Source organism: Suillus subaureus (genome assembly GCF_016647635.1).
Source record: "Suillus subaureus strain MN1 chromosome Unknown BJ212scaffold_100, whole genome shotgun sequence".
NCBI classification, from domain to species: domain Eukaryota; kingdom Fungi; phylum Basidiomycota; class Agaricomycetes; order Boletales; family Suillaceae; genus Suillus; species Suillus subaureus.
Genome location: NW_024538656.1, coordinates 1 through 59,114, shown reverse-complemented (window position 1 = coordinate 59,114; position 59,114 = coordinate 1). Strand labels below are relative to the sequence as shown.

At 46.5% G+C, this 59,114-nt stretch overlaps 10 protein-coding genes across 10 annotated transcripts; 6 read left to right on the top strand and 4 right to left on the bottom strand.

The window, feature by feature from the left end:
• Nucleotides 1-27,678: 27,678 nt before the first annotated feature.
• Nucleotides 27,679-28,211, bottom strand: BJ212DRAFT_1213683 (uncharacterized protein; the record flags this gene model as incomplete). The annotated part of the gene is made up of 2 exons (XM_041329273.1): nt 27,679-27,937; nt 28,006-28,211. Coding segments are annotated over 2 exons (465 nt in total), but the record flags the coding sequence as incomplete, so codon positions are not given.
• A 1,767-nt stretch (nt 28,212-29,978) lies between these two features.
• BJ212DRAFT_1305142 (uncharacterized protein) lies at nt 29,979-31,789 on the top strand (the record flags this gene model as incomplete). The annotated part of the gene is made up of 7 exons (XM_041333722.1): nt 29,979-30,132; nt 30,184-30,695; nt 30,743-30,959; nt 31,017-31,245; nt 31,297-31,432; nt 31,480-31,655; nt 31,741-31,789. 7 exons carry the CDS (start codon nt 29,979-29,981, stop codon nt 31,787-31,789), a joined length of 1,473 nt encoding a protein of 490 aa, XP_041186012.1.
• A 2,013-nt stretch (nt 31,790-33,802) lies between these two features.
• On the top strand, nt 33,803-34,977 carry BJ212DRAFT_1305141 (uncharacterized protein; the record flags this gene model as incomplete). The annotated part of the gene is made up of 4 exons (XM_041333721.1): nt 33,803-34,034; nt 34,090-34,269; nt 34,319-34,577; nt 34,617-34,977. 4 exons carry the CDS (start codon nt 33,803-33,805, stop codon nt 34,975-34,977), a joined length of 1,032 nt encoding a protein of 343 aa, XP_041186011.1.
• An 851-nt stretch (nt 34,978-35,828) lies between these two features.
• Nucleotides 35,829-36,190, top strand: BJ212DRAFT_1487768 (uncharacterized protein; the record flags this gene model as incomplete). The annotated part of the gene is made up of 4 exons (XM_041341319.1): nt 35,829-35,861; nt 35,911-35,955; nt 36,005-36,076; nt 36,128-36,190. 4 exons carry the CDS (start codon nt 35,829-35,831, stop codon nt 36,188-36,190), a joined length of 213 nt encoding a protein of 70 aa, XP_041186010.1.
• A 4,061-nt stretch (nt 36,191-40,251) lies between these two features.
• BJ212DRAFT_1231656 (uncharacterized protein) lies at nt 40,252-40,524 on the bottom strand (the record flags this gene model as incomplete). Its single annotated transcript, XM_041329501.1, has 1 exon — nt 40,252-40,524. A coding segment is annotated over one exon (273 nt), but the record flags the coding sequence as incomplete, so codon positions are not given.
• Nucleotides 40,525-41,164: 640 nt separating this feature from the next.
• Nucleotides 41,165-41,533, bottom strand: BJ212DRAFT_1286792 (uncharacterized protein; the record flags this gene model as incomplete). The annotated part of the gene is made up of 1 exon (XM_041331961.1): nt 41,165-41,533. A coding segment is annotated over one exon (369 nt), but the record flags the coding sequence as incomplete, so codon positions are not given.
• Nucleotides 41,534-45,140: 3,607 nt separating this feature from the next.
• BJ212DRAFT_86282 (uncharacterized protein) lies at nt 45,141-45,647 on the top strand. Its single transcript, XM_041344227.1, has one exon. The coding sequence runs from the start codon at nt 45,352-45,354 to the stop codon at nt 45,610-45,612; it is 261 nt and encodes an 86-aa protein (XP_041186007.1). The 5' UTR covers nt 45,141-45,351; the 3' UTR covers nt 45,613-45,647.
• A 109-nt stretch (nt 45,648-45,756) lies between these two features.
• On the bottom strand, nt 45,757-47,270 carry BJ212DRAFT_1305140 (uncharacterized protein; the record flags this gene model as incomplete). The annotated part of the gene is made up of 5 exons (XM_041333720.1): nt 45,757-46,405; nt 46,523-46,665; nt 46,736-46,917; nt 46,970-47,063; nt 47,196-47,270. 5 exons carry the CDS (start codon nt 47,268-47,270, stop codon nt 45,757-45,759), a joined length of 1,143 nt encoding a protein of 380 aa, XP_041186006.1.
• Nucleotides 47,271-48,706: 1,436 nt separating this feature from the next.
• On the top strand, nt 48,707-49,003 carry BJ212DRAFT_1286776 (uncharacterized protein; the record flags this gene model as incomplete). The annotated part of the gene is made up of 1 exon (XM_041331960.1): nt 48,707-49,003. A coding segment is annotated over one exon (297 nt), but the record flags the coding sequence as incomplete, so codon positions are not given.
• Nucleotides 49,004-49,141: 138 nt separating this feature from the next.
• On the top strand, nt 49,142-51,155 carry BJ212DRAFT_1496273 (uncharacterized protein; the record flags this gene model as incomplete). The annotated part of the gene is made up of 7 exons (XM_041341535.1): nt 49,142-49,516; nt 49,880-50,084; nt 50,138-50,278; nt 50,335-50,352; nt 50,478-50,576; nt 50,631-50,674; nt 50,788-51,155. 7 exons carry the CDS (start codon nt 49,142-49,144, stop codon nt 50,962-50,964), a joined length of 1,059 nt encoding a protein of 352 aa, XP_041186004.1. The 3' UTR covers nt 50,965-51,155.
• Between the last annotated feature and the right edge of the window lie 7,959 nt (nt 51,156-59,114).

Below are 59,114 nucleotides of genomic sequence, written 5' to 3'. Positions count from 1 at the left end.
TACCTCTCGACATCACCAGGCTGTATATAATGATCCATGTGGGGAAGGTTACTGTGGTCAAGGACCAGTGGAAGGACTCGGCATCAATTGAAAGTGCGAGTCTCCCATTGTTTGCGGTGTACGTCCAGGGCTCCAGGATAGACTCAAAGATCATGATTGCAAAGGGACAACAAAAGAACAACATTTTTCGCTGACTACACTGTTAATCGTCATCATTCATGGACTGTTGAATGGTAGATTTGGGATCGAATTGACATTTATCAAAGATAGTACCCGTGTCGATGCTCAGGTAGTACGACAGATTCAATGGGATGTAAATGTTCGATGATGAGAGGTGAGGATGCGGTGGTACACTGGTAACGCCAATGATGGGTCCGGTCGACTGTTAGATGTGAACCGGAATTGATATCGATGGAACAGGCTCGAGCTTCGGAAAGACGGCGCCGTATTCATTGATACAGGCAGCTGAATCGTCTCCATCGTCATCGTCATCTTCTTCTGAAAGAGAAGTATTCTGCAAAACTAGATAGTGGGGAAGTGAGTGGTTGGCAACCATCGAAATGCTCACCATCCGGTTTAGCTATATGATGTGCCACACCTGCTCTTCTTACCACCACTCCGTTGCTTCATCAGACCGTTCCAGTTGATACGAAGACATTAATTCACCATTAGCAGTTTCAATGGACATCAGGCCAGGTGGAAATGAATGTTTGTCGATATCAACAATCGCAAATATTGCTGACGTACGACAGAAATGGGTTGACCACGGATCAGATCGATCAGTGATAACTTTGTATTAGAGTTTTTATCCTGTTCAAATCCTGTTCAACCAATGTTCAATATCAATTGATGGCTTGAACGTCTGTGGCACTGGTACCAACCCTGCATCTACTCAAGCAATCCCTCCGGATGAACTTAAGACCGGCATCATGCACATGACGCACTCCTGCTAATATGAAGTGTTTCACCATCAGCACCATCATTCATCACAGGAAAAATACTAATCCCATTGTCCTCGGGCTGCGGGATATATAACCTGGTCTACTGTGTTGCTGATGAAATTTGCCTAGTCAATAATAGCAATGGCTTCCTCTACGCAAGACCTCATCCCACATCTTCAACTCGCGAACACGTTTGGGGCACTGTTTATTGGGGTTGTCCTTGCAGCGGTGTAAGTAAACTGTTTATTTACTAGTCAGTAATATGTTGAACTTTTCTTCTCACGGAACAGTCTCTTTGGTGTCACCATCGTTCAAGTTTTTATCTACTTTCAGACACATAGTGGTACAGGAATCACATTCTACAAGTTGGTTGTACGTCTATGCTGCCTCTTTGTCAGTTCTGTTATTGAACCTATTCAGGTGATATTGCTTTGGTAGGCATTTCTTCGAGTTGCGATTGTCGAGCATGTCGAAATGACACCATATCCTGGACTTTTAGGATACTTGACGCTCTGCATCTGGCCCTGATCGTCCATTGCGTCTATTTTTATTTAGTGATCAACTACGCCAATGTTAGTGCGCTCAAAGAAGTTGTATGGAGTTCCAAAGTGAGTCGCTACTTCCTCCATGAGCCTCTACTATGTATCATACTGATGTGCTTGTGCAGCTTCAGCAAGTAGTGGCCGTAAGTTCCATTTCCTAAGCCTATGGTTCGCCTCAGACATGCACTTCACAGGTTCTCAGCATCGTTGTGGGCCATCTGTAAGTTCAGTGTACCATGTTATATGCAATATTCGCTCAACACTTTCTTGATCTGCAGCTTATATGTTCATCGCATATGGACAGGTATTTCTCCCCATCAACAGATTTGTCATGACTCATGCGGTGAACCTAGTTAGCAAGGGCCGATCAAAAGTTCTACCGATTACAATGGTGGGTTTGTTATCAATGTTCATCTTCAAGCCGTATTTTTCATTCTGTTGATCCGCTACTAGGGCATCTTCGTCGTCCTAATTTCAGGTGAGTCCCGTCACGTGGTAGTGTTCTTCGCACGATCTCTAAGGATCCTTTCAGGTCTTGGTATCGGTGAGAGTTCATTAGTATCGTTATTGATTTATCATTTTAACATGATAAAGCCGTTATTTGGTGCATGTAAGTGAGACACCCGACTCCCCAACTAAGTGCTGATAGCTTGTAGATATCAGGAAATCCGTGCAGCCACCGATATGGTCAAAACCGAGTGGATAACATACGTGTATTTGGGCACTGTTGCCTTTGTCGATATCCTTATTGCATCATCGCTGTGTTATCTCCTCGCCACGTCCCGTACTGGGTTCTCGAGGTAAGTTGCAGTCAGTGTCAGGTTTAAAATACTGACATAGCACTTAGATTGGATTTATTCGTAACGAAGCTCATGATTTATATCATCAATACAGGCTGTTTGACGAGGTATTCCCCATTCCAGCCTGCCTCATACCTTGACTCATTTCGTGCAGTATGTGTTCAATGGCAGTTATCATTTTAGTGAGTTCGCACCTCCTGTTCTGGCCATCTGCCCTCTGACTGTCTACAGTGCGCAGTGATGCCGAACAACTACATATTCGAAGCTGTCGATTTTTTATTGATTAAATGTATGGCCAAAGAATTCCTCAACGAGGATCATGCTGACAACTGGTATCATCGTAGTATATGTCAACTCGTACATCGCACTCCTGAACGCGCGATACTACTCGCAGCCCCAGGCAGACAGAATGTATTCTTCCGAATATCATATACGCCAGGATGTCTACCGCCCGAAATTGCACGTTAGAGCGTTGCAGGATGAGGAACTCCAGGCATCCCAGAAGAGCATGTTTACACATCCCGATGATGGAGTGTTACATATCACTCGACCTGTTCAGGCTGTCATGGTCAGTGGTCACGCCACTGTCGACGGAATAGAGCTGATGACTTGCTTTAGCCGCAGCGGCCGATTGAGGTGGCGATGGAAAGGAATTCTCTCTCTTCAGCGTGATGAACAAATTGCGTGGATCATTGTCTCCGTATTCGCGAGATTAGTGGGACCGGCCAATGAATTTGACTTTTTGGTAATTTATCGCAGCGTACTACTCGACATACAGGTGTGGAGGGCATCAGTTCACTCCCATCCAACCTTTCCGCTTTTCACAGCTGGAGTGAAGTACGTACAACTATTCATTGATACGCCCATAGTCAGCCGGTGAGATCAAATTTACTAAGCCTGAGTAGGCTAGTGGCTCTATCAAATTTGCGGGCGCTGCAACCTTGTTAAGTAAATGATCGTGTGGAAGGTGATTGATTGAGGAGATGGGACCTCGAACAGCACTGGAACCCATGATCTGAAGTTTGTCTGAAGTTAGTAAGTTTTGGTACCGGTATACTAACGAACGAACGCATTAGGGACGCGGATATTTTATAAAAGCGATGATCACAGATATACTCAGGAAGCCCAACGTCGACCATATCCCATGAACACATCTATCTCAAGTATATACAGGATGCGTCGACATCTTATCTTATATACACACCGCCCTTGTATATATAGCCTTGCTGATCCATTCTGGGATAGATGCTAAATACAAAAAGGTTTAATTACCAGCAAGATAGTTTTAAATTTCGAAGCGGTGTCCGATGACCGGACGTTACGTATCTTTGAAATCTTTCTCTCATATCATCAACCAACCATGCATTATGGTCAGCCTAGTCGTCTTGATCAACGCATCTCACCAGGGCGTGTTATTGTATTTGGACCAGTGCGCACAGGCGATCGTCAGTGTCAGATGCGATTGGAGGAAAATATCTGGGCGCTAATTTTTAATTTTATTGAAGCAGTACAACTGGTATACAATGTATCCATGAGACTCTTGGCAATAGCGGCATCGCGTGGGGTACGTAGGGAATACTGTGAGTAAACAGCCGGTATAAATACGAGCGGACACAAAAAAAAATATACGAGGGTAGGAGATAACATGTCAACGTCATAGACAAGGGGTCACAAGTCCCAAATAGATATCGTTATCACACCGCATGTATTGACAGCAAGCGCACCTGCGTCTTGAGATTCCGAAAACTACTTCCTTGTGGGAAATCCATCATCATACTCGACTTGGTGATCAACCGTAATTTGCACACCCAACCCATTACGCGCACGAGGAATACCATTGTCAGCGTCTTCCACAATAATTGGAAGTACGGCCTTGGTTTCCTCGCGAGGGGTAACACTGCCTTTGTCAGCATCCCACTCTCCTCCCTCTTTACGACCGGCTACGGCCACGGTAGCATCACGCATATCACCGAGGGTGAATGTGTGGTTACCGCCTCTTGGTCTAGTCCCTGAGCCAGAGAGCGAGTTGGTATTAGCTCCTGATGAAGAAGCAGCGTGGGAAGATATGGAGAACGTGCCACCGTTGGCAAGGTCCCCTCTAACAGAGAGGATGATGCGCATAGACATTGTTGTTGTAAGAACAGCTGCCATGCTGGTGACAATTGTTTTGATGGGGTCGGTTGGACCCGTGGGTGTCATAATGAAGTAGAAGAGGACATTGACGAGGTTTACAAGGAGAATGGCACCGTACAGGTTCAAGCCATCACGCAGCATGAGACGCCAGTAAGATACACGCCTGGTTTCGAGCGTTTTAATACTGCGTAGAGCAGCGAGGACGAAGCTGGTACCGTAGAGCAAGGTTGGAGCTAGCCAGTAAATTCCAACCCAGCTTGCGTTATTCAAGGGACCAGCAATGCATCCTTGGCCATCTTCTAGATGGACAGAGCGGTAGAAGCCACAGCAAATGGCGGTGACGACAATCTGGACAGCGTACAATCCCCACATGGTTGCGCGAACATTTTGAACGTGGTCGTAGATAGCCGATATGCGCATGACATGTACAGCAGATGCAACAGCAAGGAGAACTGCCGTACAAATTGGCTCGTAAGGCCAGAAAGCGACGCAGTCTGTGTCTTGTATGACTGTCGTACTAAAGAACATTACGCCTGCAATCGCGTTTCAGGTTAACGCCCGAGGTTTCGCGATAAGACGGGCTTAGAGAGGGAAATGCACCTGTTACAACAAAATCTGCTAGGACCCAAAATTGCATGAAGTAATACATAAACTTCAGAGCTGGCCATTTTGGCAGACGTCCCAGTCTGTAGGACCTGGGAGTGAGAACGAGGGCATCCCAGGCTAAGACGGTGAGTGTGCAGACGAAGAAATACTTTTGTGCAGACAGATGAGGAGGAAGATTCAATGAAGGAGGGAGAGTCGAGTTTGTCGTGTTCGACATGGCGGATGGAGGGAATGAGGAAAAGTAATGAGCGCTAGATCTACATGGCTCAATAGCTATTTTATTCGCAAGGGAGGCAGTTCCATCAGCTACTCATTATGTCAGCAAAATCTGATCCCAAGATTCTAGTGCACAGGGTCCTCCCACGGCAATTTGTAAAGCGGCCGTAACGGTAACGAAGCTTGCCGACGCCGACGAAGTTCCATCCGACGAGCTCGACTAATACCAATGTCTTCTTCACCATCACTGTCGTCGACGCCCACCCTTACTAGCCCAAGTGATCAGCCTACGGCCAGTCAAACTTCTAGCGCAGGGGGTAACCAACCGCCATCTACATCAACCACGCTATATCTGTATGTGTTGCCAGATCCCACATAACCATCATAGGCTGACACAGGCTTCATCATCCCATGCACTGCTTCTTGAACGTTTCATCTCGCAATCCAAAAACGTTTTTCTTGCTTTCATCCGTGATCCTTTGTTTCAATATTCCTATTTTCATATATTTCCCTGATACGGCTCCTTGTAACGATGAATTCTACAACCAGCTTCACGTTCCTCGCCACCCTTTTCGTTCTCCTGCTCATATCTGCCTCTATCATATTCCGTTCCTTCCTCGTTCGCCGTCGGTTTCGTCAGCGTGTCGAAGAGGCTTTGGCGCAAGGAGTCGTTCTTGACCTACAACCATCAGTATTCGGTCTTACTTCACGGTACATCGGAGAGAAACCCAGCGTCTATGAAGCCTGGGTTGAACAGGGTGCACCACGTGAGAAATCCCAGTGGCAAGCCATCATGGTCTGTTCCGAGCTATTAAAGTCATTTGAAGGGCTTGACTGATACTTTCTCTCAACAGCCTGTCAATGCTCTTCTAACACACAGGGTCGAACCTACTGCGGAATCCCGATTACCTCATGAGTCTCCACAACAACAGCGACCCTCATTCCTTGCACGCTTCAAGCGACATTCTCTATCTCCTGATTCACATCCAGCTACGGTTATTCGAGAATATACCCCCCCGGATGACTCCGTCTCCGTCTGTGTCCTGATCTCCATGCCTCACCCAGATTCCCCAATGCGCTTTAAGCGTTCACCAGAAGATTCGGTCAAGTCGCAAATAATTGACGGCAAAGATCCGAACCTGGGCGTAACCACAGGGAGGGCTAGTGATGAGGAAGGCGTCCCAAACGTTGTTTTTGGCGTCGCCGAACTTCCTGTGCTTGGTGGCTGGACAGAGGCAACAATGGCGTAATATTTTCAGTTATACACTTCCCTGGTATGACAGACACGAATAAGCGTGGTAATATGATACTATGAACCTTTTGACGTTTAACTTATCTTGGTTCTGCATTATACTGTACTCTTGTTTTGTAACACTTACTACCACTTACTCACACCTTGATACTCGCCATTCTAGTATGCATGTATAGTCAAGTAGGAATAACGGGAATGTCCAACTATTCTGTGTGGTTCTGCTGAGACACTTGGACATGGGATTGACGACATGAAGGTATCCGTACCTGTTGCAACCTTGTCTGTCGCATAACCCTGATAACCTGATACTTGAGTACTGTGCCTTTGTAAGCAAACGTACCTTGAGGGTACCGACTCGGATGTCATCACACGGCCTCACGGCATTAAATAATTCACCATATCATGATCTACTGAATGATTGTCTCCAAAACGCAGCTCTAGTCGTCACCCATCCATGCCGAGGAACTGAATACCATCAAGTCGCATCGCCATCATACCAGCCAACTCTCACACCGCTTGAACCCTCCGATTATCTAAAATGAATAATCACAGGTTGTTAGTAACGTGACCCCAGCTGGAATTAATATCTATCGATCCTTAAATTTAAGGCGGTGAATCATTCTCGCGCTGATCCTGAGTTCTCACTCGCCGATGGAGTTTGAATGGCTAATCTAATGGCCCCAATCGTCGGGAGTGAGCCAAAGCAGCTGTGTGGAGTCTAACACTGCTTCAACGATTCGGGGTACTATTAAACCAGTGTGATCAAGTAAAAACAGAGCTTGAAAGAGACTGTTTGCGTTCTCGGAGCATGTCCGACGATGAGAAAAACAGGACGAATGCAACTCACCCCGGATTTAGTAGTAGACCTTCGGCGCGCAGCCTGGAAGGAGATAGCCATAGTGAGACCTGTCGCACAAAGATTAACTGGCTGGCTGGCCGGAAAGTTCGGAGGGTCTCCCTAGGGGATGGCCCCGGATGGGTGCTTGAGTGATACACAATGTGAGTAGCTAGGCATATTTTCAGGTAATTGCAATTTTAACGTATCCCCTTGAGGCATATATTGGCCCGGCGGACGGTGACCTTATAAAGGCTAGTGGTACTACTGCAGAAGTTGATCCTTCCTCCATGAATTGGATTCTTGGACGTATCCAGATAATCCAAGGATGCTGGCTACGCAGAAGATAGAAAATGCTGAGACCTTGTAGATAAGCTGTGGACTAGACCGCCAGTTGAATAGAATTTAAATATGGGCGCTTGAGCCTAGGTCTTGTGTTGTCGCGACTCGGACTTAAGTTGCACGTGCACCGGGCCGTTGCACGGCATGAGCAGTCTTGGATCCTTTCTCGCTTTTTTGCACTTCTATCGCAACGTCGTTCTAAACTGCAATTTCCAGGCTCGTTGCCTCCCTGCTCTCTCCTCGTCCACCGTGTCCGCGAGTTCGTCCGTTTTTTATCGTGCTGAATCTCGGTGTTAGACCCTCTGACAGGTCTCCGATTTGGTGTGGTAATCTAGGGTTACTGCTCCATAATGCATCGGTGGATGCAGCACCAGAGATTTCTGAAGGTCTCTCCAGTACAGAGGACAGGATGCACGTGGCATTGTAACATGTGGATCCAAGGGCCGATTCTGTCAATGCAAAGCCAACGGCATGGTCCGGGATGTCTTAGATGAAAAAGCCATCGCAAGACTAATTGGAGGTATGGGTATTGGCCATGGTAAGCCTTTCCAGTAATGTGATCCTGCCAACGGTTTTCATACCACACTGTAGTTCGTTATCCAACTGCTGGCAGCTCGGACCACGCCGAAGCACAGCCGTTCTACGTTAATTCACCGTATGCCAGTATTGTATTCGCCCACGTAAGTCCGTCTTTAAGACTTTTCCTTTGGGGTCGACTGAAGGGGATGCTTAGGATAGGAAGCTCATGAACAGTTCTTCGCTCTTGCAACATATAGACGCCATCGCACATAGACATATAAACACTTCATCTGATTCCGAACTTTTCACTCAACCTTTTCGCCGACAATCTCCGGAAGACGGGCAAATTCCGTATCAACGAAGACGACATTTTCACTGCTATGAGAGGTCTTATGGGGCAGTGCACAGGAGCATATGCATGTGTTGCAATGCTTGCTGGCTTCGGGATCATTGCACTCAGAGATTCAAATGTTATAAGACCAGTTGGGATGGCTTCCAGAAGGATCAACATTGAAGAGACTGCTTCTTTGCAAGTGAGAGCATTGTCGCTGATGCTTTAGGCTTTAGTGAATGGGAGGATGTGGAGCTTGGTCAGTCATTGTTCCCACCGTCGGCTGCAGCTATTGATGGGTAATTGGTGGTACTAGGCGAAGCAGTGATCATCACTCGCTCAGGGGTTTCCAAGAAACGAGTTGCAGCTCATGCGACCCTTGCACCAGATATTTTGAATTTGTCTACTTTGTTCGCCCTGATTTTGTGCTTGACGGCATCAGCGTCTACCGTAGTCGAATGGCTACGGGCGATGTGCTTGTTGTCGAAGTTGAGAGAGTTTTGAAGGAACGTGGCATTACAATGTCATCCCAGTTAGTGGTTTCCGCTATTTTACGATTGTTTGGTCCAAGATGTTTTGCAGGTTCCTGATATGTCTCGCGTTGCAGCTTTGAACCTTGCTCAGAAGCTCAACTTGCCTTACGTATACGAGAGGCCGTAATCAAGAATCGCTATGTTGGCAGGACATTCATTATGCCAGGTCAAGAAATGAGGTAACATGCATGGGTTACCATACACGCGAATGGGTGATGCCAAGGCTTCTCACAAACGGAAGAATGCCAGGGGAAATCGAACGCCATGGCCTTGGAGTTTTCTGGGAAGAATGTTCTCCTTGTTCAAGGTAAGATTTAGAGCAACTGGACCCTAACATCTCGTAACACATGCTCAAGATTCCATCGTTCGCGGCACCACCTCAGAAGAGATTATCGATATGTGGGCGCCAAAAAGGTCATCGTCGTGAGCTGCGCCCCACCCATCCGTAACTCCTACTAATAAACTTTTCCAGATGGCCGACGAAACTTTCGGCACTCGAATGTCTATGGTATCGATAAGCCATCAAGGACAGAGCTCGTTGCATACGGACGCAACACCGAAGAGATAGCCGAGGCCATTGAGGCAGATCTTGTCGTGTTTCAGACTCTTCCCGACCTCATCGCATCCGTGCGACAGTTCAACCCGTCTATTTTGACGTTTGATTGTTCCGTATTCACAGGAGTACGTCACCGGTGGTGTCAATGAAGAGTCACTCCGTGCGGACAACGTCAAGAACAAGGTGGCAGTGAACTCGCGGGAAGGCCAAAGTGAGGGCACTAGGGTCAATGGATTCCACACTCGGGTGAACCTGATGGCATCTGGCGGTCCGGTCAACAGCGCGGACGATACAGTTGGATTGCACAACACCTGGAATATTGGTTGACAGTTACCTTGTTTCTTTTCTTCCGTAAACACCAAGTAGAACTACAATACATTCCCTGTCTCAGATAGATAGATAAATAGATTTTGTTGCCTAGTGTGAACTCGAGGAGAGCATTTCTACGTAGGGAGCAAGATTGAAGGGATGTGCATCTAGCAGATGGTGATGTCAACAGTATTATCGTTAACGGGAATAGAGTGGATAGTAATTGCACTAGACATACACTACTGAGACAATCGTACAATCAAGTATAATAAGTAGGTGATCTAACAAACACAATGTAAGTGCTAAATAGAATCACTGAGTACAACATATGCAGAGGAGTGAATAGCTCAATCAGAGGTTATCGGGTCGGCATGACACGTGCATTACTGGGCTGGCCTGGACGTTGGGAAGAGGTGCGATGCTTCGGCATGAACAGAGAAGCCATGGGGTCCTTCTTATTTATTGGGGGCTTAAATGGTCGTTGTTCCCCTGTGGATGGTGGCTTTACTGTCGGTAAAGGTTTCAATGAGCGAGCAGGAGGAGAAGCAGCCGATTTCGGAGGAGGCGCGGGGGCTGAGACCGATGGCATAGGAGGTCGGCCAGATGACTGAGGTGGTGCGGATAAGGTAGACGGTCGCTTGTAGGTGACTGTCTTGACGGTGACCATGCTCTTGGTTGGCTCGGAAGGTCGGGGTACTGCAGGCGTTAGACTAGGTGAACTATGCAGTGTGCGCTGTCGTTTAGGAGGAATGAGACGAGCAGTGTACATGGAGCTACGGAGTCTGGTGGCCTCATTCTTAGTCTTCTGAAAGAGTGTCTTGGGTTGGCTCGATGCTCCCCCTTAATACAAAGCAATTAACCACTGAATGGAATTCAAAAAACACAAACATACACCCTCGAGCACGTTTCGGGGGAGGTAGGCGATCGGTGATCTTAACCTCACGTTCCTTCTTCCGTTCTTCCGCTTCCAGGCGTTGACTGCGGAGCCGAGAGCCTGCCAGTTCAAGCCGTTCGGCCTCTGCCTCTCGTAATAACTGTCCCGACCTTTTGTCAATAAGGATTCAAAAATGGAAGAACAAGCTTACGAAAAATTGCTCGCGCCACGATTCGGGAGCCTCAGAGCCTTCTTGCAAATATTGTTCAGCTAAGAGGGGGAACGTTTTCCAACATAATCGTTGCCATATTTCTTTGGTAATGTCAGAGAGCAGTGCAGAGATTGTTGAATCAATTGAACTTACCAGAGGTATCATTCTCAAGATACTGGAGGAAGTGGATCAGGAATCAAAGCATAATGGAAGGAGGTGGGACGAACGGGTGATGATTGTTCCAGACGAAGAAGGGTATCTGCAGAGCAACATTCTAACACCGGCTTAATCACGTCATACCGTATAGCATCGTCTCCCAAACCGCTTATAGCTGGACGAATAACTTGCGTCAGTCTTGGACGATAATGTTTGACATCTTCAGCACGCACAATCTGTGTATGTAGAGAGGACTGCACGAGACGATCATTTCAGCATACAGCCACACGCAGTTGATAGACAACTCACCACGCTGACAATAGGTAACCAACGTGGGCAAACGGCGAGACTGGCACTCAGAGTCGGACATCAGAGAAGAAATATAGCTCGAAAGGTAGCCTTCTGGACAGATAACTAAGGGAATATAGGCAGTATGTACTTAAGCGAGTGAATTGGTTAAGTTCAGCCTTGAACATCGCTTCATATTAAGTACTGCCTCGAGCCCACGCCCACAGTGGGTTATGCCTTTTGGAGATTACCCGGTTTGGAAAGCTGCTTGCTCAATTGTGGTACAGGGGACAGTGGACATGTCCAAGCGCTATTATCATAGTATTAATTTGGTGGAAGTTCTCGTGAACAAAGGGAAATCGAATATCCACATCAGGCTAGTTCTGGACGCGTGTTGCTGTGGTGCATGAAGCTTAAGCCGGTGGCAGTATGTAAAATTGAGTCAGAGATACCGAGTAGAAGCGAGCACAATTGGAAAACTAGGATACGATCGTCAAGTAATAGAATGAGCTCAGAAGAGGGGGACCCTGCTTCATCAGACTCGCGGGTAGCTTTGAGGTTGGCCCCCTCGCTCCAACTCTGAGTTTGTTGTTTCTAATCTGCGTTGTTATAGTTGACGTGGCCAAACTATGGTGATGCATTGGGCCGTGGTAACTATATAGCACGGGACCACGGAAACAGAAACACACAAGTTAGCCGCTCGGCGCTCAAGCGCTCGCAGCCTGAGACTACTCGACGTTCGAACGTTCGAATTTTGACATCAATGTTTGAAACAATCCAGGCTGGTGATCATGTCTTGCGCCAAATTGATGCCCATTGCAATGGTAGCATTATTCCAACCCGCTCCAGATTTTATGGTCTGCGCTCGCCCTGATCATATTCTCGCGGGAGTCCTGGAGGCCTGAACCGTTCCTCGACCAAAAAAACTCCTGACCGCATGCTATCCCTGACACCCATCTTGCAATCCTTATGAACATATCTTCAGAGTAACGATGAATGCTTACCTCAACAAGAAGGGCATCGAGAAGAATGACCATGATAAGTGGAATATGAACATCCCCCTCCTGCATGTATGCATCACGGTGTACGACGATTCCGAAGTACCCGGCTCGAACCGACGTCGTCTTGCCCAGAGGGGCGAGGAACTGCGGATTTGAAACGTTAGGTGCTTGCATCCGATGGCTATCGTAGAGTGACTAGAAGATGAAAAACATTTTCACGCAATGTGTGTACCATAATGAATCGATTTACGTGGCCCAGAAGTTTGGATAGCGATCATAATGTCGATAGCCCGCATCAAAGCTAGGCCTCTGTTCAGAACATTTCGTTGTTCAGATCGGGTTTTCCTCGGTAGTGCAAGTTCAATCTCACCCGGACCGGTGGAGCAAGGTTCGCAGTCGCTGTCTTCGGACAGCTTGATGGTGCGTGCGATCCAGTGAAATTCTTTGTTCAAAGTAAGTAGTTGGAATGATGTACACAGGAACCGCCCTCCATCTCAAGTGCAACCGCATACACCATCAGGACTCGATGGGCTGATGATCTGCGCTCCCAGGAAACCAAAAAATCTTTTGGGGTTCTGTTTCGTGTCCAGATGGACTGATAATTCTTCTATACATCTATGAAAGACTCCTTCTCCACCGTTACTAAAATCGACCTGCGTGACTGGAGCGTATCATTAGTTCCTCATCTGCCACTAGTAACATAACTACTAACCACGACAACCCCTAAGGGTCGAGTGGGAGGTATGACTTCAACTTCGGGACGAGTAAGCATGTTCCTCTGAAATGATGGGTATTTCTCGTGCGACAGATCATTCAGCATAGTACCGGTGTCGAAGGAGCTCCTCTCGGGTTCACGAAGTTCGAAAGAATTAAAGACGTCTGTGTTAGATTGTGTGTAGTACTCCGCGTTGAGAAGTGCGATGTACGAGTTGACATAGACTTGAAACGGATCCACTGGTCAGCACGATCCTCGGAGAATGGAATATTTCATACGTTTAGCCACTATAAATTGAATGCTGAGGAAGATGTAGTCGTGTGGCATTATTGCGCACTGCAGGTGGCCCTCAGAGCCTAAATAGACATTACAATGACGGGAATCTCACCATAATGATAGATGTCAATGCACATACACTGGATGAAAGATAAGTCAAGGTATGGGATGAACCGGAGGGATCTTACCTCGTCAGGCAACCACTATCGATGGTGTAACAGATGAGCCTTGTGATCAAGCAATCCGTCCTAAAATAATCTGGTAGCATATCAAATCCAGAGAGTGAACGGACTACCACTTACTGAGAGAACCCAGTGCGGGAGCTAGCGAGGAGATACCATAATGAAATTGTAATGAGTACATCGACGAAAACAGCTGCGCTCAAAGCCAAGTATATGATCCACTGGTTCATAAATAATCCCATGCTTGGATTGTGGTAATATCTATTCACTATCAGCACCCCGTCGTGTCAAGGAGAACTCTGTTTACTCACATTACCCAGAACAGGGCTGATTGAGTTAAGATGATGAGCCAACGGCAAGAGTAAGTACCGTTGAACACTCACCGATGGCAACACCTGAAGGATTTTTCAAAAGTCGAGCGGAGAATGTTCCCGTTGACAGACTGAACTTACCCGAACCCAGGATGATGACTATGCCCTGATCGACAAAATGAAATGAAATGGCTAGAATACGACTTTCTATGGCAAACGCACCGGTATTATACGGAAAATTATTGACCGGTCCCTGCCAACTAGATTTGCCGCATCAGTCGTGTCAAGACCCAAATACATTGGTAGGGAAGAAATACCTATCCATATGCGGTGGGAATACAGCCTACAAACCAAGAATGGTTTAGTAGAGTGTTGCATACACCAGTGCACCTCAAACTCACAGATGGATCACATAGATGATGAGAACCTGCGGGTACATGTCTGAGACGGATCGTAGAGCTTAGAAAACGACTTACGTTGACAACTATCTGAAGCTGCACGAATCCAATCAACACGTTAGTATTGTACGGAAGCCCTAAGTCGTAAGAACTCACTCTAAAACTCCATATAACTTCTGAGAGCACAGCGAAGTTCGCAAAATTGGTCACCAAATAATAATAGACGCAATGGATGGTCAACCCCAGGTGCACGGCATCAAGTGCCCTAAACTATCTTGAGGTGCCTGCTAATGTAACCCAAAGGGATACCTACCAAAGCAACAAGACCTGATATAACGTCAACAACAAAACTGAAGAGAAGAGAAGACAAGCGCAGACGTACGATGAACCTATAATATGCTGTCCATCTGCCAACGTGCGTCCGAAAATAGACAAAAGCTTGAATGTTGGTTAGACCAAAGAGCCTGTTCCGTGAGGTATCGTACGACGACCGGAAGTGCTCAGCTTTATCTGTGTAGTGAGCAAATGATTTTGACTAACACTGCTGCAAGAATAGACCCAATAAAAAATGCTCCGTAAGTGCTCCTGGGGTCAACATCTAATGGCTGTGGTGGGACTTGCGTTGACGAGGTCATTCATGAATATCGTCAGCTGAATCAAATCCGAAAGCGACTTTACAACAACTGTATATATTCCAAATGCATGGGGCGAGTAACTCTTTGCCATCTGTCATGTGATGGTTATCAGAGGATCCGGTGCTGGCAGCTCACGGTGTGACACAGAGCCTGGGTATTCGTTGGAGCACGTAAGAAGCATGCAGAATGAAATAGATTGAGGGCTATTATTTTATCCGATAAAATTGCCAGCGTACACGCCAAGAAAGATCACAGAGACAGAACTTTTTGTCATTAACTGTCCTCCTTCAAATAATGGGTTAACAAATACCTGGTGACTGGCCCATCCAGGTAACTCCCATGCATCAGCGTTATGCGGTGTGGGGGTAATCTTGGCAGCGAAGCCGTACCTCGACCCACTGCGTCATACACCTCTTAGCGGACATTTATATTGGGTCTTGTGTCGGGCCTCGCTGAAGTCATGCAGCGCTTTCGGCACTTGCGAAGTGTTAACTCCGGCTCGGAGTTGCATCAGCAGAAACCTTGCTTGACATACTTGATAGGAACCACGCCCGCGAAAAGGGCTGTGTCCGGCAACATAGGGTCCACGACTCCAAAGGACAATAAATATGATTTTTTAATTAAAAAACCACGTCTTTCACCTGTCTCTATCCCAAAGGACTGGGAGCGGAAGTGAAAAGATTGCCACCTGTATACTAAAACCCTTTGTCAAGAGAACAAGCGTTAGCATGCCTAAGTTGTACGATCAAATAAAAGCAGCAATCACATACAAATGAACTGCGCCCCCGCGGCCAAAGGTCATGGATGGAATCCGCAATGCGACTTGTTTGCTTAATTGCAATATTCCAACAAGTACCTAACGCTGTCGCGTCAGGCATGCGAACAGACTTTTTAAATCGTGGGAAGACATACGCAGTCTTAAGTCTTGACCAATTCAGAAGACGAGAAATGGCAACTCTCATCCAGACGGGCCTTGACGGCGACCTTCCTGCTGGGAAGCATCGTGCAAGACTATAAAAATGACGAAACTGAGTGAAAGGTTGCCTTGTCAGACATGACAAACTTTGCGGAACTCCGATCTGATGAGATACCCACATAGTGAGACGAAGCGATAATTTTCGAGCCTCGTCGCAGGATAAGTCAATATGTGCAGATATTGCAATGGAAGTTCCCTGGAGTTGATGTTTCAGTCGACAGTGCAACCAATCATACTTTTATGCTTTTCCTACGATCAATCCTAGAATGACAGAGTCCAGCAGGAATGCCCGCAATAGGACCTGGATAACAAATCGACTTGCAGATGTAAGAATCAAGCGTCCTCTCAATATGCCTTCGTATAGAAATCAGTGCTTTAGGTGAGACGCAGCTAGTGTAACTGCAAGTGCAACGAGCAAGTAGTTCAATAGGTGACCCGAAAGTTGGGCCGTGAAGAGTTGATGGCACGATACTATTTGAAGTTTTGAACCCAACTAAGTTCGTTGACTCAAGGCTCAGGCGAGCGCAGTACCAAACGTGATCATTAGCAGGAACCGTTGTCCATGGTCTGGTTAGGAATGAATCTTGATTGGTTCCTGTTGGTCCATGTGGAAAATGATGGATATGACGATTCCATGCGGCGGGAGAAAATATTGGATCAATGATTTACATTATTACATAATGATCCACGGGGTCAGCCGTTTCGGCACGGGCCGCAGTCCGCACGGCTTGTGATAAAATCGAACACTTATTGCCGTCCACGCTGCACCTTCACGTACATACTATGATCCTGTCCTGATAGTCTCAGTGGTATTGGCGATAGATCGACTAGAGAAGTTATTGACCTGGTATTGCGCGGCTATTTGTTGGTCTGTGATCAATATCAATATTGATCAAGACCAACAAATAGCCGCGCATATTGTCCAACTTCCAGAAGTGACTCCAGATGGGTATTTTGATCAGTACAGTTGATTGATGTCGATTAACCCTTTCTAGAACAGTCAACGTTCGCGTCGACACGATCAACAACGTTCTCGGCTTGCTCTTTCGCATACATTTAGCCTCAAGGCTGTCAGGAGAACCTGGTAAGAATATCATGTTCTCACGTATGGCCGTTTCTCGAGAAGCTTTGCGTGTCGTTATGGTGGCATCCCAGACGGTGCTAAGACTTTACGTGATCCACCGTCCAGTGAATTCGATCCAAGCTGAAGCAACAATTGATCGAAGTCACTGACGGGCCTGATCAGTCAGGCTAATGTCCAATTTCCGATTATCATTGTCACGTGTGTGGCATTTAAGTCCACCGATGACAGTCACTGCCCACTTCTGCCCTCTACTTTCTCGCTCACGTCTATGATCCATGCAACAGCAGGAAAGGCCGCCAACGTCAAAGCTCTCCTTCAAGGGCTTCCTAACATTTCCGGTGTGTTGAACGCCTACTTGCGTAGAAGCGTATCTCACAACTTATACATGTAGCACCGGATTTGCAACCCACCCCCGTCTGTTGGCAAAGTACGGTCATGTGGGGTAACACCATTTCTGGAAGTTCATCTTGACGATGTACTCGAACGCAAGCACCTTCCACCTCTCGGCCTCAAGGATTTCGAAGAATATCTTCTCTATGTCGAGCAATCACCAGAAAATCTCTATTTTTTGCTTTGGCTGAAGGAGTATACTACGCGTTACCACATCTGGGCCCAGCGTACCAAAGCCATAAGTGCCCCAACTGCTCCTGATACTACAACACGACAAGCCTTTCGCACTCCACCGTCGTCAGACCCGTCGCTTGCTCTTTTTTATGCAAAAGCAAAACAGACCTTCTTCACGCCTGGCGCCGAGTACGAACTTGATGTCCCTTCAGATATTCTAGCTCCATTTCATTGTTCACCTCAGCACTCTGCATTTCTCACCAGAGTCCACGGGACAGCCATTTCGAACCCACCAAACGCCCACCCAGATCCTGCAGTATTCGTAGAGGTGGCATTAGAGACACGCGCTATGCTTAAAGAGTCCCTCTCACACTTTGTTCGGGCAGCTTCTACAAATGTTGGCTCGCGCAGAGCAGCCTGCGGCATTGCCGCTGGGATACTATGTTTGTGCATTGCTGGAATTTTACCTCTTGCACTGACGTCTGGTGACTGGCTTGGTGCCCCTCACGGACGGTGGTGGAGGCTATCAGCGTTCCCCGGTATGTGGGTTGGTCTGATGTTATTGTTCTCTAGTTTTAACGGAGTGAGTGGATTCCCTCCCTCCAAGCAATCGCGCGTGAAGTAACTCCCCGTTTGATAGATTTGTCTCATGGTGTATGTTTTTGGCGATCTGAGGCAACTTCGAAAATTCGAGCTCGCTAGGCCAGCTATTTCAAGGCCGCTGCCTGCCCCTGCCCCTGCGGTCACGTCGATATCTGCGCCGCTGCCTCACCGGCCGGCGCCTAGCATCCGAATATCCAAGCATCACGACAGGCAGTATGATCCAGAGTTCTGCTCGTCTAGGTCTTTCCAATCCGTACCATACTCCCTTTCTGCAGAACGACGCTCATTCTCGCGAGCCTCGGACGCGTATTCTTCCACCGAACAGTCCGGATCTTCAGAAGACGAAGACTCGCCTTCTTCATTCGAGTCGCCGGAGATCGAAATTTCTCCCGCCTTCTTCGATGATGTGCCTGCACCGGAGGGTCCAGCCACAGCTACAGGCTTGCATCGATCTCATTATCGTTCCGTGCAATCATCATCTATCACTTTCCCTTCCATAGCACATACTCGACAAAGTACAAACCTTGTTGCGTTTCCCTCACCCCTTGAATGTCGCGCTTCCGGCGGGGATGTCAGAAGCAGTTCGGCTGTCAAGCCGCATACCCTAGAGGATCCTAGTTCCTTCGGTCCCAGCGCAGCGTTCATTCGTCACGAGATAGATTTCGATGCGGAAGATGATCTAAAAGAGCGCGCCCACACAGGACGAGACGAGATAGAGGGTTTTGATTTTGATCTTCTTCCAAGGTCTATCAGGGGAAACGTAATCCTTGCAGATAACATTCGCCTGCCAAGCAACGCTTCCCGACCCCCTATCACTGTCACTATCGCAGACCATATTCCAACGCTATCTATCCAAACTGAAAACCCCGCTCCTTCAAACAACCTCCTCAGTTCTGCCATCGCACGCCAGCAGTATAAATGCAAGCGCACATACGCACCCCCGTTATCACTCGTTTCACAAACTTCTTCAATTCAATCACCCAATTCGTCCACGCCATCTCCGACACCGAGCTCTAATCGCTCCCCCCTTGTCTCCTTCATGATCCCCTCTTTCACCGCGGGTGTTCCCGCTTTTCAAGCACCAATGACGCGTGTGCGGTCGCCTGTGGTAATCCGAGCCCAATGGGAAGTTGTCATTCGCTCCGCCGTCCTCGGATTAATTTGCGCCGTAACGCTTGTCGCTATTTTTGTCGGTGTTGTTCCGTGACATTTTGTGCGCTGTGCAGTTATAGCCGCATCAGAACGTAACTCGGTCAATGCCTTGTACTTTATTTTGCAGTTTTTTTGTCTTCTGCACATGATTATTTTTTCCGAACGAGCCGCACTTCATTCGTTATCTCCAATAGTACTTGCCGCATTTTCAAACGCTCTTCTTATTTGCATGTTTCCTGTCTTAGATTTCATGGCTTATGGTTAATCCTCACTCAAAATAACTGTACGCACTTTAGATATCATTGTTGTATCCCGATACTCGTTCTTGATCTACAAACCGCCTGCGATGAAGGGCCCGAAATTAAATAGCGGCCCAGGGGATCTGCGGTGTTGTGATAGACGTATTTACCCATAAGCAGATCTGGGCGAATAAAGCTATTCCTTCTTTTCTATGCAATAGTTATAGATGTGATCCTGATCTGCTCAACCTTCAGGATATTTTTGTGACGATTCATGATGAACGTGATAACTCAATTGTGCGTTCAGGGGTCTCCGTAGTGCCATCTGCAGACATGTTTAATTCTTCATTATCTCAGAACACGAGCACCACACGGTCAGGAAGCCGAATAACAGAAACTCTACATGGCTCGGATGCCTACGAGTACATCGAGTGCGCATAGTGGTGTCTGTAGTGGGTCGACCTCGAGGACGTGTCCATCGGAGGTTGCAATCGCGACGACTGCGCAGGCAGAGGACAAGGAAGGAAGGAGCAAGAGCGAGCTGGAATGCAAGAGAGAACTTGGTGAGGCGGCTTTGGGCGTCGGTGGCCACAAAATTATGGTAACACGCCCCATAAACCCACTCATTCTGTCAAAACCCTATTGACAGCCAGACTGTTGTCGTCTACCATCAGGGACTCTACGATCGTACAGGTTTACCATGCAAAATGGGTAATTGTGTAATTGTGAGATTGAGGAAAAGTTGCTTGAAGTGGTGAGACGTGAATTGTGCCTTGTGCCTTGCACGGATGCGGTCGGTATCCTATAGCTACAAGCTTCTCCTCTCAAGCTATGAGTCAGTCGGGGAGCTTGTCAACGATGTCTTCAGTTTCGTCCGGTCACTACAGTAGATTGAGCAGTCTGACTAGCCTGGATGTCATCGAAGATTCGGACAAGGGAAACTCTCGAGGATCGTCTCGAAAGCCGTGTACCAGATATATCATGCTTTGCTGTTTAGATATGCAGAACCTGAACACAGAATAGGCTGGTGATCTGGTACGTTTATGGAGTAACATGACAAATATTTGGAGAGGACGCGACGTGCATGACTTGCCAACTTGGAGACTCTTCAAAGCTTCAAGTCGAAGTACTTTGCGGGGTTTGAAATATGGTTCGCCTGCTTCATAGGGAATATTTTCCAGACGTTATATATGTGCATGAATATTTGTTCCCCTTCTCAGATCTCAGACAAGGCCAGCACGCGGTTCTCTGTTCTACAGCCACATCAGTGGCGGCATCACTGCATCTGAATCTCAAAAGCTGAGGTGCTGACATGTGGCAAGCGTAAAAGTCTCACATAGCCCGAGTTCTTCGTTGCCCACGTCCTCAGTCATGGTCACTTTAACGGCAGCCCAACTTCCAAAATCAATAACCACTCGATTGCGGGCTGTTTGTTCACGCCCTTACGATTCTACCATCATTGCCATGGCCTGCCGGCGGTGGGCAGTCTCCATTGCTGATGAGTCCTTTATGGTTACTTCAGCTTAACTTGCATAATTCAATATTGGTACAACATTTGATCATTGTGGTCGCGCCGCAAGCATCATCAAGGCTGTCCTTTCTAAAATTCTGTGCTGACACACCTAGTGCACACTTGGTTGGTAGCCACCGCCAAGATCTCAACAACCCAAGCTCATCTCATGACAACCAGGTCCCAATACTAACTATCCTCCTTTAATTAATCTAACAAGCATTAATTGGCGATGCGTCGGATGACGACTTCCTGTCTTGAGTTCATTTCAAGGCAAGCCAATTCTATTTGGAGTCATCATATAGGTCTTCAATCCTTGGGGAAGAGTCTTCGCTCTGAATACCGCTACCACAATGCCTTTTTTACTTCAAATGACATAGCTCAGTACAGTCTCGGATGTTACTAATCGGAGCAATCCGTCTTGCGTGATGTTGCGATGGAAGACACAACATTGACTTGTTGTCCTACTCTCTATGCCGGTCCTGTGCCACAACGCCGAAATCATCATCCCGACCACTGTTTTTCTCAGGTCTGTGTTGTAAAATGTACCTGTTTTTTTGGTTGCGAGCTAATTTGACCCATACTTTTTATTTTGTCAATGTCAGTTCGTGCCGCGGCAACTCTGCGATGGCCACACGAGAAATGGCTGTTGTCAGCGTCTCAGGTCTGCAGCAAGCTGATGTGTGCATCTATGTCATACTCAGCGGCAACTTAGTGGTTCTAAATCATTGAAGTACACTGATCCGTAGCACGGTAAGCTCCTGATTGTTGATGCATTGTTGTTGAGCAGGAATGAAGCCACAAAGTAGGCACAGCATAAGTACTTTGTTCTGGAATTCTCCTTGATCATTGCACACTCTGACAAGGTACTATACTCGCACTCTTCTTTCCGCATTACACAGTGGCAGTGTATGATCATTCCTTTCAGACCAATTCTAGTCCGATTCTCTCGCACGGAATGCTTGACGAGGAATGACTTTTCCGAGTTTATCTCAAATTACCGTGACAACTTAGTACTTGCACGGCCATGGAACGCCTGGCTCAGTGGACTATTCTGGCCACCTAAGTGATTTTATGTTGTGTCCGAGTCATGGTGTTGTGGTACGCCGTCATTCTTCAATGCGTCGGCTGATTGTTGCTAAATCCCGGAGCTGTACAATATCGAGATTCAGATGTCCGGGGCTTGAGCAACTGTTTGCGACGTCAGTAATCATCAATCGAGGTAACAACTGATTTGAATCAGGAAACACTCGAGGCTATATACCGCTGCAAGATAAAAGCTGCGAAGAGAGATGTGTCCTCTCATCATAATCTTATCCTACATCCCAGTATTCTCCCGGCGAGAGCACTCCTACCTATCGTGAATAATCACGATGCTTATTCCTGTTCTAATCGCTTCTATTATCTCATCAATTAATGCTGCAGCTATAGTATCTCGCTCACAGTCCTACCCATTATCTCAACCCACTGTGCTCGGCCCCAAAACCAGACTGACCATAGGTAATAAGGTCATCGCTCCCGATGGCTTCGAACGCTCGTGAGTTTATTGCCACGGCACTCAAAGCTCACTCCTGATTTTTAATAGAGCAACTCTTGTCGACGGGGTATTCCCTGGACCCTTGATTGCAGCCCAGAAGGTTGTTTCCTGTCGACCTTCTTGTCGTGCACTAGTGCTGACCTCACAATAGGGAGATGACTTTGCCATTGAAGTGGTCAACGAACTCCGGGACGAGTCGATGTTTTTGAGTACCAGTGTCGTAAGCAACGTCAAATTATCGACATTATCAACAGTTGACCTTGTTTACCGCAGCACTGGCATGGTCTTTACCAGAACGGAACGAACTATGCCGACGGGGCGTCCTCCGTCACACAATGCCCCATTGCGCAGAATCACTCCTTTTTACACACTTTCTCCGCCCCGAATCAGGCGGGCACTTACTGGTATCACAGTCATTATTCCGTCCAATATGTAAGTATCACTTGAACCTTGCGCATGCAGGGGAGGACTGACCTGTGGAACAGTGTGATGGCTTGAGGGGGCCCCTGGTCATCTATGATCCTCATGACCCTTTAGCACACATGTACGACATCGACGATGGTGAGCAAGCAATTCATGCATATTAACCCCCTCTGACCATCATGTATTGCCAGCAAGTACCGTAATCACACTTTCCGACTGGTGAGTTTTACGAATGTCAATAATTTATCCATCTAAAGTAATATCACTAGGTATCATACTGTAGCCACCGTCTTGCGCTACGTCATAGGTAATACCGCCAGCTCTTCGCTCATCAATGGACTCGGTCGATATGCTGGCGGACCAATGTCTGCTCTTGCTGTGATCACCGTTGAGCAGGGAAAACGTTATCGCATGCGCCTGATCTCAATGTCGTGCGATCCCAACTTCCAGTTCTCCGTCGATGGCCATAACCTAACCGTCATCGAAGCGGATGGCGAGCTGATCGAACCTCTGGTGGTAGATCAGCTCCAGATTTTTGCGGGTCAGCGCTACTCTGTGGTTCTGATGGCCGACAAACCGGTGGACAATTACTGGATACGCAATCTTCCTAATACAGCGAATGCTTCCTATGAGGGAGGAACGAACTCTGCTATCCTGCGCTACAATGGCGCGCGCGAGGTCGAGCCGGCTACCATCAATACTGCATCCAAAAACCCATTGGCGGAGACCAACTTGCATGCTCTGATCAATCCTGGTGCCCCTGGCATTCCAGAGTATGGGAAGGCAGATATCAACCTCAACCTCGAGGTTTCCGTCAACAACGGAATCTTCTACGTTAATAATGCGACATTCAAACTCCCCACCGTTCCTGTTCTACTCCAAATTCTCAGTGGAGCTCAAGAACCGTCTCAGCTGCTTCCAAATGGGAGTGTCATCGTTCTCGAGGCTAACAAAGTGGTAGAGTTGACATTGTCAACAACCGGTTTTGGTGGACCCGTACGTTTTTTCGATTCCTTCTACGCTTACGTGCCTGATATATATCGTACCAGCATCCCATGCACCTTCACGGGGTAAGTTCGCCATGACTTTGATGGCATGTCTGGCTGGTACTGATATGATCACTAGCATTCCTTTGATGTCATACAGAGCGCGGGCAACAGCACCCTCAATTACGTGAACCCAGTTCGCCGCGATGTGGTAAGCACTGGCAGCCCTGGGCAGCAAGTGGTGATACGATGGGTGACTGACAATTCTGGCCCTTGGTTCTTGCATTGGTATGTGATCATGTTTATTGAACTATCAAGAAGAGCACTAAATCTGAACCAAAAAGTCATATTGACTGGCATCTCGAAGCGTATGTGGATGAACGTCCTCGCGAAAGAAATTGCTAATCTTTCACATCTAGCGGTCTTGCGGTGGTAATGGCGGAAAGTCCCTCAGGTACCCGCGCACATCTGAACCACATGCCACGTAGGTCATACATAAAGAACACGAAGTTCTATGGCTGAACTGTTTTACAGATGCATGGGATCAATTGTGTCCGACCTTTGACTCTCTAACGCCCTCGCAGTTAGGAGGTGGAGATCTCAAGTCTTATGAAGAAGCAGCTAATATTTCCACTCTTCTTTACCCACCACCGCCCCTCCCTTCAATGAAGTAATAGACGTCCCAGTGATTTTCGTTTATTAGGGGGGTATAATGTTCGCAGGACGACCTGCATGCGGACGAATTTCTTGCAGATCCTAATGGGACATTTTCTGCCATAATCCGTTGTAACTTTCTTGCCCCATCATAATACCATACTAGCTAATAATAATATCCAGAATGTAGCTGACCCAATATAGGATATGATGGTTAACCTTATAGTCGTGTCTTGACTACTTTATGTATCCAATGCACGAAATATCATGATTATGCTACGGTGTTCTGGCTGGGACTTCAGTGTCGCTGCAAAATGTCAAGAATTCGCACCTCCACCGACAGAAGTCTACATACACTGAAGGCCTCAAGCCACCTCCGTCGGATGTCCATACCAGACTAAATCGCAGCATGGTATGACAGGACATGTGGTGTACGACGTTGTCACACGTTGTGTTGGATCAGCTGGACGAGTGATCGAACTTGGAACGAGCAATAAAACATAATGTACGAAGATCAACACGAAGATGAAGATTGCAACCATTATGCGACGACATTCGACGCCCGCTGCGATTCCATTGTCAACTCAGACCCAGGCGACATGTAAAGGTGAGGCTGCTCACTGCATACTACAAGGTTATATGGTTAAATTTAGAAAAGGGCGCGCAAGTAGAGTCTGATCCTGAGGGATGGTTTTACGGAGCTCAGATCTCAGATATTCGTCGGCCACCGAATCTCGGCTGCGACGTGTTATTTAATTCGGAAGCGCGGGGGAGTGATGCCTTTTGCTTGTCAGATCAGAATTTGAGAATGACCATTTCCCATGTGAGTGCAACAACTGATAAAACAGCGTATCTGTAGAATCTCGACACCAACCTCCCAGTCGGACCACCCCTCCATCATGAACATGAGGTGACTTGCGCAGCCTTTTCTATGACGTGCCTTGACCAACTTAGATCACTATCCTGGATCATCGAATGTGACATGGGTCACCACCGGCGAATATCTAATGCGATGAACTGTCAGCTGCTGATGCTAGTGCCATCTACAGATGCCAGTCCTATGATTCTTCCTGAAATAACTGACTGTCTGAGAATGTGTATACTACGCCAACGAAGCCACTGCACTGGTATGCTGCACAGCCCGCAAACATGATGAAGGTCTGGCAATGTCAGTTCGAAATGGGACACATGGGGTATAGGGCTACGCTCGTCAAGGGAACGCGGCTTCCTGTCGAACTTTCTCGTGTCATTGAAGTTGTCCATCAGATACAGGAAGATGCGCCTGGCGCTAGTCGCAGAACCTGTGCATTTCATCTATACGGCGTGTAAGCTGTGAAGCGAACACGAAGATAAGACATAGGATGCACCTTAAAGAACGACATGAAGGAATGGGTGCCCAACTTTTCTAACTCCAATTCAAACGCCCACTGATTAATGCTGGTGGTTTGAATACCGGTTTGTCTAAACGGTGCTCCTCGTAGGTGATTGTCTAAGCTCTCTGCAACGTACCTACCTACTTACCAGTGACTTTGGCTACCCACTAAGATCTCTGCGTATTCTCGAAATACAGCAACTCCTGCATCTACAGTCCCAGTTGGTTTCTTGGCGGACTCAATTCCTACAAGCAGGCTGTGTGGTGAGCAATGGCTTGTGGGCTTTTATTAGCAAGAGCTCAAATAAAAGAAGATAAGGACGTCGACTCACCAGCAATTGCCATTGCCAGACAACTTTTCCTAATTCAAAGATCCCAGCGGGCTTCTCTCGCATAAATAGTCCAAGATCTGCAATAGTTTTTTTTATTTTATTTTTATGTCCAGTTTTTGTCCTATTCAGAGTTATACCCTATGAAGGACATTACAATCTATACTAGAGACACCTGTGTCTCGGATGCATCTCAGGTATGCGAATGCCCTGGCGTGGAACGTACTCCCGCCAGTCCGCCGTTCCTACCGGCTGTTTTAGACGCACTACTTGGAGGTGAGATGTCTATGTGCAGGCTATCGAGTTTGATGTTACTGGTGTGTACATATTCTTACACGTACTCCATCAGGAAAACCTAGGTGGACTTAATTTGACTTAAATCATCCTTAAAGTGCCTTATTTGACTTATTTGCAACTTAAACTTGAAATTTCGGTAACTCAAAATAAGGAGAATCAGTAGGTTATTTTCCTTAAAATGAGGCTATTTTCCTTAAAATAAGGTGAGTGGCACATTTAAGACATGTAAGGACACAAAAAGGATGCCATTAAGGAGCATGCGGATCAGACCAGGAGCTTTAAATAAGGCAAAATAAGGAGGTTCAAAAGTTTAAGGAAGGTGGTTATAGTGTCCAAACAATAGAGCGTGCTCAGGTATAGTATGCATGTGGTGGAGCAGCTGGTTGAAAGAGCAGGAAACGAGGGGGAATGATGATATCGTGGTAGTATCTGTCAATAGGTTAGTACACCAATTGGGGTGATTCTGAGAGGTACTTACTTGAAAAAAATGATGCGTCCTCAAGGCTCCTGTTTAAATGAATAAAGTTAGCGGTTGAAAAAAGAGGAAATAGATACACATTACAGATATGAAGGCGGGAGTGTTTGTTGACTGGGGTGGTGGAACCATCATCCGTTGAACTGCGATGATTGAAATGTGGGTTCTTCATATAGTTTTCCGACCGCTCGAGAATCTCTTGGATGCATTCATGGGGTAGAGTCTTGATACTGTCCATGTACACCAAAGTATCTGTCTCCCAATTTCCAGATGAAAACGCTGTCCTGGTATGGCTCATCTTATTAGTCACTTCATTAAGCGTCTGTACAATCTTGTGAGTTTTACCACCATTGTCAGTGGGGTTGCTATCAACCAACAACTGGTCTTTGACTAAGACGAGAGCGTGCTCAGCCTATGAAATATAGTTAACATTCCCCAACAATGAGATAAAAAAAACTTACTGCCACAGTTGTTAGCGCCAGTGCAGTCTGATATCCAGGCTTGCCAAATTCAACCAATGAATCCACCCTTACTTTCCCGGCAACTGTGGTGAGGTGTGCTGCAAAAATGTGTAGTATATATTCTGACAAGAAGGCACCAGGTTGCTCTTTGTTGTCAGGATCTTCATAAATGAAACAGCAATCCTGGAGTTGATACTCAGCATATTCCTTGCGGGCTTCCTGAGTCTCATAATCAGGTGTCGAAGTGAAAAAAGCCATCAAAACAGTGATGGCTGTTGAACCAAATGAAGCTCGCCATTCGTGGATCCTTTGGCTTACCTGGGAGAAGTGAATCAGTAGCTGTTATGAGTCAAAAATTGAATGCAAACCAGTTGAAAAGACAAGTCTTCAATGTCAAAACTACACCCTCCTTTGTTACGTGGATACACCTCATAAAATATTGACTCGAGAACAGACTGGAGCTCAGTCTCTGGTACAGTCCATCCATGGTCACTGTTACCAACCCAATACATCACACAGGGAAGGAACTTCATGTGCCATATTCTGTTTTCAAGGAGTCCACTGGGTAGGTGCGCATTTTTTGCCTTGCCTCTCTTGAGCTTCGCATGAATATTTTCTGATGCTACAGCCTCAGGCTCAGGCTCAGTCTTGACCTCTGCCTTGATCCTAGTAGTACGGCCTTTGGCCTGCTTTGTTGCGGGTTTCTGCTCTGAGACATCAACTGACATCTATCTGAGTATCAGTTCATCCCATCAAGATTGACCAATGACTTAGAGAGCTTGTGCGTTGTGCCATGCTAGCCTTATTCACCACCATCATGGAATCACTTCTGTCATCCTCCTCATCCTCAAGCATCTTGAAGTCTGAGTCTTCGCCATCATCCAGGTCTTTGAGGTTCTCCGGTTCTTCATCAGCCTCTGGATCCTCCAGAATCTCGAGTTCTTCTGCAGTGTCTGGACCCTGCATAATCTCAATTTCTTCTGCAGTATCTGGGTCCTTGAGTCCTTCTGTGGACAACTCTATTTCATCTGGGACTGGGAGTGAGTGCTTCTTGCCTCTTGAGGTGACTTTTGGTTTCTCCTTCAGATGCATGATGTTCTAACTTAGGTAAGTACATGTACACAGCTCAAATGGCCACTGACCTTTCCCCTCTGCGCTTTTGGTGCTGGCTCACTGTATTCCTCAGGTTTGTCATCAAGGTCCACATCAGACTCAGTGGGTCATGCTGTCTTGCCAGAGACTCACACACTTGGTGGTGCACTTGTTTTCAGCTGAGCTTGTGACACAACTTTCTCTGCCCAGTCAGGAATGGGCCCTGTGAGGTCAGAACTGATCACCTGCTTGAGATTGGTGCTGATATGGTATGCACAGATGTAATCAAAGTAATACAGAGTGAGTTCTGATAGAATCAGCATTGTAGCTAAAAGTGACTTATGACTTTTTAATTTTCCCATCGCCAATCATTGTTGTGCTCCCAACACATGTGTCACTGTCACTGGTACTGATTGTGACTCCACCATTGGACACCTTGTGATTAGCATTCACGCTGTCTTGAAAACTCAACTTCAATGCAGCATGTTTCTTTTTTGCTGGCTGACTGATCTCATTATCTTCAGCTGTGGTTGTTTGAGTGGTTATGCAGGGGTCAAAGTCATCAGAACAGGTAAGCAATTCAAGTGCTGAAATGATTGGAACTTGCCTGTAACTGCAGGTTGCTCAACTGCTTTCACCAGATTTGTGCTCTTTTTGCTGATGACCATGTGTGGCCTGATGAGCTTTGGAGGGCCCTTCACTTGAGTCTTCTGCTGGACAGCCATGGCATCTTCAGCTGCAGCAATCATTGTACATGATTTCTCCTCTGCCGCAGCATGATTAGCCTTCTCAAGTTCTTTCTGGTTCTTTTTGGCAGCAACTTCTTCTTTAGACTGGCACTGGACTCAGTTTGCCTCCTGGACAATGTTTCCTGGGTGCTTGTTGACATTTCCAGGATGCGTTTGTGGACGAGACATGAGGATACCAGGGATGAAAAGAGAGAGATGCTAAAATGAATGATGAAGGACTTAGAAAAAAACAACCAGCTAACGTGTTCAGTAGTTCAGGGTGAGCCTTGGTTGGTTTTCTGTCAACTCAATCTGACCCAAAATGAATAAGTTCACACAGTGCCATTACTTTGATTTGCCTGACATTGCTTCAAACAATTCTGTTCATCATCTCCAGTGAAAATGACCTTACTGAATTGTCGCATTCCTGGATGCAAAAAAACCTTCAGAAATAAGTCAGGCCAAACGAAGCATGTACGCTCAGCACACCCCATGCCTTTGTGCAATCGTCCAAGTTTCCATCAAGCAGCTCCCATGTCTCGCTCTCCAAGTCCTGAGAATCCTGCCTTTGACAATCAACAGGACTTTGGCAATGCATGTCTCTTGGAAGGTGCTGATGAAGCATTCATGCTGGAACAGGGTGTACAGTTGGGGCCTCTATTCCGGACATTCCACCTGCATCTCACAGGTAACAAAATTGTGCAATTCATTTATTTAAATCTAACTTTTAACATACTAGGATGCAAGTGCAATGTCCATGGCAACTTCATTGACCAGAATGCCCTCCCACCACCTCGAACTGAAGCATTACCCACCAACTGGACCCCATATGAAAATTGGGTCGCATTTGAGACAGCGGAATTCCTCTATACATGTAACCAAATGTCTGCAGGGCAGATTGACACCCTTCTTGACCTCTGGGCAGCCACACTTATCAAACATGACGACAGTCCTCCATTCACCAGCCACTGTGATTTATATGAGACTATCAATTCAACTCCTCTTGGTGATGTTTCCTGGCAGACTTTCTCAATGTCCTATAGTGGAACCAGACCAGCTGAGAATGTTCCACCATGGATGACTGCTGAGTATGATGTGTGGTTCCACAATCCACATCTACTGGTTCACAATATGCTTTCAAACCCTGACTTTGCTGCCAAGATTGAATATGTCCCATATTGGGACTATACAGATGATAATAAATGTTGTTACAAGAATTTTCTCTCTGGTGATTGGGCTTGGAAGCAAGTGGTATGTTATACTTCACACCTTGAACCTACTGTTCCTCGAACTAATAGTATGTTGCTATACAGGATATTATCACATGGGATCCAGAAACTCACGGATCAATGTTTGTGCCCCTGACCATTGGCAGTGACAAGACTATGGTCTCAGTTGCCACAGGACACACTGAATACCATCCGCTCTATTTATCGATTGGGAACATTTTCAATGGAGTTTGGTGCGCACATCACAATGGTGTGGTATTGGTGGGCTTTTTGGCCATTCCAAAAAGTGAGTCAGCCCCTTAACACACTTTTAAATTAATCCTTCTCACTACTCACACTATAGGCACAAAGGAACATTTACATGATAAAGACTTTCGCAATTTCCGCCATCAGATGTTTCACTCCTCACTTGCCAAGATTTTTGAGCTTGTGAAGTTGAATATGATGGTTCCCGATGTTGCACGCTGTCCTGATAGCCATTATCGGCGTGTTATCTATGGGTTAGGCCCATACATTGCTGATTATCCTGAGCAGGTGGCTCTTTCTGGAGTAGTCCAAAACTGGTGTCCAAAGTATGTCTCTTTCACTATGAATTTATTGACTTGTGCCTCATACTGCTTAAGATGCTTGAATAACTGCAAAAATCTCGATGGTGATGGTGAACCTTTACTCCGGTGCAGACATCACACCAACCTCGTGGTTCAGGAGCTCCCACACACCCACCTCTGGCATGAGTATGGAATCATCCAAGAGGTCATGGTATGTTGTTCGGTTCTCATTCACATTAACTTCTCAAATTTTTTCAGCCTTTCACGAATGATTTCCCTCAAGCAGATATCCACAAACTTCTCTCTCCAGACATCCTGCATCAAATCATCAAAGGCACATTCAAAGATCACCTTGTCGACTGGGTAGAACAATACTTGTTGCTCACACACTGGGCTTCAGATGCAGCAGAAATCATGGACAACATTGATCGAAGGTACAGTTCTTTTTTTAATAAATTCCTATATACACATTGGACTCAAAGTATTCTAACAGGATAGTGGCTGTAGCTCCTTTCACAGGTCTGCGGCGCTTTCCAGAAGGGCATGGATTCAAGCAGTGGACCGGTGATGATTCCAAGGCTCTGATGAAGGTATGTCATGTCAAAAGTTCATTATGATTTGCCAATTAACATTACAACTATCTAGGTATATCTGCCTGCCATCAGCGGTCATGTCCCTCAGGATGTAGTTCGTGCATTCAGCACATTCCTCAACTTCTGCTACATAGTCCGACAAGACACCCTTATGGAGGATGATCTCACCCAGCTTCAAGATGTGCTCAGTCACTTTCACCAGTACTGCTGTGCAAACACAACAATGGTTAGACACTTGTTAATGTGCCTAACCAAAAATATTGTTGTAGGTCGATGCTCTGCCTAGCTGTTACACTTGCAAGCAAGAACGTTCGACCCTAAAGGGAATTGCTACTGAGAACGGCTGATGATACTAAAGACCTGAAAGTGTGCAGAGCGCAGGAACAAGTGCATGGGTATGTAGAGCGCAGGAATGCGGAAGTGCGGTCAATGAGCAGTCAATGAGCAGTCAATGAGCGGTTGATGAGCAGTTGATGAGCGGTCAATGTGAAAGTGCAAGATGCTAGGGTATGGAAGTCTTAAGGAATGGCACGGGTAACAAGTGAGGGCAAGGGTATTGATTGCACGGGTAAAGAAAGTCAAGGTAAGGTGTCCAGGTATAAGGCAACCAATAGGGGCTAAAAAGCGCGCACTAATGGTGACTGCTCCTAAGTAAAACCTAGGGGAAGGAAATACTGCAGAAGGGAAGTAAATATGAAGTAGTCACTCTAGGCACTTTATACTAGCTAACCCTCTCAGAAATGGAAGGGACAGGACAGACAGGCAGTAGGAATATGTAAAGACATGTAATAAGGCTGCAACACTTGTTACAACACACAAGGCAAGGCAAAATACATACCAATGAGGTAGGATGGACAATGGACTGACACGGGACATCTGTAAGGTAGTCCGAAGGCGTGGTGTAGGGAATGAGATTCCTCCAGGCATAGATCACCCATATTATGACTCATGACAATTGGTACAGTGTACAACTCACCCTCCATGACTTTCCCACAAAACACGCCAGAGGCGCAATGCATTCCCACATTATGCGACGCATTCCCGTGCACGCGCTTAGCGCGCTCTTCCCACGCTTGGTCGCACTTTGTCATGCAGCATCCCAGAGCATCCATCCATTGTCCAACCAGTTCCCTAGTGAGTCCTTTCTTGTTTATTCTCATTATCAGACCATATTTAGTATTAGTATGACATTATTTCATCATGGACCCTTACTTACATACTTAGAGCACTCCCTGTTCACTTCCGAGCCCTGGGAGCGCACCTAGGCACAGCTTACCTGTTGCCTAGGAAGTTTTCAGACACCAACCACCACCACAGAAGAGGAAGACCACCATGTCAGTAGTCACCTAGAGTCAGAATCTATCATCTTCAGCCAGTATGCTTCAGTCATTGCCCTAGTCACCAGCAACAGTCCATTATCACTCAGCAGCCCCAGTTCACGCCTTCCATCAGTCTTTACACATCTGCACACCAGCTTGCACCTTATTCCCACGCTTCGCGCACCTATGCACTCCATATTCCTGCACATGTGCCCCCAGCGCGCTTCACCAGAGTTGACCTGGTGTCACTTCATGGATCTTGCTTTCTTTGCTTCCCTTAAGGGTCGAACATATCACCTGGCGCACTTTGACCAACACTTAGAAAGTCAGTAGGCCTTCCTCTCACCCCAGAGGTAGAGGTTTTCTTTCTTTCTTTAGCTCTGCAAGTCTAGCAGAGCTGTTGAACCTTCAGTGGGAAATCGACCGCAGGTATGCGCGCAGCACGGGAGTGAATGCGTGGGTCCGCAGAGCGTGGGAATACATGTCTGGAGTGGGTTGAGTGTGGGAAAAGCGGTCGATGGTTTTGTAGCTTTCCATCACCTATATCAAAAGATGGCCATTGCAAGCCTAGTGGGAATATGATCATCACACCACAAAATATTCAAGACCATGGGAGTTGTACTCAACTTCTCATATCCACGCCAACACTCCCTCAGTCACTACTCCCTCATGATCCAGCTCTTTGGTGCCCCAAATGGCCTTTGTTTGTCAATCACAGAGTCCAAACATATCAAGGCGGTTAAAGAGCCCTGGTGCCGCTCCAGCAGATACAAAGCATTAAGCCAGATGCTTCTCACCAACCAATGCCTCAACAAAATAGCTGCAGCCCAGAGTGATTTTGAAGCTCATGGCATGCTTCAAGGGTTGTGCCTGTCCAATGCATTGCAGGCACTTGGAGAGAGTGAGTGTATGCTCGAATACATGCTTTTTCAAGTGTTCTAACTGATATCATGCAGGTAATGGCAAGTTGCTGGACAACAGCACAGATGAAGATGAAGACAACAATGATGCACTTCAAGCACGTCCTGACTGTTTATGCCTCAATGAACCACAGAATCAGACTGTCAAGGGAGACTTGGTGGGCATCGTTGATGGACCTACTGTCCAAGCTCATGTAGAACTTGCGGCAGCACCTGGTAAGTCTTTGTCTTTAGGTCACACAAACTGTTTGCTCAAAATTCCTAGTGCCAGGTTGTTCACCCAATGTCCCTGCGCTTATGCTCGATCTCAACCTTCCAATCCTCCCTACATTAATCCAACAATTTCTTCATGACCAGCTTCATATCGACGATGATGAGCCACCCAAATTTGACCCTGCAATGGCACCTACTTACATGGGCAGGGTTTCTGTCTTTAGTTCGGCGGCAGCATCATTCTATGCCCCCAGTGACCTCAGTGGCACTGGAGGCATGCGATGCGAGCATATTCAGGCAATGCCATCATGGTGAGGGGGTCCTGCTAGGAATGACTGTGTCTTCGTCAGTATGAATGATGAAGTCAGTTGTGGCTTGGATGGGCTTGCTATTGCAAGAGTATTGCATTTTCTTGGCTTCAAGTATCAGATGAAATACTTGCGATGTGCAGTCATTCGCTGGTTCTCATACGTCACAGACAGCCAAGATCCTGACACTGGGATGTACCTTGTTGCACCATCGACCAATGATGATGGGATGCCAGATGTCTCAATTATTCATATTGATTGTATATTCCATGCAGCTCATCTTATTCCCCTCTATGGTTCCAATGTCTTACCTCGCACAATCACTCTTCACGACAGCTACAACATATTTCGCACCTTCTATGTCAACAAGTATGCAGATCATCATGCATTTGAGGTAGCGTGACATGCAGGTTCGTCGTCATCTTCTGTCCCCCCCTTGTGGTTTGATCATTTCACAGGACTACCTATACCCTGCAGCATTATTACAAGGACTATCTACACCCTGCAGCATTATTATCTAAGTAGCAGGACATGCAGGTCCATCGTCATCTTCTGTCCCCCCCTCATGATTGATAATTTACCAGGACTATCTATACCCTGCAGCATTATTACAGACTATCTACACCCTGCCAAACCCGGTTATGTGCTTGCTTCATCACACACCTTCCCTGGTTATGTGCCCGCTTCATCACGCACCTCCCCCGGTTATGCGCCCACTTCATCACGCACACTATCCATACCCTGCAGCATTACCACAAGACTATCTACACCCTGCCAAACCCAGTTATGTGCCCACTTCATCACACACCTCCCCCTGTTATGCGCCTGCTTCATCATGCACCTCCCCCTGTTATGTGCCTGCTTCATCACGCACCTCCCCTGGTTATGTGCCCACTTCATCTTCTCACCTCTGTGCTAGTATCAGCATGGCCTCGCCCATTCCACCACACTCAGTCGCAAACTCAGAGAACCCAGTGTAAGTCTCAGTCAATTTTCATTATTGATGAGTGATGAGAACATCGAGGGCATTGCCAACTTGCTCGCCACAATTAAATGAAGTGGCGGTGATGGTCACAATCATCCATCACACAACCTCCGATACTCAATTCACCACCATGGACATTAACACACGCACAGAAGATCCTATGGACATCGATTATTGAGCCGAAGATGAACAGTTCAATCTGGTGAGTTTTTATGTCTATCCCGCTGCACCTTTAATGTATTCAATTTTCGTCATTGCAGGCAGACAACATGGACATCAATGACACTCTGATGGATGAAATGGTACACTCACATGTTTTTTTTTTGCTTGTTCTAATTTTCGTCATCGCAGGCAGATAACATGGACATCGACAACATTCTGATGGATCAAAAAATGGTATGTTTACATTTTTTCACTCATTCTAACTACATTTTCGTCATTGTAGGCTGACAACATGCACATCAATGACACTGATCAAGTCACTCAGGATGCTATGGTGTTCCTTTACTCAACCAAGGTATGTTGATCTTTTTGTTTTGCATACCTTGTGCTTCATTATGTGTCACAGGCTATTGTGATCTTCAATGCAGAAGCCTTCAAATCATATCATTTTGCAGCTCTCCTGATGTAATCCATGGCATGAAGACATGTTCTTGGATCTTAGTGATGCTACTCATGCTACGGCACTCAACTGTTTTTTCACTTAGCTCTCTCATTGTATAAATACCTACCCTCAGATTGTTACATGCTTACTTTGCTTGCAATTTTTTTTTGCTTATGTCTCCTTACTCATCCTTAAATTCCTTGTGTTCCTTAGTTCAGAGTGTGATAGAATTCATTAAGTCCCTTGAGCTCCTTTACTGCCTTATGATGTATGCTAAGTCAAAAAAGGCACAAAAAGCCCACCCATGTTTTCCTGATGTTGGTTGCTGAGGCAACTAGCACAGGAATCAGGAGGGATGCAAATGATGGGAGTGGGGGAACTTGGTGCTCGTGTCATTTGGCTGATACCGCTTCTTTGACAGATGATTCCATGTTGTTGAGTGATAAGTGTGGGTATGGGTTGATGGTACAGGTATTGGTACAATGGGTAGGACCGGGAAATGTTATTGCAGGCTTGTATCACAGTGCGGATGATCAGGGCTATAGTTTGATTGTGTTAAGCTGGCGGTTTCCGAATGAGAGTTACTTCACTGAATGTTTTCTTGAATCTACTTGTAGCATTCAGGAACTTGGCAAGGTGTGGGGTTGCACTGGGATCTGACAAGAGGAAGGGCAATGAGGAGGCTCTTCGTCCGAGGGAGTTTGTGAGTGCATGACATGCTTGGCAATAATGTGGACATGCAATTAGAAGGTGGAGTATGGTTTTGTCGGTGTCTGGGCAGTGGGGGCAGTGAGATGAGGGGGCTTTGCCGATGTGGTGGAGGTGGTGATTCAGAGGGGTGTGTCATGAACAAAGGGCTATGTAGAGGCCTGTGAGACATTTGGGGAGTTCAGTAGTGAGCTTGATGAATGACCGGCGCAGGATCTTGGGGTCGATGTTATTGATACGATTGAATCGCAGTGACTTGTGCCATAACCTTCCCCATCTATGATGGTTGGTCTCCTTGTGGGCCACTATAAGCACTGAGATGCTGAGGGGAAGTGAACTGTAACAAAGAGTGGTAGGGAGATCTTCTGGTGGACTATTGTTGTGTGGTCCTTCCAACACCTTCTTTGCCTGCTTGTCCGCCTCCTTGTTGCTATGCACATCCTTGTGTCCTGGTACCCAGTGGAGGGTGACATTAAAGTCATGATGATCTCTTGCGATGTCCTTTAGTCTATTGCAATACAAGTCAGTTAAGTAGGAACTGGGATGTAAGTGGAAACTTTCACCAGTTTGGATTGCTGCCTGGTTGTCAATGAGGATGGAGATGGGGAATATGGGGTCGATTTTGGTTGCAATGAATTCAGCTGCTAACATGAGGCCTACTGCTTCTCCTTCAAAGACCATATGCTCCTTCTTGGTTCCTAGATGGAAACAAAGTACTCTTGGTTGATGTCCTGCACAAAACAGTACTGCTGCTGCACCTATGTTGCCTTGATATCCCAATCCATCGCTGTATACTTGGATTTCATCCTTGAGCTGTGCGCATTCTTCTATTGCCCATTGCTTGGAGGGAGCTATTCTGATCTTGTGTGGGTTGGAGCTGTGGGGTGGTTTGCATGTGGGGAGGATGGTTTCGATATCATGGGGAATGATGGAGAATTGACATGTGAGGCAGTGGAGGGAGGTGTGATGGGAGCCAACATAGCGATTTGCAGCCCTGCGAATAGGGCTGTGCAGGGGGTGGGAGCTTGGGTGCGTGGTGAGACAAATGATTGATTGGCATGGGTTTCGAGTAGATCCATGGCTGGTGTGCACATGGCTCCGGTGATTGCCAGAGCTGCAATCCATTGTACAGAGGTGAGGCGCTTTGCTGTTCCAATCAAGCTGTGTTGAAGTTGATCTGAGTGATCTCGGAAGGAGGGGGTGAACCAGAGGTCGGTGGCATAGAGCATTTTTGGAAGAGCAACTGCTTGGTAAAGTTGGCATGTCAGATGTAATGGCAGTCCTTTTGCAACTGAAGAGAGTCTATGTAGCTGGAGTGTATATGCCATGCCTTTCACTATTGCATTGTCTACTTGAGCACCCCATCTGAGTTCCTGATCTACAATAACTCCCAGAAAACGATGAGTAGCAACAGGGCGGATTATCGAGCCTTGAATATGCATATTCGGGCATTCCTTTTAGTGGTTCATGGAAAAATCTATAAGAGCAAATTTGTTAGTCTCAAATTTGGAATTATGCAGACATGACCATTTATAACCCCCGCCAGGCCTTTCCAGCATATCTAGGAGTGTTTCATGTGTAGATTTGAAGTCTTTGCCTATTGCAATAAATGCGGTGTCATCGACAAATGTGAGCATAAGTTCCTTGAGTGCTGCATTGCCTTGGCATGTCTTTGCGACATCAACTAGATCTGAGCTGTAGATTATGTAGAGTATCATGGAGAGTGGGTTGCCTTGGCCGATACCATTGTTGATAGGAATCCAATTGGATGTGAAACCATCAAATTTGAGTTGGGTCTGTCTATTCATTAGTACTCACTCCGTGAATTTAACTATGTCCCTGGGTATGCATCGCATATGCATGTTATGAAGCAACTGAGGAGTGACTGCATTTGGAAATGCACCTTCAATATCAAGAAAGAGTGCTGAGGCTACCTTACCAGAATGCCAAGCATTTTTGACTGTTTCTTCTAATAGATGCAGTGAGTCAGTTGTAGAGTGGCCCAGTCTTCCTCCAAAATGTGTACTGGGAAGCAGTTGGTGTTTCTCTAAGGTGAATGTTAGTCTTTCTGCTACAACAGCCATAAGTAGTTTTCTCATGGTGTTCAATAGTGCGATAGGACGATAAGCTTTCGGGACCAAGTAATCAGGTTTGCCAGGCTTTCATAAGACAACTGTGGTGAATTGGCGCCATGGTTCATAATACATATGGTATGTGAATGCTGCATTGAAGAGGAGTGTGAAGTAAGGAGTCAGTGTCTTGGTGCATTGCTTGTATACTATGTTGCATATGCCATCCAGACCAGGTGCCTTGAGTCTGTTGAGCTTCAGGATTGCGCATGTGATTTCAGCCGAGGTGAATGGGATATGCGGCTCAACTGGGTCGGGGTATATGATATCTGGAGGTATGAAATTGTTAGTGGGGGGCAGTGGAAAAAAGGACTTAGCAATGAGCAGGCTTTTGTCATGGTTATTGTTTGCTTCGTGTGTTGAGCCGTCTGGATTCTCGGTCTTGAGGGTTGGGATCCTAGTTTTGCCACCATCTTTTGGGTCAGAGGAGATGTACCTATTGGTGGTCCATAGATCATTACCTTCAATGTTCTCCAACCAGTCTATCCAATGCTGCTTCTTGGTCGATTCGATCTCCTCTGTGTAATGATTCTTGAGGTTGCGCAGGTCTGCATGGCAGGGATGAGTCGGTAGTCCACAAAGTTGGTATGCTAGTCGGCTGAGGTTGTTGACCTGTTTGCGTAATTTGGTCAGCTTGTGGGTCCACCAACGTTTCAAGTGCGGGCATGGCTTTGAGTGTGGGATTTTTGCTTCCATGGTGGCAGTGATGGCATGGGTAAGGCGTCTGGCTGATTCTTGAAATTCTGCTTCAGATGCTAAAGGGCAAGGGGGGTGAGGCATTAGTAGACTTTCCAAATGTTCATTAAAGTCCTCCCAGTCGATGTCTCTCCAGTTTCGTCAAGGCTTGTCTGCTGTCTTCGATGTTTGGAGATCAAGGGTGAGTTGGATGGGGACATGATCCGTGCAGGGGCCACATTGTCCAGGGTCCGTGTCGCAAGAGATTACGGTATCAACAATCCATTCTGTCCCAAAAACGTTATCCGGTCTAGTCCAATTACCAGTGGAGGATGATTGCAAAGTGGGGGTACCAATGGGGAGGAGCTGGATCATATTATAGTTAGTGATTAGGTCAATTAGAGGACTTGCCACATCATAATTAAAAAGGTGCCGGTTTCGCGTTTCTTCCCATAATGGGTGGTGACAATTGAAATCGCCCATCCAGAGCATGTGAGTGTCTTCCGAAGGTTGGATGATGGTGATGTTGCATTCTAAATAGTCGTTAAGTGCCAGTAGGGTGTCTTGCAAGGTACTGTCGTTATAAATGTTGAATATGGTGCATTGGCCATAGTGGCCTGAAAGTTGAATGATGACTATGTCCAACGATGGATAAGATATCTGTTTCCAGGAGTTGGAGTCAAGGGATGTATTAATGAGTGTGATGGCATGAGTGCATTGCTGCGGATGGGTGTAATGATTAGTAGGGTATAAGACATGCCAGGTGTGGTTAGCGCTTGTATTATGGAGGAAATTGATGTAGGGCTCTTGGATTACCATTATATCCCAGTCTGATGCCAACTTGTTATTGAGGAGCAAAGCTTGAGCTGTTAGGGATTTGTTGAGATTTTGCTGCCAGATATGTAACATTGTGCGGTTTTCGTTGGGTCCTTCAGGCATTAATGAGTGACATTGGGGCACTGCTGTCGGGGGGGTGGATGGCGTCCCCAAATGATAGTCCCTGTGTGATTAGGTCATGAATGGAATCATCTTGAGGGAGTTGGGGGGATTGAGTGTGAGTGCGGGACCTGGGTTGTGATTGCCTAGAGAAATTAATGGTGGATTGCTGTGTGTGTGGATACATGTTCTGGTTCATAGGGCGAGGTGGTGAATTTTGACTGAGGTCAGGGGTGTTCAAGGGCTCCGTGGCCTTTGGGGGTCGAGTTACCTGTGTCCATATGTGCTCAGTAGGGAAGTACAGCATTCAGTTTTCAGGAAATTTGTCATCTATGTCCTTGCAGCGCCTGATGAACTCTGGACAAGTTTGGTTCCAGCTGGTATGCTGTTGGCTTTGACAGTTGACGCAACAAGTTATTCAATAAGAATTGCATGTGGATGTCTTGTGGCTGTCACCGCAAGTGCCACATACGTCTTGCATGGCTGAACAGTTCTTCACAATATGGTTGAATTTCTGGCATTTGGCACATCACATAGGTTCCCTCTTGTCCTTTCAAATACTGACGTGCTCGTTGTTGATACAAATACCATCTTGTAGTATATTGTTTGCTACATGAATGTCAGTAATGTGCATTAGAGCAAAAGCTTTCCTCTGTTCCGCAGTACATTTCGTTGGGGGCTTGATCCATCTTACACTTGCTATTGTGTTTGGTGGGAGGTTGTTTTCTTGCTCTACTTGTGTTGGGAAACCAGCATCATCAATCTGTAATTGAATGGGTAAATATTCCAGGACTATTGGGTAAGTGCGGTGGCGAAACAATACTGAGATGTCCAGATTGCTAATCAGCACTGTTTTACCTTCCGTCATATTAAGCCAGGATGCCAATGATTCGGATTCTAGTTCTGCAATTAACCCTCCATTTCAAAGCATAGTAATGGCTTTGACTTTTCTTTTTGGAGTGGAGTCGTTGCGTGTGCTGTCCAGGGTGTCATTGAGCTTTTTTGCGATGTCATGCTTGGGGGTGTCTGGTGGGAATAAAGATTCACCAGGTAATGGATCAAGTAAGATCTCATGGACTCTGATGGCCACATGGCCAAGCGCTCTGTCAATCATGGGAGACAGATGAGATGTGGTGATGGAGCTGTAGGATGGGTGGGAGGCAGTGGGTTGAGCATTGGGCATAGGGGCAGAGATTCATTGGGACATGGAATTGACTTGATCTTGCATAGCATCCAGGGAGGGACCAAGGGATTTGATTGCATTCTGGCATGTCTCGACATATGAGAGAAGTGTGTCTGCAGATTCATCAATTCATTCCACTGCAGTCTTGATGTTGTTTTCATCTTCATTTCATTCCCTTTCAATCTTGGCATGTAGTTTGGTAGCCTGTTCCAGTGAAGCAACTAACAATTGGGAAGCTGAGTGGACAAGGGCGACTTGGGGGGAGATGGCTGCTATGACATGGTTGACCATTTTCGTGGATAGGGATTCTGTGATGCATTCTGCGACTTTCCCCATAGCTTTTTCTGCAACTCATTCTGCGATCTCATCTGTCACATGATCCTTCATGATGAAGGCTACTGCTTGAATTGCAGCAGTGACAGATGCAGGGATAGTACCTGACATCTGCATGATCTGAAAGAGAATGGAAATTAGGTGTGTTAGTGTGTAGGGTTCATCAATTAGACAGAGTAGTTTCGATTCAAGGTATTTCTTTCCACTATCAGCGTTCTTCACCATGTTGGCCAGCATTTCTATGGCTTCCTGGGATAACATTGCTCGTGTGGTTCAACAAGTATTGAGGTTATAAGTGGGTGAGGAGGTGCATGATGTGGGTGTTGAGCTTGCGCTCATGCTGGTGCTTCTTCAGCCCCCTGGCATCTGGGTGTCTAGAGTACCAGAGGATAGACAAGAGTTTAGGTTTGTGTTGAAGGATTGGGTTTTGATTGTTTGCTGTGGGTGGCAGGCCACCTGAAGGTGAGGAGAGTGCTGTTGAGTGCGATGTTGACAAGGGTTTTTCGGGGTCCTAGTCGGGGTGCCACTTGGTCAGGGTCCAAGACAAGAGGTGGGCAAAAGGCAAATCCCGGATATAGGGCTCGACATTACTAAGCTTGTAAACCTTAATATACAGCCACCCGAAGTTTCAAAACATAAGTTCTGAGTTTCTCGATAGCGGCCTATGTTCTTCGTCAAATCGCTAGTTGAGTACAGAAAGTGTGGTATAATCAGTACTATAGAATACATCTAGATACTTATTTTAATAAGAAGTGTGCGTTGGGGCACACTGATAAAGGAACGATAATTTCTAGATGTAATTTTGAGAACATGTGACGCAATAAGCAATACAACGCGTCAATATCAATGTGACGCGTCTCGTCGACGCGTTCTTAATGTCTGATATCTCTCCATCGTCCTAGCATCATCAGCTTTCACCAAACCATTAGACTTACATTAGACCATCGCATCATGTATTCTACAGCACAGAAGATCCGCTGAGTTGCTTTTGATCCGTTGATATCCTTCGTAGTGCCTTCATTATGCTTTCTATGCTTTGAATTCACATAACCGTAGTCTACAAATTGTACTCGCAACTACAATATCACATTCATTGTACTCTCACTTCAATCACTCGCATTTAACAATGTTCTTCGTATTATTTTGGCCGTTGGAAGTCGGAAGTAATTACTATATATGGTCTAATTAGCGTGACCATAACGCTGTAACGGTGGTGGTGGTGGCATGCGAAGTTTGTCCAGGTTGATATCAAATATTTGAATTTCCCCTACCTCTTGCACCTGACGACACACAAATTGCCACTGGAGGATTCAAGGACGGAGTAAAAATCTGGGATGCGAAGACGGGCGGGCTGATTGCCACACTCGAACACTATGGATTAATAGTTAGCAGCTTGGCCTGGACATCGGACGGAAAGAGACTTATCTCCGCATCATATAGCCCAATTAGGATATTCAACACAGCCACTTGGCAGCAGATCGCCATTCTGGAGGGTCACAAATACTGGGTCAATGGCATCTCCTTGTCTCAGGACAACCGCCTCCTCGCGAGTTCATCAGATGATAAAACAGCACGTTTATGGAATCTTGACACCAACCTCCCAGTCGGTCCACCCCTCCAGCACGAGAGTAAGGTGGAATGCGTGGCCTTTTCTGCTGATGGAACAATGCTGGTCACCGGGAGTCGCGACAATAATGTGTATGTGTGGGACATTCACGCCATCCTGAAACAAGCTAGCCTTGAAGGCTCACCAACCATTGGTACTAATATTGTGGGTGTTAACATATCACCCACTCTCTCACCAACCATATTTGCTGCTCACACAGAAGGCTTCTCAAGGAATAGAGCGCACCCCCTGCTCCTCGCTGAGCGACAAGTCATTTTTGGAAGTACGTGACGTATTTCCAACCCTTCTCATGCATTATAACGACATTCCAGGCCGATGCTACGCAATGTCATGATGAATTTGGGGGTGTTGACGAACTCTCACCACGGTTTTTTGACGGTATGGAAGCCTATGATGATGTACGTCATGAGCACTTCTATCAATGAATTCGTGTTCAGATATCTGTGTGATTAGTCCTCCCCAACGGGTGGTGCCCACCCTCATTCTTCTGCAAATGCACTCCTCACTCGCCTTGCCTCGCTCTTCCACCGCTTTCAACCTGACAATGCTGAAACAAATGAACTTCCGCAACCCCCAACGCTTTCAAGATTGCATCCACGTGTGCTCTTCGCTCACCTGTCGTCGCTCATTCACGGCTCTCCACCTGAAAATGATGCAACAAACGAACCCACTACGCCTTCGCGGTTAGATCTACATGCACTCCTCGCTCGCCTGTCCTCGCTTTTGCCTCAATCCCGACCCAACTCCAACGAGGAAACCGAGTCTCACCCCACAACCTCTTTGGGTTCACGTCCAGATGCACTCATAGATATCCTGTCCTCACTCTTCCGCTCTCAACCACATATCAACGAAGAAATCGAACTTCTGCAACGTGCAAGTTGTCCTCATGTTGTCGACGTGGCTCCAATGCGGGACAGGGAGGTATGACTTTATCTGGTGTTTCAGTCTCTGGTGTCTGATGATCTCCACGCAGGTATTGTTTGTTGCTGCACGGTCGCTACCCACTCAGCCTAATGGCACTATACCAGGTGCAAGACCTGCGTATCCACTACTCGTCCGATTGTTGGCTCATCTCGTGCTTTTTCTCTGCTGTGCGTCTCCTCAACACGCCGATGGCAACGCACAATCGACACAGCAGCAGCAAGGTCAATCGCAAGGCCCGGTCCAGACCTAAGCATCGTCACTGCGGCAGACTCAGCCTGCCGCCTCCTCGACGTCTACGACACCTGCCGCTTCTGGTATTCATACTGCTGCACCGGTTACAGCAACCGCGCAGCCACGGCCCCTTCCATTGCAGGCTCGTTTTATTCTTTTTCTCTGTTGTGCATCTCACCCGCATGCAGATGGGCATTAATATTGCAACAATGGACACCTTATCTCATCTGATTATTCTATCATCTCTTTGTTCACGGTGTGTGTGTATTTGAATTCCACAACTTCCCCAATCTCGGCTTGGCCTCAACGATATGCCGGCAAACCTAGCATTTAATCTCAAAAAGTCCCCAGAAACATGACTTAGTTGTAATTCCTTGTGCTGCACATTTCGTGCACCAGTTACTCCATCCCTATCTATTCCTCAAGTACCCGATTTCCAAGTATGTACATCATGCCTTGGACCGGATTGTTCCCTTGCACAACTGCGCATGTCCACCCTCCAAACCGCACTTCCTGCAAGGTGCAAGCTGTGCAAGCTGTCCAGCTAGTTCCAACATGGCATGTTGATCTCGCGGTGATTTTCAGCTATATAATTTTCCCCGGTGTACGGGCACTGGCAAGATGTATCCGTGCCAGCGTGTGGGCCCGTGGCCATGCAACCTGTGCGTGGGATCCACGAGACGTGTCGACCTGCTGCGACTAGTCATTCTGTTTCTCCCTGAAAATGACGCTGACATATGACGCTCCAAAGCGTACTTTAATATAGTGCGCGACACACAACATCGAGTGCGCGACACACTATTGAGCGCGCGATACACAACATCAAGTGCTCAACGTACCATCTATTCTAGTGAACTAGACGACCGAAATCTTCGAAGTTAGGCTCGACAATTAAGTACTTCACAAGATCATCAGCTGTACGAGTAATAAGTTTTCGCTCATGATCAAAAGCACTGTGAGCTTTCACAATATATAACACAGCCTTCCAGCAGTCGAGATTGATTTGTCCGATGTCGAGTTTCTCGAAGCGTTCGACGGCATCCTTGTAAGGCTGGGGATTTCGTCCGTCCAGTAAAAATCTGCCCATTCCGTTCCACCACAGCTGCTTCCAGTCATCCTCGCATAGTTTTTGCTTCGTGCAAGTTCCCGCGTGCACCATAGGTGGGGCTTCACATGCAATGATCCGACGATGTACATCGAGTCGTTCCTTGACTTTGAACATTGTGTTCCATACAACGGACCCAACAGCGCGAAATTCCTCGTCGGAGATATCATTGATGCGAGCTGAAATGAGTCGTTCGAAAGCATGCGGCAGGATCTCTTTGAGGTTGTACTTTAATGCGAGTGAGATAAGTCGTGTTGGCTCAAGCGAGTAACGCTGCCGCTGGAGATGGTGAACAGCATAGACTCGTGCATCTTTGCAAAGATACATGTCGCTCAGCTCGAGCAGTTGAATAACAGCTTTGTTACATATTTTGAGGACATCAGGCCTCCATCTGTATGGTATAATTGTCAGACTTGTCCGAGTTGTCCGTTGTGAAAAAAACTTGAAAAAAACTCACTTGTTGTAACAGACAGACAAAAATAATTCAAACGCACTTTCGCTTACTTACGACGGCACACAAATAGGCCTGTCATCAGTACTACCATCGACCTGTTCAAGTTGGGTGCCCTGGCTTGCAGCGAACATGTCTCGGAAAGCAAGTGATTTATCCCCGAGAATGCTTGCATGCACCCTAAAGAGTGAGTGTCCTGCCTAGTAGTAGTACACTGTCAGTCCGCGGTATCCACTATGAGACTATTCAGATACTAAGTGGTGCACGAACCTGGAAGATGTGAGTGCCATCTGAGAAGTAGAACATTTGATGGTGTCGAGCAGTCATTGAACCACTGATAGTTGCAAGGTTGACTAGTAGAATGAAGAACAGCTTGAAAGAGATGACTTGAGTGAGTAACTCGTTGTTAGTAATAAAACCGGACACAGAAAACAATGCCTTGACCACGTCACCTGTGAATTATGCCTTGGTGACAATTTTATTACCCTTCCAACCTGCACTGACTCGGACTCTCGGAAACAATGGACATAAACAGTCCTTCATTGTCACTTTTGCTTCTCCCTGAAACCAAAAATTGGTCAGCAGAAATCCAAGCTGCCTATGAGAATATCCAACACACTTATGATCATGCAATCCAAGTTCTTCGAGCAGATGGAGCTGACCCTACCTGTATTGCTTTCCATGTGGATGCTATCTCATCAAATGCACTTCCAATCCTCGAAGCACTCACACCAGATGCTGATAACACAGACTTGGATGAAATGTCAGAGTCTCTCCCAGTCAAATGGTTAGCTGATGTAGCCATGGTACTTGGCTGTGTAGTTTCGGGTCTGGAACACCTAGGGACTACTGCAAATGAGGAGTAAGCCTAAATTTTGATAGATACATGGATACTGAGACAGGATCTTACAGAGAGGAGCATTGTGTTGATATACCAGAATTAACTGGAATTGAGAACACGGGAAAACGAGGGCAGCCCAAAAAAATAATAGACCTTGATTTCTTGATTGAGGCCACCTCTGCTCAACATCACATCAGACATGTTGAGCTAGCAAAGATTGTTGATGTTCATCCAGCAACATTACGGCACTACATGCATCAACACAGCATTGAAAGGTGCTATTCTAACCTTTGTGACCATGACCTTGATGCTTTGGTGAAGATATTCAAATGTTGTAGACCAGAGTCTGGGTTTCAGTACCTTGTTGGTTTTCTTCAACAACAAGGTGTCTGTGTACAACATAGGCAAATTTGGCAATCCCTACAATGAGTTGACAGAATTGGATGCCAATTCAGACGCCAACAAATTATTCAAAGAAGGAAATATAAAGTTAAGTGTTCCAATGCTCTTTGGCATTTGGATGGGCACCATAAGATGATTCAGTGGGGATTTGTTGTCTATGGATTTATTGATGGTTACTGCAGAACAGTATGTCACAAGTCCAAGTCCAAGTCATCAGAAATTAATCATGGCTCGTCCAAGTGGTTGCACTAGAAACAAGCACAAATAATCATGCTACAACAGTTCTCGATTTGTTTCTCAAAGCACAAGAAGAGTATGGTATGCCATCACGTATGTGAGGTGACCATGGTGGTGAAAATATTGATGTTGCCACTTATATGGTCATGCAAAATGGCCCAAATCGTGGCTCATTTATGTGGGGATCGTAAGCCTAGTATCATCATTTGATCCTTTGGGTGTTTTTCTCACACAAGTACCACAGGTCAACTCGAAATTCGAGGATTGAGCACCTCTGGGTTGAAGTAGGAACACAATTTGTGAGATGTTGGAGGGCATTCTTTAGCCATTTGGAAAGACTGCACAGGCTCAATATTGAGCAAACAGGTCATTTGTGGCTTCTCCAAAATCTATTCTTGGATGCTATCAATGACAACTGTAAGACCTTTCGTGAAGAATGGAACCTCCATCTAATTGCTGGCCCATCAACAAACAATAAGAGTCCACAAGTGAGATTTCACATCAAAAATTTGAACATAAAGTAACTGACACCATATTCATCACAGGATTTGTGACTGATAAGCCAGGCAACACTTGGTATTTACCGAGACAATTGTGACAGAGTTCATCCAGACACAATTGAACAATACTATGGCACTCATGGGTGAGAGCAGACTCGTCATCATGGGCAGACTGGTGCTGGCCATCCTGATGATGAAGACACTAATTCAGAGGATCAGCTCATCTTACAGATAGAAGAAGACCAGGAACGGAATATTTGACATGCTGCTGTTGAAGTTCCTGGAAAGAAAAGCCCCTTTGAGACTCAGCATGACAAAAACCTTTTTTTTTCAACAGTCAAGCAAATAGTTACTGAGAGCATTGTACCAGAAGGTTATGGCTTGCTCCCTGATGAGCAAGGTGATGATGCAGCCATGATTGAAGTCTTACAATTTGGAAGGCACGGAACAAAATCAATTACCGTCTCATTAAGTGATCCTATCTGGGAAGCTTGTGCAACACTTTGGTGTCAAGGGTTATCAGCATTATCTTTGTTCGAAACAGAAGGATACTTGTAGTTACATGTAGTGAATGAATAAGCTTAGAAATTGATGAGACTTACAAGTCAATAACCAATGCTTATGCAAAATAAAAAAATCTATGACCCACACTGATTTGTTCTCCTGAACCATCTTTACTTCATTCCACACACTGCTATGTCTGATCACCATGAAGTATACTGCCAAGACTTTCATCAGGGAGGGCAAGCCTGCACCTGTGAATGCTTCACCCCACCCTCTAATCCTGATGCTCCGTACTACTGTCAAGAATGCCAACATGGCTTTAGCAAGCATCCCAAAGCTCTGGATCCTACAAGAGACACACCTCGAAAGCAAGATGGAACCACATCTGGAAAAAAGAGACTCATCAGCATATTCAAGGAAAAGACCAGCGCCACAGGGTCTGCAGCAAGATCCTTGCAATCTGCTGCCTCTTCCAAAAGCATGCTCGATCAGAAGATAGGTGTCAAGCAAGCAAGAGATGAAGTCATGAATGGATATAGAACTGGTTTAAATTCACAGAACAATAAGGTGTGCAATACACAATGACAAATGTGTGGCACTTACAAGTCAGAGCAGTTGCAATTTCATCGTGTTACCAGTAAAGCAAGGGCCATGAGCCAATTTGACTCCGAGGATAAAATTACCAAGGTCACACAATGGCTTCTCTTGGTGAATTGTCTTGATGTAAATTCAGAATATATATCTCATTCATTGCACAAGAAAAACTAACACAATATGTTGAAGGATGATGGTAACCTCATCAATACAATCCCACCATCATGGACGAAGTTGCACAACATGGAACACCATCAATGCGCACATATTGAGACTGCTAGCAGGTTTTCCTTCAGCCAAATGTGGACTCACGACAAAGTCAATCAATACCTGTAGAATGAAGTGTTCCCTTTGGCATTTGGATATGTCAATTTGACAGAAAAGGGGAAAGGAATTGGCATACCTTCTTTCCCATGGGTTTTGATAAGCAAGGAGAGGCTCCGCTATGATGTTGTAAATATCGAAAGGCCCGATGGCAATGATCTTGCACAATTCCGAGGTAGACCCAAGTGCCCTGTGAAAGATGCAAACATCATCATAGGTAAGAAGCCTCCATCTTATATAATTTCTCGATGCTAACCTGAATATCTTCAGCATTGTGGAGAAGAATTCCAGAACATGTCTATGCATCATGGGATCCTGAATATCGAGAGACGGGGGATGATGGAATGTTTCTCGACTCTGATGATGCTTCAAGTTTTGAAGCGGCGAAACCAATAATCTTAACACGTGCAGGTAAGTTTATTAATTTCAACCACTTACTTTTTATTTCAATTTATCCAACTCTCTAGCTGCTGCAAAGCTCAAACGTGGGTGACAAACATCATTGTCCATCGAGATTCTCTCCGACACGGAATACAAACCAGTCATCAAAAAAAATGAAAGGTGTGTTGTGTAGCTTGCGAAATATACTCTCACTTATTCATTATTCTAGTAGGCGCTGTGGTGAAGCATGAGCTTGAGGAGCCAGTGCCAGATCTCCGAGCATCCAGTATTGTTAATGCGGCCTCACAGGAGTCACAGCCTACGAAACGTGTGTCCCTATTTTAATGTAAATTTTCACTTTCTTAATTCACTTTAAATTCAGTTTTTTTAGAGAGTTCTAATGCAGATATCGATGAACTCCCTGATGTTATTCGACACCTGTCTCTGGCACCACAGACCCCAAGCAAAATACTATCCCCTCCACTAGCTCTTTTTTCACTGGGACACGTTTCGGCACCGCTGATTTACTTTCGACACAGTTTCATTCACCCATTGTTCAACGCCGTCGTGTTGCTATGCCACCCGACTTCGTAGAGCCCCAACCGTCTGATATCATATTGCGTGGTATCCGCGACCCCGATAGTCCATCTGCCCCTCCTCGTATTAATCCCTGGTCAGAAGATTATTTTATTGGTGATGTCAATATTGCCGTCTAATCTCTCGTGTCCTCTTGCCGTCTACTCAGAATCTTTTCTAGTACCATAATGATTACTATGGAGCCCTTAATGCCTATGCCTTGCTACTTTTTGTTTTCAGACTTAATACTAATAGTTACTAGCGCTTATAGTAGACTTGCTTGTTGAAAAATTCAAAATATTGACATGACTTCGAAGCTTCAAGGCCCAACCGAGTTGCTTTTGTATCGCGCACTCAATAGTGTGTCGCGCACTCGATGTTGTGTGTCGCGCACTATATTAAAGTACGCTTTGGAGCGTCATACTGACAAAGTGTAGGTCATTGAGCACACAAAATGATATCACAACCTCTCTGAACAAAATATTTGAGCATGCACGTGAGCACTTGGTGCTGATTCCATTGCCGATTACCTGTGCCAAATCACCAAGCCAGTATGTAGTGATTACGCATTGACTGGAGCCACTGGACCGAACGCTCATTTCCATAACCCTCTGATACTACTTCCGCATGTTCATCTCCTTGTCGAGGTACATCTTCAAGACGGTCGCATTTCAGTCGTACAGGAGTCTCCTCTGCGCATTTATATGCAGATCCTGGATTCCTGGTCGAGACCAGCGTAAGTCCTACTCTTCCACATCACGAAATCACTCGGAGTACAAAGTTTTACGCAACACCACTTTCTTCAGCAGCCCAGGAAAGCCTTAGGTGACAACGTACAAACCTTCAGAATATTCATTAGGTGACATACCCGCAATCTAGATGTCTTTGTGATGCTTCTGCAAGCCTAATCTCAGTTGTATGAGGTCGCGCTTATTATTAACGGAATAAATGAATTTAAATAGGAGATACTGAAGAAGCACTGGTGGATGCAAGATGGAGATAGTACACAGACATCTCGTGATGTCATGCTGCACAGCCTGCCAACATGTTGAAGATGTGGCGGCATCGGGTTGGAAATATGCTTCTAGAAACATGTGAGATGGAAAGAGATGCTGTTTGCCATCGAAGTAGTCCATCAGGTATAGAAAGATGCACCTGGCGCTAATCACAGACCTGTTCACCTCGTCTACACAGCAATTAAGCTGTGAAGCAAACACGAGGACAACACATGGAACGCACCTTGTTAAAAGACGGCATCAATAAGCAGGTGTCTGACTTGCACGACTCCAATCCAAACGCCCACTTATTGCTAGTGATTCGAGCACTGAACTTGTCTAGACTTCTCGTGAGTGATACTCTGGGCTCTTCTGAAACACATCCGCCTGCTTGCCAGTAAATTTGGACCACTAAGATCTCTGCCCATTCTCCAATACGCAACTCCTGTGTATACAGTGCCGAAGTCGACTTCTGGGTGAAAACTGGGCCCCTATAAGCAGTTTGTCTGGTGAGCGATGGCTTGTACCTTTCTATTAACGAAGCTGAAGTTAAAGAAGATAGGCCGGTCGACTTACCAGGAATATCTGCCGTTGTCAGATAACTCGTTCTAATTCGAAGATCCTTACAGTTCGGGGTTGGCCTCTAGGTGAGGATTGAATTCCTATAAGCAGGCTGTCTGGTGAGCGAGAGTTGAAGTCAAAGAAGATAGGGAGGTTGACTTCACCAGGAACATTTACCGTTGCCAGATAACTGTTTCGATTCAAGAATCCTGGCCGGCATCTCTCGTATAGATCTGGTATACTTCAGACGTTCCTCACGCTGACCATGTCTTCCAAGACCAGTACGAAGCAAAAGACACCAGCAGTTGCACCCCGTCAGACGATGCGAGGCCATACCGACGAGGTGAGAGGTATTGTGCACCTGCCCCAGGGACGACGCATCATCACATGTTCGTGGGATGGCTCACTGCGACTATGGGACTTGGAGAGCGGCGCACAGATAGGCGAGGACTGGCAAGATGACGAGGAGGATACAAGGATGCACGAAATCGCATTGTCTCCAAACGGCAAGACTGTTGTCAGCGGAAGTGGAGATGGGAAAGTGAGGTTGTGGGACGTCGAGACGGGAAAGGTTGTCACAAAATGGGCAGGGCACAATGGAGAAGTGTATTCGGTGTGTTGGAGTGCGGATGGTAAGCGAGTAGGAAGTGGATCCGAGGACGGGACGGCAAGAGTTTGGGATGTCAAGAGCGGAGAAACAATCCTGGAAATCAAGACTGGGCATATGTTCGTGTATGTGGTGATATACTCGCCCGACGACACAAGGATTGCGACAGGAGGACAGCCCATGGAGATCCAGAGCAGAATAGAAATCTGGGAGGCAAAGACGGGCGAGCTGCTCGTCACACTCGAACACATTGACCCAGTTTCCAGCTTGGTCTGGACATCAGATGGAAAGAAGCTTATCTCCGCGTCACTTGGCCCGATTAGGATATTCGACACAGCCACTTGGCAGCAGATTGCCATTCTGGAGGGTCACACAGACTGGGTCCGCATTTCCTTGTCCCAGAACGACCACCTCCTTGCAAGTGCATCACGGGATGAAACAATACGTCTGTGGAATCTCGACACAAACCTCCCAGTCTGTCCACCCTTCCAGCACGAAGATGGGGTAGAATGCGCAGCCCTTTCGACTGATGGAAAAGCGCTGGTCACCGGTAGTGACAAAAACAATGTTTATATGTGGGACATTCACGCCACCCTCAAAAAAGCTGGCTTTGAAGACCTACTCTCTATTCCTCGTGTGAGTCCAAGTACCACATGCTCTTCAAACCACACTAATTTCCCACTCGCAGGTCCCAGCTCGAAAGTCGTTAAAGGACGTACGTATCAAGTTTCTTTATCTTTTTAACCATTCTTAGCTCGACACTCTAGAGTGGTGCTACCAGACCTCCACCAATTCAAACCCGTCGAATACCCCCAAGATTTTTCGATGAAAGCGACATCTGTGTTCGTCGTCAGCGTTTTTCGAATCAGTTCTTGTTCTCACATCATCCAATCAGTCTTCCACATCCCGCGATGTCCATCCCCTTTCCTCCCATCGCATTCTCGCACCCTCTACAGGGGGCCTACGCGCGCTCCTCGCCCGCATTCCGTCGCTCTTCCGTCGTCCTCACCCTCACAACAGCGATGCAACTGAACTCCAACAAATCCCGAGGCAAGGGATTTTCTCTCTTCGCGGTCCTCGTACTGTCGATGTCGCTGCAGTACAGGACAGAAAGGTATTTCTTTCTTCGGGCGCGTGTTCATTCATCGTGGCTTAATCATTCCGCTGTAGCCCTTGTTTGTTGCTCCGAGGCCCAAAGAAACGCAGCAGCAGAGCAGCCAATCGCATGGACAAGGATCGTCGTCGCAATCTCGGCCTGTCGGTACTTCGACGTCTACAACACAACCTGCTCCAGATAGTGGCATTCAGGCTACTACACCACGTGCAGCAACCGTACGGTCACGAATCCTTACATTGTTGGCTCGTCTCGTGCTTTTGATTTGTTGTGCACCTCTCCCAAGTACCGATGGCCAATAATATTGCAGCATACGAATATATATATATTCTGTGTATCTCTACTTCTTTCGCTACTCCGTTAATCGTATTTTCCTGTCGTGGGACTCTCGCCGTGCATTGGACTCTAACACTTGCTAACACGGGGAACGTTCAAGGTATCCAAGCGGATGAACAGCCAGGGGCAATCTCTGCTCATTCAGACATTCATTATACTGCACTACACATACCGGTTTATCAAGTGAAATGTTGAATCAATCTCGGACGAAGTCCAGCTGATTAAATCCTCCATGCGACTCGGATTTGCTGAAGATCAGGGTATATACAACCAATGATCATCGATCTGGACAATCAAGACATTCCTTGTAGGCAAAACATATTACGATCTTGTGATACGCTGCTATGAGATACAGCTACAAGTGTTGTATTCCTGTCTCGATGGATACAAAGAGGGGATGGGGAGCCTATATCGCGTCGTTGATGAAGCCTTAGAAGTTACTATTGTGTAGTAGCATGATCACCTTCGGGATATGCATTGCACTATGACGAACCAGACAAAGGTATCACGTACTCTTAGCCACACCGGTGCTTACTATTCTCTTGAGTATCTGGGCAGTACTGGCTCGTCTAGGTCTGGTCAACAAACTCACCTTTCTCAAAGCCGAAGATACCATATCGACAGCCGACACGACCAACACATTACTCGCCTTCATCGACTCACGATCTCAGTTGGGTGTTCACCCAAGACTGATCATTGATAGAGCTACCTCGGTTGGGAGCAGCAGCATCGACGACAGGCTCGCGTGCGCCTAGACCGCGTGCCATGTAAGAAATCCCTACGATGGGAATGATGAGAGTTGATTCATAAAGAATGATAAGGGAGACTGAGAGAAGGTATTGGTGAGAGCATTTCTGTAAGGTCCACACAATCGCCTTGGAACAATACTTCGACAGACCGGGAAACGTTGTGGGACAGCAAAATCAGAGGGCTAGATCGTCCGGACGTCTATCGGGATGCAGCCAAACTTGATGCGAAAATTTTATCAATAATGAGCATGCGGAATCTTGCGACGTTCACATTACATGAGGTTCGGCTGAGATCCCAGCACAACATTCGGTCTCTTCACCACAATCCAGTACCGTTCGCAATCATATTACAAATCTACAATGATGAGCGCACCTTCCTTCTTCCCGCCTGTCAATACTGACTCCAGGCCCTGACCTGATCCTGCCCGAGTGGTAGCGAAGTTCCTTTCTGGGTGAGACCGGGGACTAGACTATCTCGCCACCCTCCGTCCTAGCAGCATCATGGCCATTCAAAACCAGTCTAGACTGTCCATTAAGTAGCGGTTCTGGAAAGTTCATCGGATTCAATGTCGTGTATATTGATAAGTGCTCATGAAATGTTTCCAGATGTCAGCTTCATGCTGAAATCACAATGGACATGATTTACCTGGACTGCACGACTGCGTACCCTTCGTGTTAGAAGGGGGTCAAGGTTTGTGGAGCGTTAAAGAATCAAGAAGTACAAAGGGAGCGCTAGATAGGACTGTTGTCCAATGGAGTTCACCCTGGTAATAGGCGCTACGAATGTGGAGTGCCAGCATCGAATAGGATTGGCTGGTTTACATCAGAGTAAAGAATTAGGGTGGGTACAGCAAGTCTTAGTAGGACGGTGCACAGCCTGAGTTGACGACACTGAGTTCGAAGTTGGCTGGAAGAGCGCTTCGCTTACACAGCATTTGAGCTGTGAAGCGAATACGAGGATGACAGGTGGAATGCGCACCGCAATAACATGCCTTAAAGGAATAGATGCCCACCTTCCTCAACTCTAAACCCAACGCCCACTTTCTCAGTTTACAGACGACTGTAGTGTCGATCATCTAATTTATAAGTTGGTCTGAACAAGCATTTCTCGTGAGTGATACCCTATGCTATACAGCTGTCCGCCCACTTACCGGCGACTTGTACTTGTATAATACAAAGATCACTCGCAAATTCTACATACATACTAGCCCTGAAGCTATCCTGCGACTTAGGGTTGAATATTGATATTCCTGTGAGAAGTCGTTTACCTCAATTTCACTGACAATAACAGGCCAATTACTCACCAGCCATCTCTGCAATTGCAAGACAAGCCGTTTTCATTGGAAGTTGATGTCGGTGCGCTTCTCCTGCGCACATCACCGACCATCTATCGTAGTTGAGCCCCCAAGCACAAACCATGTCATCCAAAACCAGTAAAATGCCGAAGGTTATGCCCTGTCAGACTATACAAGGCCATACAAAACGTGTAGGAGATGTTGTGCACCTGCCAGGTGGACGACGCATCATCACATGTTCATTTGATGGCTCACTCCGACTATGGGACCTAGAGAGCGGGATACAGACTGGAAATGACTGGCGAGATGGGGTGGATGAAATAGGAGTGTCCACATTAGCATTGTCTCCAAACGGCAGCATTGTAGCAAGCGGAAGTGATGATGGGACGGTGAGGTTGTGGGACGTTAGGACGGGAAAGGTCATTGTCAAATGGGAAGGGCACACTAAGATCGTGAATTCAGTGTGCTGGAGTACAGGTGGTAAGCGAGTTGTGAGCGGATCCACGGACGGGACAGCAAGAGTATGGGATGTCAAGAGCAGCAAAACAGTCCTGGGTCCAATCAAGACTGGGCACGTATGGGTGCTCGCGGTGATATACTCGCCCGACCCAACAAAATTTGCGACAGGTGGAGACGAGACCGGAGTAAAAATCTGGGATGCAAAGACAGGCGAACTACTCACAACAATCAAACACGATAATTGAGTCTTCAGCTTGGCCTGGACATCAGATGGAAAGAGGCTCATCTTCGGATCATTTTGCCCAATCAGGATATTTCACACAGTCACTTGGCAGCAGATCACCACTTTGGAGGGCCACCAAAAGTGGGTCAACGCCATCACCTTGTCCCAGAACAACCGCCTCCTTGTGAGTACATCGGATGATAAAACAGTGCGTCTCTGGAACCTCGACACAACCCTTCCAGTCGGCCCACCTCTTCAGCACGAAGAGAGCGTGGAATGCGCAGCCCTTTCCGCCGATGGAAAAGTGTTAGTCACTGGCAGTGACAAGAATGTGTACACATGGGATATTCAGGCTATTCTCAAAAACGCTGGACTTGAAGACCTTCTCCTACCTATTCCTCATGTAAATCTTACGGCTCTTTAGTCAAATCCGAGCTAATCTCCCACTCGCAGCTCCTAGCTCGAAAGCAGCCAGTGAACGTACGTGACGTGTTTCTTAATGTTTTCAACAACTTTAGCGTCGTCACCCTAGAATAATGCTACGCGACGTCCACCTATTCATGCCCGTCGAATACCCCCAAGGTTTTTCGATGAAGGCGACATCTATGTTCGTGGTCAGCGTTTTTTGAATCAGTTCTTGCTCTTACATCATCCAATCAGCCTTCCACATCGCACGATGTGCATCCCCCTTCCTCCCATCGCATTCTCGCCCACATTCCGTCGCTCTTCCGTCGTCATCACTCCCACACCAGTGATACAACTGAACTCCGACGAACCCCAAGGCAAGGGATCTTCTCTCTTCGCGGCCCTCGTACTGTCAAAGTTGCTGCAGTACGAGACAGAAAGATATTTGTTTCCTCGCGCGCGTGTTCATTCATCGTGGCTCAATCATCCTGCTGTAGTCTTTGTTTGTTGCTCCGAGGCCCAAGGAAACGCAGCAACAGAACAGCCAATCGCATGGACAAGGGGTCGTCATCGCAATCTCGGCCTGCCGCTGCTTCGACGCATACAACAAAACCGACCCCGAATAGTAGCATTCAGGCTACCACACCACGTACAGCAACCGTACGGTCGCGACTCCTTACGTTGCTGGCTCATCTCGTGCTTTTGATTTGTTGTGCACCTCTCCCAAGTGCCGATGGTCATTAACACTGTTCGCTAACAAGAGGAATGTTTTGTGGTACTCCAAGAAGATAAAAGTTCATGGGTAAGCACCGAATTTGATACCAATTGCCCTGTTCTGTCCTGATGCCCCGAAAAAGTGGACGAAGACCCTGCCATTGTAAAGCATTTCCTCTGTTTCGAACTCAGCGCAATGAGTTATGTCTATACATGAACAGACGCGGCATCTTCTTGGCTAACGAATGCAAATCTTGTTCTGTTCCAACCTTTTCGTCAGTGGTAGACATTGAATAAACACAATATGGCTGACGCATGCCCCACACTTGCGATCTCAAATCAAGAAATTCTTGTCAGTTTGTAAGTTCGTCTGATGCTCTCTAAACGCAACAACGTACCGATGTGCAATCTATCGTACACTTTCTTGAGCTCTGCACGAACCCTTGATAGGTCATCTTTATATGCGGAGCTCCGAGCAAGCGCCTTCAAGCCTTTCTCCACTGCTTCGATATGACAGACACGTGCGGACGTCTGAAGGAGACAAACGGAATGCTTCACAAAGGTGCAAAGTCTCATACCTTCTCCGTGCTTGCTTGTAGCTCCTCCACGCTGGCCTGCAGCGCCGTGGAAGCGAGTTTATATTTATGCTCGTCCAAAAGATGGCACGCAGCAAATGCAGACGCTAGCGAGAATCGAAACAGAAACTCGATTATTCTGTGCCAGCAACAAAAAGTAAGAGTGGTAAGAGTGAGATCATATGCGCAGCCTGTCAACATGCTGAAGGTTGGATGATATCGAATTCGAAACAGGTTGGAAGAAACATAAGATTGAA

Excerpts from the sequence above, each read along its gene's own strand:
- BJ212DRAFT_86282 (XM_041344227.1), top strand. The coding sequence starts at position 45,352 with ATGTACATCATGCCTTGGACCGGATTGTTCCCTTGCACAACTGCGCAT.